This window comes from Panthera pardus, unplaced genomic scaffold (genome assembly GCF_024362965.1).
Source record: "Panthera pardus isolate Hobbes unplaced genomic scaffold, ASM2436296v1 HiC_scaffold_24, whole genome shotgun sequence".
NCBI classification, from domain to species: Eukaryota; Metazoa; Chordata; class Mammalia; order Carnivora; family Felidae; genus Panthera; species Panthera pardus.
Genome location: NW_026526810.1, coordinates 65,170,478 through 65,237,037, shown reverse-complemented (window position 1 = coordinate 65,237,037; position 66,560 = coordinate 65,170,478). Strand labels below are relative to the sequence as shown.

The 66,560-nt window shown below is 40.5% G+C and overlaps 2 protein-coding genes, 1 long non-coding RNA gene and 4 gene segments (V, D, J or C); 2 read left to right on the top strand and 5 right to left on the bottom strand.

The window, feature by feature from the left end:
• Positions 1–222, bottom strand: part of LOC109255679 (uncharacterized) — a 5,748-nt gene extending 5,526 nt beyond the window's left edge. The window contains exon 1 of the mRNA XM_053888725.1: positions 122–222. Coding sequence (XP_053744700.1) covers positions 122–206 — 85 coding nt within the window. The 5' untranslated portion in view covers positions 207–222. The remainder of the gene's footprint in view (positions 1–121) is intronic.
• Positions 223–7,372: 7,150 nt separating this feature from the next.
• On the bottom strand, positions 7,373–11,027 carry LOC109255684 (T cell receptor alpha variable 22-like). The segment is given in 3 exon segments: positions 7,373–7,936; positions 8,125–8,277; positions 11,003–11,027. Coding segments are annotated over 3 exon segments (573 nt in total).
• Positions 11,028–13,470: 2,443 nt separating this feature from the next.
• On the bottom strand, positions 13,471–14,829 carry LOC128772981 (T cell receptor alpha variable 8-3-like). The segment is given in 2 exon segments: positions 13,471–13,831; positions 13,947–14,829. Coding segments are annotated over 2 exon segments (402 nt in total).
• A 2,396-nt stretch (positions 14,830–17,225) lies between these two features.
• On the top strand, positions 17,226–21,767 carry LOC128772985 (uncharacterized). Its single transcript, XR_008417137.1, has 3 exons — positions 17,226–17,867; positions 17,955–18,162; positions 21,429–21,767. It is a non-coding gene; the product is annotated as an uncharacterized LOC128772985 (long non-coding RNA).
• Positions 21,768–28,713: 6,946 nt separating this feature from the next.
• Positions 28,714–29,932, bottom strand: LOC109255685 (T cell receptor alpha variable 21-like). The segment is given in 2 exon segments: positions 28,714–29,645; positions 29,841–29,932. Coding segments are annotated over 2 exon segments (480 nt in total).
• Positions 29,933–43,168: 13,236 nt separating this feature from the next.
• LOC128772821 (uncharacterized) lies at positions 43,169–47,336 on the top strand. Its single transcript, XM_053888724.1, has 3 exons — positions 43,169–43,241; positions 45,452–45,603; positions 46,292–47,336. Exons 1-3 carry the CDS (start codon positions 43,169–43,171, stop codon positions 46,967–46,969), a joined length of 903 nt encoding a protein of 300 aa, XP_053744699.1. The 3' UTR covers positions 46,970–47,336.
• Positions 47,337–55,279: 7,943 nt separating this feature from the next.
• On the bottom strand, positions 55,280–56,054 carry LOC109255670 (T cell receptor alpha variable 14/delta variable 4-like). The segment is given in 2 exon segments: positions 55,280–55,756; positions 55,964–56,054. Coding segments are annotated over 2 exon segments (467 nt in total).
• Between the last annotated feature and the right edge of the window lie 10,506 nt (positions 56,055–66,560).

Genomic DNA, 66,560 nt, shown 5'->3' with positions numbered 1-66,560 from the left:
TTAGGTCCCCGAATTTATATTTTCCTCTTAAAGTTTCGACGTGCATGAGGTTGCCTGTATCCCAATTTCCTCATCCCCCCAGATTAAAGACATATCCTGGCCTTTCTCCTCTGCAACTCACAGCCTAGTTGAAGCCATAGAATTAAAATTGATGTTCTCAGGATCTTGTCCATTCCTCCCGACACCAAAGATCCGAGACAACTCATTTGGTCCTCTGTTCTTCCTAGCTTGCTAGAACTCTAACTTCAAGGTCACACCTGCTTTTAATTCCTTCAACAGGCCCCACCCCTTCACAAGTGCTTTCACTGAAAACTATTTTTGTCAAAGGAAGTACTTCCTCATTTTGCCCTAACTTAGAATCACTGAAAATATCTTCTCTGGGAATCAAAAATTTCCCCAACACATGGATGAGTTTAGAATTTCTCTCCTCCCCCAAACCCCTCTTCCTTTTCCTCATACCTCCTAGTTAAAAATCATATACTAGGTCACTAGGTTTATATGTCAATAAAGATTACATTTAAGAAAAGGAAGAGATGGACCCCTATGAAGCCACAAGATTAGCATGTGTGGGGCATTTCTTTTTTTTTATTACAAATACTAATTAAAGTCTATTAAAAACACACAAAAAGTGTAATATCACATTACAAGCTAGGGTGATGGAGCAGAACATAGAGAATATATGGTCTCTTTCCCCTAGGGAACTTAAATTTTATTACACTCTTTTAAATGTGTCCATATTATATATGATCTTAAAAGAATTATAGAAAATAATTGAACCAGTTTTGATTTCTTTTATATTTCTTCTAAAATATAAATCAGGTAAATTAAGTATTTCTAAGAATATACCTGGGGAAAAGAAATTGGAAAGTACTGGAATAATCTGTTCTGCAGGACCTTTGATCTCCAAATGGGCATAAAAGAATAGAAAGATTCTGCAGATTTCAGAAGATATGGAGTCTTGATCATCCAGTAACGTAGCATTTTTAGTAGTGCTCATTCTGAGTTTGAACAAACATTTAACTTTTTCTTCACATTTTGTCTTAATGGGTAAAATATGAAAATACGAAGAATCAGTTTGGCTTTAGACGTTAACACGGCAGGGCATAGAGACAGAAATTCAGGATAAATTCCAAAAGCAGCCCTAAAAATAAGAGTGATAGGTACTACAAATAATAGAAATTAGAAGAAATAAGGAGGACATAATTTTTCTGAAGCACAGAGAAAATTTTGTTGTATCTGTATTTGATATCATCTCAAATCTAATAAAAAGGAAACACATCAGAGTTCAATTGGAGCCAATGATTAGAGTCCCCATTCCTCATTCCCCAATCTCATTCTACTCCAGTACTCTAAAGAGATTTCTTATCGTTTGTTGCATTTCTGATGTGTTTCTTCCATTTTCATTTATTCATTCATTAATGCGTATCTTCAATATATAAGTGAGTGCTTACTAAATGAGCAACACTTGGGTCTCATTCTGAAAGAAACATAGTCCCAATCTTCAGTCAACCTAGTCAATACTCAAGTTCAGCTAAATAAAGTCTACAAAAGAGAACTGTGTATCTAATCGATGTGATGGAAAAAGTAATGGACTCTGCTTCTAGACCCAGATGGAGAAGGGTTCTTATGGAGGATATGCTTGAACTAGGACTTAGATCATCAGTAGATTTCCCAGTAAAAATAATGGGATAAGAGAACTCTATGCACACATTAACTCAGTGATTGGAGGTTGGCTGTGTATGGGTGAAAACAACACAAATTCATATTAAAGAAACTAATGTAACCCTGACCTTGAAGAACAAGGTATATTATTTTAAAAAGTGTTGTTTTGGGGGGGGGGGCAGGTGACTCAGTCAGTGAAGCATCTGATTCTTGATTTTGGCTCAGGTCATGATCTCGCAGTTAATGAGATCAAGCCCCACATCTGACAGCACAGAGCCTGCTTGGGATTCTCTCTCTCCTCTCTCTCTCCCCCTCCCTCTGCACTCTCTTTCTCAAAATAAATAAATAAACTTTAGAAAAAGTGTTGCTTTTCAAAGTCATATTTTTCAAACTATTAGACTAAACACCGATACTATTTAGGTAGATGGATGGATAGGTAGATAGTTAAATGCATAGATACATGCAGATGATTAATAGATACAAATTGAAGCAAAGTAGGAGATAATAGTTGATTAAATTTTTAAGGGTTAATTCAGGCTAGTTGATGAATTTGTGTGGGTGAGACAAATGTTAATCTTCTTTGAAGCAGCACTGCCTCTTGGTGGTCATATAGAAAAGTCACACTGAACGATTTTCCACAGTTTCTTAACAGTTTGTGTTCAGAAATCCCTGGGTCAATTAGAGCACGGAAGTAAGTGACTGAATCTTCTTGAGCCAGTGATGTCTTCGGATGAATGAAATTTTGCCCCTGTTGAGTTCTATGAAACTTGTGCTCTTTTTTACTGAGATGTATCTCAGGTGGATTTAGAGGTCTTGGTTGCAAAGAGGGACCTACCAAGAGACAACAGGGCTCCTGAAACATTCTTGGTGGAATGTCACGTGCCCTATGGTCTTTTCAGATGCAGAAATTGGCCCGCTGGCTGAGTCACTGCTTGGGCTGTCTTTCCTCCCATAACCTCAACATCAGATCAGGGAGAGTCCTTTATATTGAAGAGAACGCGTCTTTAAATAAATTCTAATATAGACAATTGTTCTACATCTTTGCCAAAGTATTATATAGTCATCTTTTTTTTTTTCAGCTGACATAATGGTTATGTAGTGATCTCATTGTGGTATTACCCTGTCTTTCTCTGATGACTAAGGATGTAGAAAGTTTGGCAGACTTTTTCAATACAGAGTCGAATAAATATTTTTGGCTTTGCAGGCCATTTGGTCTCTGTTGCAACTACTCAACTCTGCCATTGTAGCATGAAAAAAGCCACTGATAATACATAAATACATGAGCGTTGCTCTGTTCCAATAAAACTTTATTTGCAAAAATATGTAGCTGGCTGGATTTGGTTTGTGGGCATATTTTGTTGATCCCCAATGTGGAGCATCTTTTTAATGTGCTTATTGGTCATTCCTACCTCTTTTATAAAAAGCCTGCTCAAATATTTTGCCCATTTTTAAACTGGGTAATTTATCTTTTATTGAGTTTTTTTTTTTCAATGGCATGTTCGTGATTCAGTGAAGAATCTTATTGATATGTGGACACAATTACCCATAACTATGCAGTCCACAACTTCTTTGAAAAATCTGACTTTGGAACCAGTGACTTAGCAGATGTCCAAAGCAGTAAAACATCAGGATTCGGACTAGAATGAGCTGCAAAGAGAAATTCGTTTTCCCATAACCATAAATGTTGATGATTTTGTAAGTTCTGATATTATGTCAAATGATGAGGGAGGATAAGGCAAGTTGAGGTCAAAGCACAGCTGGCATGCATTCCACCTCCCACCCCCGCCCAAGGGTATTCCTGGCACTCCAGGCTGCCCAAGAACAAAGGAAAGAAAACAAAACAAATGGTTCACTGAGACCACTGGACCTGGGTTCCCATCAGTTTACAAACGTCTTAGTAAATTATAAGAAAAAGGCAATCTTATCAGTAATTTAATCCAGAAACCTGTAGACCCAGTTTCCTGGAGCCCCAACATTACCCTCCCCTCCATAGTGATGTGGGGAACAAAGGCAAGAAGAAGGAAATGGAAGGTAAAGTTAAATTTCTTGGGGCGCCTGGGTGGCTCAGTCGGTTGGGCGTCCGACTTCGGCTCAGGTCATGATCTCACGGTCTATGAGTTCGAGCCCCGCGTCAGGCTCTGTGCTGACAGCTCACAGCCTGGAGCCTGTTTCGGATTCTGTGTCTCCCTCTCTCTCTTCCCCTCCCCTGTTCACGCTCTGTCTCTCTCTGTCTCAAAAATAAATAAACGTTAAAAAAAATTTTTTTTTAAAAATAAATTTCTTTACAACTTGTGGTCCACTGAAAAATACTTGAGGCAAAAGAAGAGTAGAACATTACTCCAGGAACCCCCTACCATCCTAAAGTTAATACCTTCCTAGAGGTAAAATAACCTGAGATTGACAATAGTAGGGCTTCAGGTATCTTAGGAGTCCTCTTTAGCATATGAAAGTCCTTCTGGAGACCTCACTTTTGCCTTTACCTCCCCAACCTCCATAGTATGTATATAGCCAGTCACTCTTCACAACCCCAGTGCGGCTCTTTTTGCCCACAGGTCCTGTCCCTGTGCTTTAATAAAATCACCTTTTGGCACCAAACATGTCTTCAAGAATTCTTTCTTGGCTGTCAGCCTTGAACCTCACCCCCATCACCCCAAAACAACCAAGAACACAGGACTCCTTCTTCCCCTGTACTTCCCTCAGACAGGCTGACTGCTAACACCTCTCCTCTCCCCCGGCTTTTTGTTATAGAAGCTGCGTTGCCCGCAAGAGAAGCCACAAAGTCCACGGCAACGGTTCACCCCACTCACGGGGCAGCAAAGCTCTACCCCAGGCATGACAGACTGAGAATACTGGGCCCCTGTTGCACTCACCCCAGCTCCCTCATTGAGTGGTGCTTCCATGCTGGGAAAGGTAAGTCGGGACCAGAGGCCGCTGCTCCCACCCAGCACACTGTTCCTAAAGCAGGAACATCACTCTGAGAAACACAGGTCATGGTCCTTTCTCACAGCTCCAGAGTGGTGACAGAGAGGTTATGCGCAGGGAGAGAAGCAGCTATAAGAACAGAGCTCTCCCCTCGAGAAGACTTTATCTGGACCGTAGCATTGGGAAGTTCAAGTTTAAGGGCACTGTTGAAAACAGTGGAGATTTTGGTCATAAGAAATTAATAGAAGTCCAGTAGCTCAAGAACAGCAATAAGGTAAATCATAAACTAGGAATTTGACAGAGAAAACAGGAAAAAGCTAGGAAGCATCCTCCAGGGGTCAGAATAAGCATCAACGATAAATCTCAAAGACTACCTCTGCAAAGGGGCTTGGAGCAATGTATGCCCACTGGGGCATTGTTGAAAACAAAAGAACAATCAGCCAGCACTTAATTGAGGCTATTTGGCTAGGTGTGATACAAACAGGGGCAGAGAGCTTACCACAGATCTGGGAAAAAGTCTGTCAAGGTTATCTTGCTAAATACCACTGTTATACCAGGATGTCCGGGCACGTACCCAAGACTGTGTTTTCTTAGGACCAATTTCAGAGGCCACACACCATGGACAAAATTGGTTTAATTGAAAGAGTCGAGTCACCAAACAAATAAACAAGCAAACAACAAGAAGAAGAAGCCCTAAAAGGGATGGGGAATGAATACCCAGGGTTGCTATAATATGTGGTTACCTCCAACCATATCTAGGTCCTAATGCCTGGTATTTGAATATATGAATGAATATGACAAGAGGAACTTTGGATATATGATTAATGTAAGGATCTTGATATGAATCATCCTGGAGTATCTGAATAGGCCCTAAATATAATTACAAGTGTCTTTGTGAGAATGATTAGGAGATTTGACTCCAGAAGAGGAAGGAGATGTAGTGGTGATGAGGGAGCACAAGGCAAGCTGAGGCCAAAGTACAGGCTAACAGCACCCACCCCACCCCCTGCTGCCACCTGGTCCGAGGAATACGTGTGATATTTCTCGGACACTCCTTGCTGCCCAAGAACAGGGGAAAGGAAAGAAAGCAAATGGTTGACTGATAGAGATCACAGTCATACATGACAGGAGTCTCCTTCAGCTTATGGATAACTTAGTAAACTGCATGAAAAAGGCAATCTTATCCATAGCCTAATCTCCAGAAACCTATAGACTCCGTTTCCTGAAGCCCTAATATCACCCTCATCAAAATGTAAGGAGGTTTAAGTGTTTATGTGGGAAACAAAGGCAAATGAAAATTAAATTCCCTTACTGCCTATAGCCCACTGACAAGTCCTGAGACTGACAGAGTGACCTTCCTCTAGGAGCTCAGCTCCTGGATGATGGCACTTTGCTAGAGGCAAAAGGGAATATGGGCTTAACATGATCCTGACCGCCCCCCCCCCCGCCCCCAGGATCCTGTGAGTCTCTTTAAACACATAAAAATTCCTTTGCAAATCTCCTTTACCTTTAACTCTCAAGTGTATGTTGGCAATTATACTCCAAGCTTACGCCCCCAATATACATTTGAAGTCTCATAACTGAGGTTTAACTAAACAGTAATAAATGGTGTTTCCCTAACAACAGCTAGCCCCTCAAGGTCCTGGAAACCTTGCTTCCAAAATTCCTTAGAGACTTACACTGTCCCAAACCCCCTCCCAACCTGAAGGTATATAATCAGTCACTCCTCACAACCCCAGTGCAGCTCTTTCTGCCCATGGGTCCTGTCTCTGTGCTTTAATAAAATCACCTTTTTGCACCAAAGACGTATTCAAGAATTCTTTCTTGGCCATCGGCTCCCAACCCCACAATCACCTCAAAACCCCATGGTAGAAGCGAGAGGCTGGAATCATTCAAGAAAGGGTCATGGGCCAGGGAATCCATCTGGTCTCCAGAAGCTAGAACAGGACATGGATTCTTTCTCTTGAGCCTCTAGAAGGGCTCAACCCTGATGAGACCTTGACTAGACAGAGAAAATGATTTCAGACTTCTTGCATCCAAAACTATAAGAGGATGAATTTGTTTTGTGTTCAGTGACCAAGTTCATATATGAACATTCAGAAAGAAATTTTTTTTGTTTGCTTTGCCAGACTAGTAGTGGTGTGGTTTGAAGTAGGGGTCGGGAGCCAATGGGCAAGAAAGATCTCTTGAGACATTTTCAGTGCCAATAAATAAATAAGTAAATAAAAGGTATTTTTATTATAGCATCGGGACAGGACCTGTGGGCAGAAAGAGCTGCCCGGGGTTGTGAGGCGTGACTGAGTATATAAGATTTTCTATCCTATGGAGGGAAGGGTGATGTTAGGGCTCCAGGAAATTGAGTCTATAGGTTTCTGAAGGTTGCTTTTTTTTTTTTTCCTTATAAATCATTAACGCAGTTGCAAACATGGAAACATGTCTTGCATGGCTGTGATCTCTATCAGTTAACCATTTGCTTTTCCCCTTCCTTTGTTCTTGGGCAGCCAGGAGTGCCTGAGGAATATCACACACATCCCACCTGGGGATGGGGAGGGGTTGCAGGATGTTAGCTTGTGCTTTGCCCCCAGCTTGCCTTTTGCTCCCTCATCAGGATGGGATGCAGCCAGTTGCAATTGTCTATTAAGACACATTGGATTGAGGCAGGTTTGTACTCTTGAGACACCCAGCTAAGCTGGATCCTTCTCTAATAACATCTTTATTGGAGTGATTTTTTTTCTTTGTATTCCTTTCACTTTTTTCCCCTCTTGGAATCCCGCATATTGGGCTTAACTATTCATTTTAAGTCTGTGTTCTCATTAGCTACTCATGTTCCAAGTCAGAGTTTTAAGTCCAGAAAAAGAGATCCCAGGTTGAGAAGGGAAGATAAAGACCAAAAAGTCTCAAATCTGTAGGACCTAAAAGTGCCTGTGGTTTGAACTCCAGCGATATAGTCAGAAATATTAAGCCGTGCCAATGCCGTGTGGTGGGCTTCTGGATCTGACTGCGGCTGGAGGAGGAGCCAAGTCCTGCTGAGGGTTTGTGCACAGGCTGCAGGTGCCTGGGGAGCATTGTGACTCTGCCCCGGCGCAGAAATAAATGGCTGAGTCTGTGGTGCTGGAGGAGGAAATGTAGAGCAAGCTGCGGCGATCCTCAACCACGGTCGTAGAGCGTAATCTTCCATTCTGCTTTGTCCCGGAAGGAATGTAAAACAGGTGGATGAGGTGGCCCCCAGGATTTTGGCGAAACCACTGCACCCTGTTCACAGAGGTGGAAAAATTGCACTGCAGCGTGCAGCTGAGTCCTTCCTGGAGACTCAGGTCTGGGGGACTCTGCTTCACCATCAATCCTGTCACACCTGATGAGAAACGGAGACACGGTCACAGGCTATGGTCACTGCAACCCCTGCAAAACCTAGAAAATGCTCTCATAGATGATGAGAAGGACAGAAAGCCTGCCAGTCTTGTGAGCTCCCCCCGTCCTCCCTCAACAACACTGCAGCTGCTGAATCCTTTCAGATTCCCACCTGGAACTGTCTCAACTCACAGCAAACCTGGGTGCACAAAAGTCCCAGCACAGTGACCAGTAGCCTCTTCAGGATGCTTTGCCCTGCTGACCAGGACATTTTCACCATAAGATAGACTAAACTAAACCCTGGGGCGTGAGCGTCACCAACTGGATCTGGAAGTGTTCCTGCTTCTGCAACCAATCAGCCTCACCCAACAGACACTGTTGGGGCCCAGATGCTCTGTGACAGGAAGCCCCACCCTCTGGCCTCAACCCCCCTGAGAATGGGCTGCGTGGGGGCGCGACAGAGGGCATTATTCTGATACTTCAGGGACACTTGCTGATAATCCTGGAAGTCGTAGTGTGGGAGAGGGAAAGGGAGAGGCCCCCGGGGGAGAGAACCAGGCTTCTTCTAAGCTAATGGAGGAGCATCATAGAAAGAATTTTCATGTTCTAAAATCTGAAAAACAGGCGAGTATTCTGACAAAAAGATATTTACTCACCCATGAATTAATTATATGAGAGCCATTCCAGTCATGCCAAGTAAGAACATAAACGTTATATATTATATATTTAACGAATTCCTATTATTGGAATGTATGAAATATTTATGGCCTAGAATAACCAAGACGTGTGGTAAATATTGTTACTGGAAATGAACCTAATAAGACTGTAAATTATGAGGAAAAGATAGGACCAATTTGGACGTTATTTCTACATATTAACTTTGCGGCATAATACTTTGTTTTTCTAATTCTTGGCTGTAAAGTTTCCTGTGGTTCACACTTGCAGTTTAGTGAATCCTTTCTCTAATTTATCTTCCTCTTTTCCTTCTACCTTCCCCTCTCATTGCACCTTCTACTTCCTACTTCCTTTCTTCTTTTTTCCCTTAGCTTCTCTGTCTTCCCTCCTTTTGGTTTTCTAGTGACAGGAAAGAAACAGAAAAAATATTAAGGAAAGGGTGGTATACAACGATTTAGAAATGATTTTGGATCTGTGAACAAAAGTTCCTATTTGTCCTGATACAGAAAATTCTTAGGCAGTAAAAATGAAACAAACCAGAAAACTCTGGAATTCTTCACCTTCCATCTCTCTTTATGTGACTCTGTTTGATCTAGAAGTCTTTTCTGATAAAGGCAGATCAAGGTAATGATACAGATAAAGATTATAACAATGTAAATACAGATATATGCATCACAGCTAGAAACGTCTAGTACTTGAATCAGGGAATAAGGCAAAGCTACTAATTGAAAGGAATATTCAGTAAGAAGCATGTTTCGTACATGCTGATAATGATTTAGTTTTTCCTCACACCCAATTATTCTCCCCTCTTTACTGTCTATTACTAGCCCCCATTTTCACACTCAGACAATTTCTCCAGTCTTTCAACAGCTACTCATAACTAGGTCGCTCAGGATAGTCTTGATTTAAGAAAAGCCTATAGTACCTCCTGATGGACCAGAACCTTAAGAAAGAAACACCTTTTACTCAGCAGTAAGAGCACACATAGCTCAGCCCAGCTATCTTTGTCTGGCGCTGTACCTGTGGATTGACTTGAAGCCATAGAAGTGTCCACAGGACAGAGAATACCATGAATTGGACTATGAGTCCCCCGCCCCCCAGTGCCTTTTAATGAAAATAAATATTTTCATGTAATATAATTTTTGGTAATTGTATGAAAACAATCTAATTCTTAGCTATGAACTTATTTTTTTATTAATTTTTCTAATGTTTATTTTTGAGAGACAGAGACAGAGTGCAAGTGGGGGAGGGGCAGAGAGAGAGGGAGACAGAGAATCCGAAGCAGGCTCCAGGCTCTGAGCTGTTAGCACAGAGCCTGACGTGGGCTTGAACTCACAGACCATGAGATCATGACCAGATCTGAAGTCGGATGCTTAACCAACTGAGCCACCCAGGCGGCCCTTAGCCAGGAACTTATTAAAAAATGAGACCTTCACTGTGATTCAATACAGGTTAGCTCATATATTTAAGAGTGTTTTAGACCTGGGAAAATAAAAAATGAATTAGACACTAGATCTTCATTCAGGGAGCTTATGGTAATAGTGGGGGAGACAAACATCTTTCTAAATGTAATCAAGTCCTAGGGAATGCAGCAATTAAAACATGCCATTAATATTACCTGAACACCAAGACAGCAACAATTACTTTAAGCCTCTATTATAGGAGGCAGTTTAGTGGAAAATATGATACCGTATGCCTTCTATGCAGGTGACAAGAGTGGACAATAACAAAAGCAAAGATGGGTGATCTTTGAAATGCAACCCATTATTTTAATTTTTTTAAGTTTATTTATGTATTTAGAGAGAACGAGTGGGGGAGGGGCAGAGAGAAAGAATCCCAAGCAGGCTCCACACTGCCAGTGTAGAGCCCGATGCAGGGCTCGAACTCACGAAAACTGTGAGATCATGACCTGAGCTGAAACCAAAAGTTGGTTTTTAAGCAGGTTTAGCCGCCCAGGCACCCCAAGTGACCCATTATTTTAAATACAGAGAAGATGAGCAAGTATGTGGATGGGACCACTGATCTCACACACACACACACACACACACACACACAAATAAATGTATTAAAAATTTGGGTGTCTCTGTCACTCGGATCTGGGCACAGTCTATAACCTTAAGTAACTACTAATAGCTTTTAGGCTCAAGGAAAAGCCTTACTCACATACCTTAAGGGTTGCCTCTTAAACTGCATTTGAATATCGGAAAAATTTGTGGGCTGTGCTACTCCAGACTTTGATTTGGAATTTGGGAAGATTTAAAGGAAAGGAAAGAAAAATCAATTCACTAACCCAATCTTTCCTTTCAGATGCTATGGGTGCAATAGATTCTTGCATCATGAAATTTTATTTCCTGAAATGCTAAGTATCCATTTTCTTGCTTATCTATGTACTCACCTATGGTTCTAAAGGATATCGGCATGGTATTCATAACAGTCTTTCATGATGGTTGGAACACTGCAGGACTTAACAATACTACTTTAAAACCATATGTATTCATTCTGGACTAAACATGCTTAAAAAGCGGTGTTATTTATTTTACAACTAGATGGACTTTGAAACTAAAATTGAATGACTTTATTTTTATTAAAAAAATCCATAATTAAGCTTAACATTTTTTATATTATTTATTTATTTATTTTTGAGAGAGAGAGAGAGCACACATGGGGGGAGGGGCAGAAAGAGAGAGGGGAGACACAGAATCTGAAGCAGTTTCCAGGCTCTGAGCTGTCAGCACAGAGCCTGATGTGGGGCTCGAACCCAGGAACTGTGAGTTCATGACCAGAGCTAAAGTCAGAGAACTCAGACGCATAACCAACTGAGCCACCCAAGTGCCCCTAAGTTTAAAATTTTTAAATAAAATTTCAGTTTTAAGCACATGTTACTAAAACTGTTGATTATTCTTTTTTTTTTATATATTGCCTTTTAGCTTTAGTAGATTAAAAGGAAAATAACTTTTTGAAAGCATATGAATAAAGCTTTAGTTTGTGCCCTTGTCTCAGACTCTATAAATAACAGGAGTCCTCTGCAGATGGATTTGCAGTTTCAAGGAATAGAAAACGAAGGCCTCTATATTTTAGTGATCTGCAGACACTGAATATCTGATGAATTGTTCAAGAATATTGCAAATTTTTATCAATGGCACTGTGAGAAAAAGTGTAGGAAAAGAAAATGATTAAGGATTCACTTATTATTATTGTCCATTCAACAGGTATGAGAGAAATTGAATTAGAGAAGAGAAAAAGGGAGGCAGTAACCTGGGTGTGCTGATCAAGAAAAGCTGGTCACTCATAGAACAAAGAAGTCCAAGATTTCACATGAACTTCATCATGACCTGTGTTTGACTGAGAATGTTATCAAGGACCAGTGGATAAAAAAGGCCCTTTTCCCTTCATTTTGAATTGTCTTTCAAAGGTCACCTGACAATATCCTTAAAATGCCAGCTCTAATTAAGTCCATTCTCAAATATTTTAGTCAAAGCGCTGATGTTCTTTAAGGAAAGAAACTTCTGAGGATACTAGTAAAATAATCTGGAGATAATGCAGTTTGACACAAGCAGTTATCCTGGGTTTTCGGTAGAGTAATTCTCTGATTTGCCTTATGCCAACTCACATGGCCAACCCCGGACCATCTAAGCCCATCACTATTTCAGATGACACAAGAGCAAGTAACTTCCTCCAGCTTGTTGAAAATCAAATCCTATAGCTTCATTTCCTCTAGAAGCCTGACTCTAGAGGATAAAAATGCTGCACTTCAAAAAACAGGAGTCTTGCCTTTGCAAAATGGAAAAATAAATAAATAAAAGGAAAAATATCTAGGGGTGCCTGGGTGGCTCAGTCGGTGAAGCATCCAACTTTGGCTCAGGTTGTGATCACAGTTCGTGAATTAGAGCCCTGAATCAGTTCTGCACTGATAGCATGGAGCCTGCTTCGGATCCTTGGTCTTCCTCTCTCTCTGCCCCTCCTCTGCTTGTTCTCTCTCTCTCAAAAATAAATAAACATTTTTTGAAAAAGGGAAAATATCTGGGAATGCAAGCTGGTGCAGCCACTCTGGAAAACAGTATGGAGGTTCCTCAAAAAACTAAAAATAGAACTACCCTACGACCCAGCAATTGCACTACTAGGCATTTATCCAAGGGATACAAGTGTGCTGTTTCAAAGGGACACACGCACCTCCATGTTTATAGCAGCACTATCAACAGTAGCCAAAGTATGGAAAGAACCCAAATGTCCATTGATGGAGGAATGGCTAAAGAAAATGTGGTATATATATATATATATATATATATATATATACACACACACACACACAATGGAGTATTACTTGGCAATCCAAAAGAATGAAATCTTCCCATTTGCAACTACGTGGATGGAACTGGAGAGTATTACGCTAAGCGAAGTTAGTCGGAGAGTATTACGCTAAGCAAAGTTAGTCAGAGAAAGACAAATATCATATGAGTTCACTCATATGAGGACTTTAAGAGACAAAACAGATGAACATAAGGAAGGGAAACAAAAATAATGTAAAAACAGAGAGGGGAACAAAACAGAAAAGACTCATAAATATGGAGAACAAACTGAGGGTTATGGGAGGGGTTCTGGGAGGGGGGGATGGGCTAAATGGGTAAGGGGCACTAAGGAAGCTACTCCTTAAATCATTTTTCCACTATATGCTTACTAATTTGGATGTAAATTTAAAAAAATAAAAAATAAAACAAGTTTAAAAAAAGAAAAAAGAAAAAGGGAAAATATCTAAGATGTCCATAGAAACCAAACACTTCCCAGGATTCTGTGTTATCTGTATTGTTTGTCTTTACAGAACATGTCAACTTCCTGAAAACAATTCAGGCTGAGACCCTTAGTCCTTTAAGTTACAGTGTCTCAGAAGGTTTGTGTTCAGCTCCCCCTGTAGTCCCAGGCGCTGTGTCACTCACAGCACAGAAGTACTTGGCCGAGTCGCTCCAATGGGCTGAGTGTTTCCTCAGGTGGAAGGCCTTTTCACTCTTCTTAAATTCAGCCTCGAAACCTTTGATGCCTTGAACCAGGGCATCTGATGGCCCTGAAGAGTACTTAAGAAGAAGCTGGAGTCCTTGGTTGGGGTGCTGCACATACCAGAAGAGATAAGTAGTTCCACTAGAGGAATAGTTGCAACTCAGCTCCAGACGGGCTCCTTCAGAGACAGTGATGTGGCCGTCAGGTTGGGTCAGTGACTGGGCTCCAGTTCCTCCTGAAACATTAGTGCTGAGTCAATGAACTCCACTAAAGCAAAAGGTCTATATTCAGAATCAAACCAGAACAATGTTTTACTTGTGGACAAGGGAATTAAATGGAATGTTACTCACTCAGGAACAGAAGCACCCCAAGAGTCAAGATGAACACCAAGGTCATGGCCAAGCAGTGAAGAACCAGAGAGTTTTCTTTCTGGGAAGTTCCTCACACACAAATAAAATCTGATGACTGAGGGGACTTGAATCCAGATTGCTCTGAGGTTGAGGAGGAATGACAGATTTAGATTCCTTTTTCTTCGGGACTGTTAGGAAGAGATGCTCTCCGGGCAAAACTGTCTGCCCCTGTTGTCTGAGATTCTTTATATGTCACTGTCTAAAAACTGCCGACAGAACACTTCTTTAAAGTGTAAGGACAGAAGGTTTTTGGGAGCTTATTCTGATCTTTTACAGAAAAGCCATTTTGAATTTAGGCAACAGTGCCCTCTAGGGGTGAAACAGAGCTAAGGAGACATTTACATTTTTTTGTGAACCTTTCCGACTTGTTCCTGACCGTCTATAGGTGAATTTCAAAGCATTATGGTTGTGTCCAGGGGAGTTATGTTTTGCAGGCCCTGAAACTTATACAATGGGGGATTTTTATAAAAGAACAGAAAATTTTGAATAAAAAATCGGGCACAAAATAATTTTTTAGAATGAGAAAGAAAATCACAACAAATTACAAATTTTATTAAACAAAGGCCACAAATATCATAAAATCTAGAAAACTGCATATTTCCCTCATACATTTATTTAATACTTTTTGTTTCTTTTTCTTTTGACTCCATACTTTTTAGTTGTTTCTTCATTTGACAATAAATTTGCAATATTTCCTATATAGTAAAAGTAAAGATAATTCAGTCTTTACTCCCAGCATGGTTGGTCACACACACACACAAATTTTAATTCACAGTGCATTGTGATAATGCTACATAAATTTTTAGGACTATAGTCAAATTTTGTAAAACATCTATTAAGTCACTGTGTACTGTAAAATTTCATTACATTTCAAGTTTTCTTATGCTGTAACAAACCCTAAATACTATGAACTGATGACACTTATTAACCAGTCTATTAAGTCTGTGTTACTTTTCTATTGCTATGTACCAAACTACCATGAGCTCTGTGACTTAGAACAACACCCATTTATTATCTCACATATTCTGTGGGTCAGAAGTCTGGGTACAGTTAAGCAAGATCTCACAAGTCTACAATCAAGAAGTCAACCAAGAATGCTGTCTTGTCTGAGGTGTGGGGGCCCTCTTCCAAGCTCAAGTAGTTGTTGGCAGAATTCATTTTCTTGTAGAACTCATAGCAGCTTGCTTCTTCAAGCCTAGCAGGAGAAGCTCTCTGATCTCAGGAAAACCTAAGCCCTCTTGTGTCAAGCACACCTGATTGTAACAAGCCCACCAAAGGATATTCTGTCTTTTGATGAACTCAAAATCAAACTGATTCAGGGCTTTAATTACATCTGCAAAGTCTCTTTACCTTTGCCACTAACATAACTTGGTCGTACAAGTGACATCCGTCATATTGTAGGTCCTGCCCACATTCAAGGGGAGGAGATTACATAGGGTATGTACACCAGAGATCAGAAATCTTAGGTACCATCTTAGAATTTGCCTACCACAGTTGTTAATGTCTTCATTTTACTGGTGTATTATGAGTTATACATTATCCCCATAAATGTAAAAAATTTGGGACCAATCATCAAGAAGTTAAGAAAAACCTTAACAGATACAACTGGGTAAAGCCATTTCACACCAAAGGAAAGCATAACCAAAGGCACCCACCACAAAGGTAAGGAATCAAGTTTATATAGAATGGAGTGCACAGATATGGTAACAGTAGGCAGTAAAACCATAAAAATGAATTGGAACCAGCCAGGAAGGTGCAATATAGTTTTAAACTCCAGAAAGTTGCCAACAGTAGACCATCAGGTCTTTAAGGAAGCAAAGACTTGTTAACGGACCATTAGCAGAGTCTTATGTCTAGCCTGAGTAGTCAGGCTGCTGAAATGAGAATTGAGGCCATAGGGGCAGATGGAATTTCCAAAGGAGAGGGCACATATTGAGAAGAAAAGAGGGCCTACAGCAGGAGGAATGCTCACGATGTGGAATAATCAAAGAATAGTATAAAAGGACACTGCAAAAGATCTCCCAGATCTTGAATTTATTTTTTACTTTTATTTATTATTTGTTTATTTGATGTTTATTACTTTTGAGAGAGAGAGAGACAGAGTGCAAGCGGGGGAGGGGCAGAGAGAGAGAGAGGGAGACACAGAATCCCAAGCAGGCTCCAGGCTCCAGGCTGCCAACACAGAGCCCGATGCAGGGCTCGAACTCACAAACTGTGAGATCATGACATGAGCTGAATGAAGTCAGACACTTAACCAACTGAGCCACAGGTGCCCCCAGATCTTGAATTTTTAAATGGGAGTGCAGAGGGTCAGAGAGAGAAAGATTTCAAAAAAGGAATGAATGAATGAGTAGGTAAGACTGCAGAAAGTGGCTGCTCTAAATGTGGTCTGTAGGTTAAGCAGCATTGGCATCACCGGGGGCTATTCTGGATTGCGTGATCTCAGACACTACCCAAACTTCCTAAGCCAGAATCTTCATTTTAGTGATTCATGTGCACATTAAAATTTGAGAAATATTGGCCTAGTGTTTTAATGCAACTTAAACATATCTTTTGGATTTAAAGGTGAAGAGGCCATTGATGACTTCTGAGAAAACAGATTTTAAAAAGGGTTGGGACAAAAGCCAAGATGCATGGAGGTGTGGAGTGAAAGACAGGAGACAAAGTGAAAGCAGTTATGATTGAGGCTACAGTAAAGGAACAGGGAGCCAAGAAGTGGATCGGTGGCAGGAGAGACGTGTATGGGCTTGGGGCGAGTGTTAAATTATTTTTTAAGATGAGAAAGCTTAAATATTTTAATTGATGAAAAGGAATCGGTGGCAAAAAAAAAAAAAAAAAAAGATTATGGAGTTTGGGTAATCAGTGGGCTGAGGTGCCAGAGAAGTGAGACAGAATGATATGGGAAAAGAGTTTGGGCACAGGATACTGTCTGTTTAAAAGTAAGAGGGATACCTTTTACATCATTACAGGAAGTAAGGTAAATTATATGTATAAAAGCAAAGTTTTAGTTGGGATGCAGAAAGTTGAAGATGATATTAATGATATCATTTAATGATATCAATTATCTTTATGGTCACCTACCATGGATAATCAAAAGGTGGTGGATATGCCGTTTTGGCAGAATAGAGCTTCAAGGGAGATATTGTAGAGTATAGAATGATAACAGATTATAGAAACAAAATATTTTCATGCACTGTTTCATGTACAGTTGATGTTAAAAGCTGTGACTATATGGAGACAATCTTCAGTATAGCTATGTGGTTTTTACCAGCTATGCTCATCAGTCAAGCAATATGACTAAGAGGGAAGATTGGTCCAGAAGTGGAATTTATCAGATGTGTTGTGATGGTTAATTTTGTGTCAACTTAACTGGCCTGAGGGATGCCCAGATAGCTGGTAAAACATTCTTTCTTCATGTCTGTGAGAATTTCCAGGAGAGATTAGTGGATTGGAGGCAGGAGAGGCATGTATGGGTTTGGAGAGTGTTAAATTATTTTTTAAGATGAGAAAGCTCAAATATTTGAAATGATGAAAAGGAATCAGTGGCAGAAAAAAATAAGATTATAAAGTGAGATTATTTGACTGAGTGGAATGACCAAAGAGATCTCCTCTCACTAGTGTGGGCAGGTATTGTCTAGTCCACTGGGGGTCTGAATGGAACAGAAAGATGGAGAAAGAACAAATTGTCTCCCTCTTACCCTTTTCTCTCTTCATGAGCTGGAACATCCATCTTTTTCTGCTGTCAGACCATGGAGATCCTGGTTCTCAGGCCTTTGGACATGGAGGGAATTATACCACTGGCTTTCTTGGTCTTCCAGCTTTCAGATGGCAGACTTTGGGACTTCTTGGCCTCTCTAATGAGTGAGCCAATTCCTATAATGAGTCTATCTATCTATCTCCTATTAATTTCATTTCTCTGGAGAACCATGACTAATACAAGTGTCGTAGAATAACAGGTGGACAGAGTGAGATGAGAATACCAGCACGAAGCAGTTGAAGAAATATGTCCTGGAGACTGTTGGATGAGAAGGAAGAGAAAATAGCAGATGAGACAGAAGACTATGAAGGAACTGGAGGAACAGATGTTATTAAAGAATAGATTTGGTAAGAGTAACTTCATGAGGACAATCAAAAAAGATGATTGTCATCTGAGAAGGTAGGGCTTCAGAGATGGAAAAGTTCTGGTTAATGACTAGTGGCATGGCTAGCTTATTTGACATCTGGATAAAATAAAGTTTAAGACTCTTTTTCACTATACACAAAAATGTTTCATAATTATCATGGTATATTTAGGAAAAGACATTTTCTTGGTGCATTCTTTAGTTTTTAATGTAAATAATTAACAACTTAATAAAGAAGATATTTCAGTGTTTAGAATATTATTCAAATTCAATAAATCATTTATTTATGACTTAAATTGGCACTTAAAAATATTACCCCTTCTGGGGCACCTCAGTGGCTCAGTCGGTTAAGTATCCGACTCTTGATTTTGGTTCAGGTCATGATCTCATGGTTCCTGGGATCAAACCCCGCCTTGGGCTCTGTACTGGCAGCGCAGAACCTGCTTGGGGTTCTCTTTTCCCTCTCTCTCTGTCCTATCCCTGCTTGTGCTGTCTCGCTCTGTCTCTCAAAAATAAACATTAAAAAAAAATATTATCCCTTATAGTGTTCATTCTCTGTTTTTTATTTTAAACACAAATAGAAACTATCAATGGTCTCATAAAATAACAAAATAGAATAACTCAATATTATGTTTCTCTCCACAACCATTGTACTATTATTGTTTGTTTCAAATCTATGTTTGAATGCAGAAATATATAACGCGATAGGTTTAGAAATATGACCTGCATGAAAAGCAAGCTCAGACAATTACACAGTGTTACAAACTTGTTCCAAAAATTAAAGGCATGCGCTTTCACTATTGGGAACATGGAAGAGTTATACTTTTCTCTAAGTACTATACAATTAAAATCCATGGACATTATGTATAAAACAAAACAAAACCAAAAGGTGGAGAGAAGTCAGAACAGCTAGGGACTTTGAGAACTGAGAAAGAACAACACAGTGAGTTTACCGGGTTTTCTTTTTGTCTCCTTCGGGATTTGGAGTTGAGGAAGCTGACAACAAGGAAACATGGTCTCTCGGGCTCACTTGCTCTCCGATCTTGAGATTGTGCTTCTCACTTTAAAAAGCTTCCCAGCTTGGGGCACCTGGGTGGCTCAGTCTGTTGAGTGTCCAACTTCTGGCTCAAGTTATGATCTCACGGTTCATGAGTTTGAGCCCCTTATCAGCTCACGGCTGTCAGCATGGAGCCCGCTTTAGATCCTCTGTCCTCCTTGCTGCCCCTTCTCTGCTCTCTCTCTCTTTCTAAATAAACATGAAAAAAAAAGCTGTAAAAAAAAAGCTTTCCAGCTTGTGTTACACACACACACACACACACACACACAGGCCATTAGATATATGGAATTATGCTAATTATCAAGTCTTGAGCCACAGTCTTCACCTGCACCAATAACTGTATCTGAATCTAGCTGTCAACATTGTTGGCCATTAGAATCTGGGACAATGGAAAAGAAGAAAGAAAGAAAGAAAGAAAGAAAGAAAGAAAGAAAGAAAGAAAGAAAGAAAGAAAGAAAAAAAAAGGAAAGAAAGAAAAAGGAAGGAAGGAAGGAAGAAAAAAGGAAGAAAGAAAGAAAGGAAGAAAGAAAGGAAAGAAAGAAAGGAAGAAACCCAATGTTTCAGTGTTTCAGGCCCGAGGAGGTCTGATTTAATTGCCTGAGATGGACCCAGGTATCAGTGCTCTTTTAAGCCCCAAAGCTGTTCCAATGGGCTCTCAAGTTGAGAATCCGGGTCAAGAGGGACTCAGTCCACTGATCAGCCTGGACTCCATCACTAGACCCAAAATTAGAACCTCACCTAAATCATGTGTACTAAGAAGGGAAGAGGAGCTGTGCCTCAAAACAAATATGAGGTATAGTTACTAAAAAGCAAAGCAGGGATGGATCCTAGCTGGCAAAACAGAAATCTTCTATATGGGCCACACACCTTATCTTCACACTGCCGATCATTCTGTTGCAAACCTTGCCAAATTCTCAACACCCTAAAGGGAACTTCGTGGCTCTTCCAGGTGAAAAGGTCTAAATATTATAGAGAACACTACTTTGAAAAGACCCTCCAAAAAACCCTGCTGCTCTCTCTACTCAAAGGATCAGTAAACGGTCTTGTTTAGCAAGACAGAGCATGGTTAGGCAATAATCGTTGTATTCCCGACACATATCCCAGAAAAAAAACTGCAGCTTCATGCATACTAACACAATCAGATGCCAGGTGGGGAGCCTAAACTACTGCCCTGCAAACACAGAGGCACCTTTAGCATCTCTCCTGATGTAGTGTCAGAGAAGGCCAAGTAGAGAATGGGAACTGTAACTCCTGCCTTCTGGTAATGAGTTTTACTATGTTCCCTGAGTGTGAGGGCAACTCTGTGGGGAGCCTGGACTTCCACCACCACTGGGAACAATGGAGAGCCTTTCCTCTTCCCCACTGGAGTGGTCTAGTAGCGACCTAATTCAGGCCTAGTTCACTATTGCCCAGTAGTTACAAGGCCACCCCTGCCTAGCGTCCGTGGAGACCATGGGAGCTGCAACTCCCACCTAGCAATAATGAGGTGCACTGTATCAAGAAGTATCAAGAAGGCTGAATGGCTGAAAGAGAAGAGAAGAGCTGTCAAATCCAGAACAGATTTACAAAATGGTGAAAGAGGGAAACTTAAAACATCAGGAGGGAAGAAAGAACACAGTAATCAAAAAGAAGGATAAATACATAAAGCTTTCCTTTTTCTCTTGAGTTTCCAAAATTAAGTTTAATGGGTCAGGGAAAAATTATAACACTGTTTAATGATATTCTAAGCATATATAGGGGAAATATTAAAGAAAATTATATTATGAATATGGGAAGATAAGTGGATGTAAAAAGGAGGCACTGTTTTTATACTTCATTCAAATTGGTGACATGACATCACTAGTAGACTGTGTTATGTATATGACAGTGTAATACCCAGGACAATCCTTTTAAAAAGCTATACAGGGAGAAACATCAAAAACACCATAGATAAATTAAAATTGAATTCTAGAAAAATGCCAAATGACTCACAGAGATTAAAAGGAAAAAACACAGGAAAACAAAAAAAACAGTGAGAACAAACGAATAAATAGACTGGAAGATTAAGCCACAAAACATCAATGATATTAAATGCAAATTATATAAATATATCAGTTATGATACAGAGATTGTTCTATCCATGAAAAGACAGTTAAAATAAGAAATGGATTAAAAAACATGACCCAACTATAACTGTCTACAGGCAACTCATTTTATTTTATTTTATTTTATTCATTTTTTTTTAACTCATTTTAAATTACATAGGCATATTGAAAGTAAAAGGATAGAGGACTAGGAAGATGGCGGCATAGGAGGACGCTAGGCTCACCGCGCGTCCTGCTGATCACTTAGATTCCACCTACACCTGCCTAAATAACCCAGAAAACCGCCAGAGGATTAGCAGAATGGACTCTCCGGAGCCAAGCGCAGATGAGAGGCCCACAGAAGAGGGTAGGAAGGGCGGCGAGGCGGTGCGCGCTCCACGGACTGGCGGGAGGGAGCCGGGGCGGAGGGGCGGCCCGCCGGCCAAGCAGAGCCCCTGAGTCTTGCTTGCAAAAGCGGAGGGGCCGGAGGGAGTGTGTTCCGCAAGCAAGCGGGACTTAGCATCTGGGAGGTCAGAAGTTAACAGCTCTGCTCAGAAAGCGGGAAGGCTGGAGGACAAAGGGAGGGAGAGCTGCTGAGCCCCCGGACGACAGAGCTCAGTTTGGTGGGGAACAAAGGCGCTTGCCAGCGCCATCTCCCCCGCCCATCCCCCAGCCAAAATCCCAAAGAGAACCAGTTCCTGCCAGGGAACTTGATCGCTCTGCGCAAACACCCAACTCTGTGCTTCTGCGGAGCAAAACCTCCGGCAGTGGATCTGACTCCATCCCGCTGCCACAGGGCCCCTCCTGAAGTGGATCATCTAAGGAGAAGCGAGCTAAGCCTGCCCCTCCTGCCCCCGTGCACCTTGCCTACCCACCCCAGCTAATACGCCAGATCCCCAGCACCACAAGCCTGGCAGTGTGCAAGTAGCCCAGACAGGCCATGCCACCCCACAGTGAATCCCGCCCCTAGGAGAGGGGAAGAGAAGGCACACACCAGTCTGACTGTGGCCCCAGCGGTGGGCTGGGGGCAGACATCAGGTCGGACTGCGGCCCCGCCCACCAACTCCAGTTATACACCACAGCACAGGGGAAGTGCCCTGCAGGTCCTCACCACTCCAGGGACTGTCCAAAATGACCAAACAGAAGAATTCCCCTCAGAAGAATCTCCAGGAAATAACAACAGCTAATGAACTGATCAAAAATGATTTAAACAATATAACAGAAAGTGAATTTAGAATAATAGTCATAAAATTAATCGCTGGGCTTGAAAACAGTATAGAGGACAGCAGAGAATCTCTTGCTACAGAGATCAAGGGACTAAGGAACAGTCAGGAGGAGCTGAAAAACACTTTAAACGAGATGCAAAATAAAATGGAAATCTCCACAGCTCGGATTGAAGAGGCAGAGGAGAGAATAGGTGAACTAGAAGATAAAATTATGGAAAAAGAGGAACCTGAGAAAAAGAGAGATAAAAAAATCCAGGAGTATGAGGGGAAAATTAGAGAACTAAGTGATACACTAAAAAGAAATAATATACGCATAATTGGTATCCCAGAGGAGGAAGAGAGAGGGAAAGGTGCTGAAGGTGTACTTGAAGAAATAATAGCTGAGAACGTTCCTGAACTGGGGAAGGAAAAAGGCATTGAAATCCAAGAGGCACAGAGAACTCCCTTCAGACGTAACTTGAATCGATCTTCTGCACGACATATCATAGTGAAACTGGCAAAACACAAGGATAAAGAGAAAATTCTGAAAGCAGCAAGGGATAAACGTGCCCTCACATATAAAGGGAGACCTATAAGACTCGTGACTGATCTCTCTTTTGAAACTTGGCAGGCCAGAAAGGCATGGCAGGAGATCTTCAATGTGATGAACAGAAAAAAATATGCAGCTGAGAATCCTTTATCCAGCAAGTCTGTCATTTAGAATAGAAGGAGAGATAAAGGTCTTCCCAAACAAACAAAAACTGAAGGAATTCGTCACCACTAAACCAGCCCTACAAGAGATCCTAAGGGGAATCCTGTGAGACAAAGTACCAGAGACATCGCTACAAGCATAAAACATACAGACAACACAATGATTCTAAACACGTATCTTTCTATAATAACACTGAATGTAAATGGACTAAATGCGCCAACCAAAAGACATAGGCTATTAGAATGGATAAAAAAACAAGACCCATCTATTTGCTGTCTACAAGAGACTCATTTTAGACCTGAGGACACCTTTAGATTGAGAGTAAGGGGATGGAGAACTATTTATCATGCTACTGGAAGCCAAAAGAAAGCTGGAGTAGCCATACTTATATCAGACAAACTAGACTTCAAATTAAAGGCTGTAACAAGAGATGAAGAAGGGCATTATATAATAATTACAGGGTCTATCCATCAGGAAGAGCTAACAGTTATAAATGTCTATGCGCCGAATACGGGAGCCCCCAAATATATAAAACAATTACTCATAAACATAAGCAACCTTATTAATAAGAATGTGGTAATTGCAGGGGACTTTAACACTCCACTTACAGAAATGGATAGATCATCTAGACACATGGTCAATAAAGAAACAAGGGCCCTGAATGATACATTGGATCAGATGGACTTGACAGATATATTTAGAACTCTGCATCCCAAAGCAACAGAATATACTTTCTTTTCGAGTGCACATGGAACATTCTCCAAGATAGATCATATACTGGGTCACAAAACAGCCCTTCATAAGTATACAAGAATTGAAATTATACCATGCATACTTTCAGACCACAATGCTATGAAGCTTGAAATCAACCACAGGAAAAAGTCTGGAAAACCTCCAAAAGCATGGAGGTTAAAGAACACCCTACTAATGAATGAGTGGGTCAACCAGGCAATTAGAGAAAAAATTAAAAAATATATGGAAACAAATGAAAATGAAAATACAACAATCCAAACGCTTTGGGACGCAGCAAAGGCAGTCCTGAGAGGAAAATACATTGCAATCCAGGCCTATCTCAAGAAACAAGAAAAATCCCAAATACAAAATCTAACAGCACACCTAAAGGAAATAGAAGCAGAACAGCAAAGGCAGCCTAAACCCAGCAGAAGAAGAGAAATAATAAAGATCAGAGCAGAAATAAACAATATAGAATCTAAAAAAACTGTAGAGCAGATCAACAAAACCAAGAGTTGGTTTTTTGAAAAATAAACAAAATTGACAAACCTCTAGCCAGGCTTCTCAAAAAGAAAAGGGAGATGACCCAAATAGATAAAATCATGAATGAAAATGGAATGATTACAACCAATCCCTCAGAGATACAAACAATTATCAGGGAATACTATGAAAAATTATATGCCAACAAATTGGACAACCTGGAAGAAATGGACAAATTCCTAAACACCCACACTCTTCCCAAACTCAATCAGGAGGAAATAGAAAGCTTGAACAGACCCATAACCAGCGAAGAAATTGAATCGGTTATCAAAAATCTCCCAACAAATAAGAGTCCAGGACTAGATGGCTTCCCAGGGAAGTTCTACCAGACGTTTAAAGCAGAGATAATACCTATCCTTCTCAAGCTATTCCAAGAAATAGAAAGGGAAGGAAAACTTCCAGACTCATTCTATGAAGCCAGTATTACTTTGATTCCCAAACCAGACAGAGACCCAGTAAAAAAAGAGAACTACAGGCCAATATCCCCGATGAATATGGATGCAAAAATTCTCAATAAGATACTAGCAAATCGAATTCAACAGCATATAAAAAGAATTATTCACCATGATCAAGTGGGATTCATTCCTGGGATGCAGGGCTGGTTCAACATTCGCAAATCAATCAACGTGATACATCATATTAATAAAAGAAAAGATAAGAACCATATGATCCTGTCAATTGATGCAGAAAAGGCCTTTGACAAAATTCAGCAACATTTCTTAATAAAACCCTTGAGAAAGTCGGGATAGAAGGAACATACTTAAACATCATAAAAGCCATTTATGAAAAGCCCACAGCTAACATCATCCTCAATGGGAAAAAACTGAGAGCTTTTTCCCTGAGATCAGGAACACGACAGGGATACCCACTCTCACCGCTGTTGTTTAACATAGTGTTGGAAGTTCTAGCATCAGCAATCAGACAACAAAAGGAAATCAAAGGCATCAAAATTGGCAAAGATGAAGTCAAGCTTTCACTTTTTGCAGATGACATGATACTATACAAGGAAAATCCGATAGACTCCACCAAAAGTCTGCTAGAACTGATACATGAATTCAGCAAAGTTGCAGGATACAAAATCAATGTACAGAAATCAGTTGCATTCTTATACACTAACAATGAAGCAACAGAAAGACAAATAAAGAAACTGATCCCATTCACAATTGCACCAAGAAGCATAAAATACCTAGGAATAAATCTAACCAAAGATGTAAAAGATCTGTATGCTGAAAACTATAGAAAGCTTATGAAGGTAATTGAAGAAGATATAAAGAAATGGAAAGACATTCCCTGCTCATGGATTGGAAGAATAAATATTGTCAAAATGTCAATACTACCCAAAGCTATCTACACATTCAATGCAATCCCAATCAAAATTGCACCAGCATTCTTCTCGAAACTAGAATAAGCAATCCTAAAATTCATATGGAACCACAAAAGGCCCCAAATAACCAAAGTAATTTTGAGGAAGAAGACCAAAGCAGGAGGCATCACAATCCCAGACTTTAGCCTCTACTACAAAGCTGTCATCATCAAGACAGCATGGTATTGGCACAAAAACAGACACATAGACCAATGGAATAGAATAGAAACCCCAGAACTAGACCCACAAACGTATGGCCAACTCATCTTTGACAAAGAGGGAAAGAACATCCAATGGAAAAAAGACAGTCTCTTTAACAAATGGTGCTGGGAGAACTGGACAGCAACATGCAGAAGGTTGAAACTAGACCACTTTCTCACACCATTCACAAAAATAAACTCAAAATGGATAAAGGACCTGAATGTGAGACAGGAAACCATCACAACCCTAGAGGAGAAAGCAGGAAAAGACCTCTCTGACCTGAGCCGTAGCAATCTCTTACTCGGCACATCCCCAAAGGCAAGGGAATTAAAAGCAAAAATGAATTACTGGGACCTTATGAAGATAAAAAGCTTCTGCACAGCAAAGGAAACAACCAACAAAACTAAAAGGCAACCCACGGAATGGGAAAAGATATTTGCAAATGACATATCGGACAAAGGGCTAGTATCCAAAATCTATAAAGAGCTCACCAAACTCCACACCCGATAAACAAATAACCCAGTGAAGAAATGGGCAGAAAACATGACTAGACACTTCTCTAAAGAAGACATCCGGATGGCCAACAGGAACATGAAAAGATGCTCAACGTCGCTCCTTATCAGGGAAATACAAATCAAAACCACACTCAGATATCACCTCACGCCCGTCAGAGTGGCCAAAATGAACAAATCAGGAGACTATAGATACTGGAGAGGATGTAGAGAAACGGGAACCCTCTTGCACTGTTGGTGGGAATGCAAACTGGTGCAGCCACTCTGGAAAACAGTGTGGAGGTTCCTCAGAAAATTAAAAATAGACCTACCCTATGACCCAGCAATAGCGCTGCTAGGAATTTACACAAGGGATACAGGAGTACTGAGGCATAGGGGCACTTGTACCCCAATGTTTATAGCAGCACTCTCAACAATAGCCAAATTATGGAAAGAGCCGAAATGTCCATCAACTGACGAATGGATAAAGAAATTGTGGTTTATATACACAATGGATTACTACAGGGCAATGAGAAAGAATGAAATATGGCCCTTTGTAGCAACGTGGATGGAACTGGAGAGTGTGATGCTAAGTGAAATAAGCCATACAGAGAAAGACAGATACCATATGTTTTCACTCTTATGTGGATCCTGAGAAACTTAACAGAAATCCATGGGGAAGGGGAAGGAAAAAAAAAAAAAGAGGTTAGAGTGGGAGAGAGCCAAAGCATAAGAGACTCTTAAAAACTGAGAATAAACTGAGGGTTGATGGGGGTTGGGAGGGAGGGGAGGGTGGGTGATGGGTATTGAGGAGGGCACCTTTTGGGATGAGCACTGGGTGTTGTATGGAAACCAATTTGACAATAAATTTCATATATTGAAAAATAAAATAAAATAAAACTGCAAATCACATACCCACACCCAAAAAAAAAGAAAGTAAAAGGATAGAAAGATATATCGTGTGAACATTAATCAAAGGAAAAATGGCTACATTGGTACCAGATAAAGTTGATGGACTTCTGAACAAAGAAAATTACCAGAAACAGAGAGGAGCCTTACATACTGATAAAAAGGATAAATTTCCAAGAGGACATAGCAATCCTAAATGTGTATGCACCAACCAACAGAGCTGAAGAATGAGTGGAACAAAAACTGACAGGACCAAAGGGAGAAATAGACAAATCTACAATTGTAGTTAGAGACTTTAATACCCTCTCTCCACAAGTGAGAGAACAACTAGCCAGAAAATCAGCAAGCATGTAGAAGAACTCAATAACACCACAACCAGCCATATCTGGTAGGCAGCTCTACCCATCAACACCCTAGCCAATGATGGCAGAATACACATTGGTTTCAAGTGCCCATGAAGTACATACCAAGTAAGACTGTATCTTGAGCCATAAAGCAAACCTCAACAAACATGATGTAGAAGAATTAAAATCATAAGGAGCATGTTCTCTGACCACAGTGAAATAAAACTGTAAATAAATAACAGAAAGATAATAGGAAAATTTCCGAATACTTGGTAACTAAACAGCATACTTCTTTTACTTTTTAATGTTTATTTATTTATTTTGAGAGAGAGAGAGAGAGAGAAAGAGCATGAGCCTGTGCATGGGAGGAGCAGAGAAAGAGGGAGAGAGAGAATCCCAAGCAGGCTCCAAACATCAACGTAGAGCTGGAGTCAGGGCTTGATCTCACAAATTGCAAAATCATGACCTGAGCTGAAATCAAGAGTTGGAGGCTTAACTGACTGAGCCACCCAGGGGCCCTACAACACACTTCTTAATAATCTAAGGGTCACAGAGAATGTCTCAAAGAAAATCAAGTGTATACTGAATTGAATGAAAATGAAACTACAGCACATCAAAATCTGTGGGACGTGGCCCAAGTAGTGCCAAGAGGGAAATTGATAGCACTAAATGCAAATATTAGAAAAGAATAAAAGTCTCAAATCAACCACCTAAGCACTCACCTCAAAAACCCAGAAAAAGAGAAAAACTAATCCAAAACAAGCATAAGGAAGGAAATAATAAAGGCAAAAATTAGTGAAATTGAAAATGGAAAAACAGTAAAAAAAAAAAAATCAATAAAACAAAGAGCTGGTTCTTTAAAAAGATCAGCAAAACTGACAACCTTCTAGCAAAACAAGGAAAAAAATGGAGAAGACATGAACAGGTTAACTAAAGATAGGGCATCCTATGTGATTGGTTAGGGGCGAATATCTGCCTTTTTCCAGTTGGTCCCGTGTTGGATGGACTTCCAGAACACGGTGCTAAGTGAAAGAAGCCATGTATGAAGGGCTGTACAATTCCATTTATGTGAAATGAACAGAATAAATAAACCCTTAGAGACAGACTGCAGGTGACCAGGGGTTGGGGGAGGGGAGAATGGTAAGCAACTGCTTAATGGGTATGTGGTTTCCTTTCCGGGTGATGACAAGGTTTTGAAACTAGATAGAGGTGGTGGTTGTACAACATAGTGGACGTACTAGATGCCACTTCATTATTCATTTTAAAAGAATGAATTGTTTGGCCTGTGAATTAATCTCAACAAAGCTATTATTGAAGTTGAAGTTGATAAAAATCTAAAGATCAAATGTAACTTCAGATACATATGTGCAGATAAGTATATGCGCATATATATGTATACATACGCATAGATGTGCATATATACACATACATATGTGTGTGTACATATATAGATCAGGTTTTGCATAGTTAATTGCTTCTATCTGGGAAAAGAGTCAATTTAGAAAGCCCCTCGATGGAGAAAGATTCCTCAGCTTCAAGATAGGGCACGTGGGTGGAGCCCCAGCTGCAGAGTTTGGGTATTGGTGCCAGGAGCCTGTTGTGCACTGTGTCTCTTATAGCACAGAGGTAGGTGGCCGAGTCGCTGGGCTGAGAAGCTGCAATGTATAAAGCACTGTGTTTTGACGGTTTATCCAGCGAGGCTTTAATTCTTCCACTTGTTTCTTCTCTCTGAGCTGACTGAATCAACAACAGAACTGTGAGTCCTTTGCCAGGGTCCTGCCTAAACCACTGAAGGGAATAAAAAGTGCTACCAGTGTAACTGCAGTTGAGAACCACGCTGTCTCCCTCTCGGACATTCAGAGCTTCCGGACTCTGCATCACCTCCTGTTTACTGCTTACCCCTGTTCAGAAAGAGAACACAGAGAGAGGGACGGGTTGGCGGCTAACCATTCCTGGGAAATTACTTCCCAATTTACTTTTTCAGTCTACATAGAACATCACACCAGTACAGCCCCCTATCTTTCTTTCTCTTCCCTGAGGAGAAACGGCTCAGGATCTGTCTGTTCTTTGCCCATTTCCAAATCCCTTTCACTCACAGTCCAGTTGTAACCAAAGGATGAGCAAACTCAAGGATTTGTCCATTCCTTCTGTCACTTAGAGCCACTGAGAACTCGTTCTTGGGTCTGTAATACTGACAAGGGCTCAAAAGATAAAGAATCTGCTTTGCTACCTTATATGTTCAAGCATCTGTAGGAAACAGGGTGAGCCCAGCCAATCAGAGACAAGTCATATGCTCACACGCACACACACTCACCCGCACGCACACACACACTCACACGCACACACACACTCACACGCACAGATCTGCCAAGAGTAGGAGGTGGAAATGGAAACAGTGCCATCTCAGGAGCCACCCCAGCATTGACAGAGAAATAGTCATTTCTCCTCTTCTTCCTGAATGGCAACAATGTTTTAAATATCAAATGCATCGACTGCAGCAAAATCCACGCAGAGAGAAAAGTGTAGAGTATAAATGCTTATACCAGAAAAGAAGAAATCTAAGTTTTTACTATATAGTTGTAGCTGCTTTCTTCAGATTCCTATAACTGCTCCCTCCTCTTGCCACTTTAGTCCAGAAGTGCTGGTTGCCCTTAACTCACACTTTCTTGAAAAATCCTTTTATATCCTTTCTCGCCCATCAGATGGCAAAGAGTTAAGAATGATGAATAATATAATATTTTGTGTGTGTGATAATGTCAGGATATGAGTGCTCATCTCTCATAGCAGAACTGTAAACTAATTAAGGTTTACAAGGGTTATTTACCTATTACTGGATCCCAGAAATTCCACCTGCCTGAGAATTTTTTTCCAGAATCACCCTTAAAAAAATATGTATAAAGTTGTATGCAGCAGCAAAAAAAGTAGAAAAATTTAAATATCCTTCACTACAACTAGTCAATACATTATGGCACATCTATATTAGGATACTATACAGTTACGGAAAGGGATTAAACTTAAATTTTCTGACTTGCAGAGCATTCTCTGACGTTCAGTCAAATGAGAGTATTTTACATCTAAGTGTGGTCCCATTTATGTCTTTAAGCAGTATGTTTATTATGAATATGTATTTAAATGAGTCGAAGCAGTTGAAATGTGCTCACAGAATGTTCACAGTAATTGAGAACTTGTGAGGGACAAATCAAGGAGGGTCACTTTCTATTCTAAATGCATAAAGTTGCTTTAATATTTTTTTAGTTTATTTATTAATTTTGAGAGAGAGAGAGAGAGAGCATGAGCAGGGGAAGGGCAGAGTGAGAGGGAGAGAGAATCCCAAGCAGGCTCCGTGCTGTCAGCGCAAAGCCCCATGTGGGACTCAAACTTGAAAACCACAAGATTGTGACCTGAGCTGAAACCAAGTCAGAGGCTTAACCAACTGAGCCACCCAGGCACCCAAGTTGCTTTAATATTTTAAACTATTAAATCTTCATTTATAACTTATTTAATCATAAAAATAGAGAACATAACAGCCGTCTAGAACAATAAGGAAAACACTGAAATAAATATACTGTTTCTTTCTAGCAAACTTTCAAAATTCATTCATTTCTGAAATGCATATACTACAGTTGGAAAATTGAGGGAACCCAGAACCCTTCTTTTTCCTTATTTTTTCTCCGTTCCTTCTTCTTTTCTTTTCCATTTTCCTCCATGAAGCTCATGTTTTATGTGTAACGTCCTCTTTAAATAGAGGTTATCTCCCCTCCCCTGCCAGAGAAACAGGTATACAGCATTCTGTCCCACTGTGCATCTCTCACAATGCAGTAATCCACAGTGGTATCTTCCAGGGTAACCTGGTGCAGGTTCAGGGGACTGGAATTTCTGTCCACAGGGATGGGTGGTAAAGCTACTTTATTAGTCACATTGTTCTTTAAACCTTAAATCAGATACTATGGGCCTTGGTTCTAAAATTGTAAATATCAGATGATGTACTCTTTTCCTCTAATGGTGGGGTGGGAACAGAGTATGCTTACTTCTTGTCTTTCAGAACTTTTCAAGGAGTTGGGCTCCGTGGTCGTAACATTCCATAATCCCTAGGAGTGGAAAAACATAAGATTGTCTCCACACCCCCAAGGCAGACTTTTAAGGTCCAGGTATGGTACCTCTTAGAAGTTTCCTCTATGAACCCCATTCTCTACTTCAACTTTCTCTCCTTTCCATCCTACAGAAAGAGCAAAATGTGGCAGGAATTATCTAGACTCACTTGTCAAGAGCCAGGATGCCATTGCTTTCTCTCATTTTCCTTTGGGCTCACTGAATATAAGAAATTCTTTATAGCAAAGAAAGCTCTTATGTGATCACAGAGGGTTATGGGTTGAATTGTGTCAAAATTCATATGTTGAAGTCTTAATCCACAGAACCTCAACATGTGATTTTACTTAGGGTCTTTTCAGAGGTAACCAAATTAGAATAAGGTCATCAAGATGAGCTCTAACCCAATACGGCTGGTATTTTTAGAAAAGGGGAAATCGTACGCGAAGACTTCATAGGGGAAAGATAAACGTGAAGAGACACAGAGAGAAGGTGGCCATCTACAAGCCATGAAGAGAGATCTAAAATGGACCCTTTCCCAACAGGCCTCAGAAGGAACCAACCCAGTAGACACCTTGCTTTCAGACTTCTAGCCTCCAGAACTGTGAAGCAACACATCTCTGTTGTGTAGGTCATCTGTGGTCCTTGTTATGACCGTCCTAGCAAACTGATATACTCGATATGACATAGCCCCTCATACTAAGGATGTGACTTCCTTGCAGAGTATACAGATGTGATCTGACTCCTGCTCTAAGTATGGTTGAGTGAAGGACAGGAAGACAAGTGAAGGCGGCAGGCCCCTCTTCTAATTCCTTGGTTTCAAAGACCATTCTTTCCTAGGTTCAGGATCTGCAGCATAGACACCTCCATCATCCTCAAACTTCAAGTGGACATGAGAGTCCAGGGCCTAGAATTCAGCCTCTGTATTGGAACCTGGACTGGGGGAGATAGGAGGACAGGCACTTAGCAGGTGTCACACTGAGGAATCCCAGACCATTGGTCAGCCAGTGAGAAAGTAGCTTGGTTGATACACTTCCCTGGTTTAGTTATGTCCCTGGAATAAGGGTGAAAACATGACACAGGCATCCACTCTCACCCAGGGTTTCCCTTGAGAAGTAGTTATGGATTTTCAACTCTAAAAGGATGAGTCAGAAAGAGGAAAATAAGAACTGTAAGGACAGCATCAACCCAGAATGCTTTTCTTACTGCGTTTTCACACTCCAAGAGAAAGAATATATTTTACCACTGATCTGATGAGGTGGGGAGCTCAAAGAGTTTTCTTTACATTCAGAAAAGCCACCAAGTAAAAAATAGTTATAAGAGGACTGAGAAAGTTCATCTAAATGACAAGAATGAGTAAATTAGACTCTGATGCAGAAAGTGACATGCTCAAAGTGACTGGGCAGTTGTAAGATCAGATCCTAATCTAGAAGCCAACTTTTCTGATTCTCTAGTCTCCTCAAATACTTCCAGGGATCATGTATCTGTAGGGGTCGGGGGTGGCATTTAGAGACTTCACATGTTGGTATAAACAAAACAAGACACATGGAATGGCACCCATCTTTATATTCCACAAACACTGCTCAAACCCCCCCGTTCTGTGTGTATGTCTCTGGTCACTGACAGAGTTGACCTCAGAGAAGAACAGGAAGAAGAAAAAAGAATAAAGGCTCTGTAAGAAAGGAGAGAATGACCTTGATAACTTCCTGCTATCTTCTCAAATTTAAGAGAACTGAATGAAACAGATTGAGTAAGATAATTTCCTTCCCACCAAATAAATAAATAAATTCTACTTTTCTCTATCACTATAAAAAATGGTCAAAAATAGATTATTTAGGCTTGAAAATGGCACAGCCACTTTCCCGTCCTCCTCTGTCATCCTATTTTGAGTGGAAAGAAAACATTTCATAATGGATTGGGACAAAGCCAGGAATCGCTGAATGTTGGAGGCTATGCACAGACTGTTCTGCTTCTAATGAAGAGAATAAAATATATCATTTGTCACAGTTTTTGCAGAGCCTCAGTACTGAATGTTAACCAACCGCTTTCTGCCCCAACTGATCAGGGATGTTATTGACAATGGAACATCCTCCTCTTGTGACTAAAGACATGAAGGCCTTCTTCCCATGCCGGGCAAGTCCACCAATCTGCTCTAGTAAAGTTACTTTACAGATGTGGACGAGGATTGCTTAGATGTGCTTATGACGTCACAGAAGAACTTCAATTTTGGTCATTTGTGGTTTCAGAATGATCTCCACGTGGGACAGGACAATTTTTGCAATATTAACAGAGTTTTTGCCTTTTTTCATTTTTAAAAAACCACATGATCTTTCCTCCATTCAGGCAGTGGGGTAGGTAACTGGCTCATCACGTCAAGAACAGGACATACAGCTGGAAAAAGAAAATAAAGATGCCTTTCTTGCCACTTAATTGCAACAGTTTCAGCCCTACAGGCATGTGAAAGGATCTGGCATCAACTGTAGATTTAGGGGATGATACGATGATATAACACAAGTTTACCTACTGAGACAAAATCAATATTTTCTAGGTGGAGCAAACATTTTTCTAAGGGGAGAGGAAAGAGTATCAAAGACTAGCAAAGAGGCTTAAATCTGAATGGGTGCTTTCGAGGGACGCTGGATCTTATTCCCTTAAAGACATCATGGAAAGAACCCAGCAAAGCCTCTGGGCCATTTTCAGTTATTAAACAAATCAAAGTGCAGCCTTGTTTATATCTTCCATTGTCATCTCTCCTTTGCTCTCTCAACTTGAGTTTTGACCCCTGGCTACCAGAAGGTCAGCGTGGCCTGTTCTGTTCACTTCCTCCTGCTTTTTCCAGATGCCCTCCATGGGGGGCGGGCAGGCATCTGGATGGAGAGCACCAGGGAGCCCCGAGGGGCCTCCTCAAGGCTGGGCTCTCCCCTCCCTGAGGGTCCCCACTCAGAGGCACTCTCAGTAGCCTCTCTCTCTCTCTTCTCTCCTGGCTGGAGCACTGGCAGGACAGCTCAGGCCCTGCTGACTTCAGCAGATTTACTTGCTCAGGAGAACACTCACTCCTCCTTACCGTGCCTAATGGAGAAACTCAGGCAGCCCCATTGACGCTCCTCCTCAGTCCACCATCTTTCTCCAATTTCCTTATCTTCTATTTAGGCAGGTGTAAAAATAGATCACAATCTGCTTCAGAAGCAGATATCCAAAGACAGAATGTCATGCAATTTTCCTTTTTATTTTTTATTTTTCAGGTGACTTTGTTTTTAATAGTCATTTTAGGCGGGGATATTGACTCCTCAAGTGACTTTTGGGGAAAGGGGAACACTTTTTCTCGTCTTGGCTCTTCCCATTCTTCACATCAGCTAAGTGGGGGAAGATTGGGGTTTGGAGGGTACACAGACTGTTCGCTTTCTTCTTTTTAAATCCTAGAGGGAGTGTATGGCTGCAAGCCTTTCTTAATAGAAAATGGTGGTGGATGCATAGTGATTTTTTTTTAATTTAATTTTTTTAATGTTTATTATTGAGAGACAGAGAGACACAGAGCCTGAGCAGGGGAGGGGCAGAGAGAGGGGGAGACACAGAATCTGAAACAAACTCCAGGCTCTGAGCTGTCAGCACAGAGCCCGACGCGGGGCTCAAACTCACAAACCGTGAGATCATGACCTGAGTCGAAGTCGGACGCTTAACTGACTGAGCCACCCACGCGCCCCAATGCTTCTTGGTCCTTAGTTGTTGTTGTTGTTTAATTTTTTTAATGTTTATTTATTTTTGAGAAGAAGAGAGAGAGACAGAGCGCGAGTGGGGGAGGGGCAGAGAGAGAGGGAGACATAGAATCTGAAGCAGGTTCCAGGCTCTGAGCTGTCAGCACAGAGCCCAACGTGGGGCTGGAACTCATGAGCCATGAGATCATGACCTAAGCTGAAGTCAGATGCCTAAGCGACTGAGCCACCTGGGTGCCCCCCCTTGGTCCTTAGTTTTGGGTCCTAGTTGCCAAATTCGTGACAATGGAGAATGCCCTACATTCCTCTAACTGGAAAAAGGATATTTAATTCTATAGGTGACTCCAAATAAAGATTTCTCATTCTTCAAAAGACAACATGAAAAGATATACTCATATAGTCCTATAATTATATTTTATATACATATATAATATTTAACCTATAGATTATAAATATATAAATATATATTATATATTCCAATAATATTAGGAATAGTAAGAATGTTCCATTACTATTAGGTAAGTTTCAGGGACAAAATTAAATAATAGGCCTCACAGCAACCAAAATTCACCATGAATATCAGAAAGGAAAGCCAGGCTAAGAGGATATAGCAGAAGATTAAACATGGTCATGAAATGATTATGAGTCATTTTGTGGTCTCTACTGGAAATTATTAGGAGAACTCTAAAGGCAGACATTAGAGAATTATTGTTCTATGTTTGGTAATAAGCATGTCTTTATCAGTGTTATAACCAGCTCTCTTCAATATGAAGTTACAATGTTGTAAAGAATCCTGAGAGAGTAAAATGATTAGAATAAATAAAATATATTTAAATTTTGGAACAAAGGAGAAAATATTAAGGAATTATGGCCTTTAAGATATAGAAGGATTTTGGGGCGCCTGGGTGGCTCGGTCGGTTAAGCGTCCGACTTCGGCTCAGGTCATGATCTCACCGTCTGTGAGTTCGAGCCCCGCATCGGGCTCTGTGCTGATCGCTCAGAGCCTGGAGCCTGTTTCAGATTCTGTGTCTCCCTCTCTCTCTGCCCCTCCCCTGTTCATGCTCTGTCTCTCTCTGTCTCAAAAATAAATAAACGTTAAAAAAAAATTAAAAAAAAAGATATAGAAGGATTTTAATTTTTAATCAAAAAGAAAGAATGAATAAACTTTTATCCATGATGGAGAATGGAATAAGTTGTGGCCTTTTTTTCTGGTTAAGTCTACAACCAAAGGCTTGTCTATCTCTTAACTCTTCTCTGCTGCTTTTCAAACCATGGATGAATTTCCTTTTGTTGTTGCAAAAAGTTACTACTTTTTTTATCATTAAAAAAGAGATGATCTGCTAACTAAAATAGGATATGGCTTCATCAGAAATAAGGTGTTAGCTGCATTCAGGCATTCCAAGGTGGGGTTCGATGTTCCCTAAGCACCTCTCCTCTAAGTTAACCCCCAATACTTGCAGGTCTGCATCACCCATCCTCCTGAAATCCAGCAGTCACCCAACTGCAGTGTTTTTCAAAGCAAGATCTCCAGTCATTTGAACCCAAATCATCCGTGACTCCCTAAAAAAAGTGGCCCCCAACCTCATGCCAGACCTATTTACTCCAAATCTATTGATCAGAATCAGATCTGCATGAACTGAGAGATCATGACCTGGGCCGAAATCAAGAGTCGGCTGCTCAACCAACTGAGCCACCCATGTGCCTCCAGATCTGCATTTTTGAAATAGAGTCTCCGTGTGATTCTTAAATGTACAGAAGATTTGAGAAGTACTGTCCAGTTGGTCAACAGTGGAGCTTTTACTTTTTTATTTTTTCATCTCATTTTATGAGGCCTGAAACATTTACTTTATATCAGAAATTTCTTCATCTTTAAACATACCTAAGCCTCAGTTTCTTCATCCAAGGATGCATTCATTTTACTTCACGGGTTTTGGATTATTAAATGAGTAAGTAGAGTGCTAGGCAATGGACTTGGCATATGTTAAGCATTCAATAAGTGATAAGATGCTGGTGACAATGAGGATGACAAAATGAGGGCAGGTTGAAACAAGAATCCCGTCGTACTTTCCTGATTTCTTTACCTGAATACGTTGGGCAAACTGGAAAGCTATAAATACATCAGGCTAAAATTGAACAAAACCAGGTGATGTGGATAAAAGAACACTTCTGTCTCTCTCCCTAGATCAGGAAGCTTCCACTTCTGCCTCCCTTGTTTCTGGGCCTTCCCTCATCCCCTCTGCACAAAGGAGCTAATTCTGTCATTCAGAGTCCATTTATGAGAAGGACATTAGTCATTGCTCTAGCTTACTTTTTTGAATTTTTTAATTTTAATTTTATTTTTAGAGAGAGAGAGAGGGAGAGAGAGTGTGTGAATTGGGGAGAGGGGAAGAGAGAGAGAGAAAATCCTAAGCAGGCTCCATACTCACTGTGGAGTGGGATATGGGGCTCAATCTCATGACCCTGGGATCATGACCTGAGCCAAAATCAAGAGTCAATCACTCAAGCGACTGGGCCACCTAGGCACCCCATCATTGGTCTAACTTAAAAGGCAGACCCCCAAACTCCACTCATTCTGTTTATGTCCCTTGCATTTTTAAATCTTTGCCTACCAGTAATAATAACAGATCTAAGTATTCCCAGGAAGCCAGCCCTGCCCCTAAAGCTGGCAAATAAGGCAAGGAAAGTAAATAATAAAGACTGTAGAAAGAAAGAAAGAAAGAAAGAAAGAAAGAAAGAAAGAAAGAAAGAAAGAAAGAAAGAAAAACTTTCTTCTTGGAGGCAGCATGATTATGGATGTAGAAAATCCAAACAAATTCAGAAATGATTAGAATTAACTACTTCATTTAGCAAGTTCGGTGAATCTAAGGTCAATCCATAAAAACCAGCTGTATTTCTATACATTAGCAACAATTGGGAAATAAAATTTTTTAAATTGCATGGAATCTCTTATACCTGAGTGTAAATCTGACATAGAAAGTGCAAGATCACGGCATTAAAAATTAAAACCATTGCTTAGAGAAATTGAAGTTGACGAAAATAAATTGATAGTCTATATTTATGACCTGAAACTCAATATGGCTAAGATATCAATTCTCCCCAAATTGATCTCATAGAATTTAATGCAATACCAACCAAAATTGCAACAGAAATTTTGTGGAAATTGAAAAGGAGTTAGAATACAGGAATTGATTCTAAAGTTTGTGTGGAATTGCAAAGGACCCAGAATAGATAAAATAATGTGGAGAAGAACAAAGATGATGGGAAAACACAACGAGCTTCAAATCTTCCCATAAAACTACACTAATAAACACATTATCATATAGGTGGAATGATGATAGACAGTGCAGGAATAGACCTAAACATGTATGGTCACTTGATATGTGACAAAAATGTGACTGCAGTTCTATTAAGAGAAAGGATGATCTTTTCGCTTAATGGTTATGAACCAATAGGAACATTGACACCTATTGCATATTATTACAAATATTGATTTGAGTTGGAATAGGTACCTAAATGAAAAAAAAACATGTCCAGGGGCACCTGGGTGGCTCAGTCGGTTAAGCCTCTGACTTCAGCTAGGATCATGATCTCACAGTTCGTGAGTTTGAGCCCCACATCAGGCTCTCTGGTGTCAGCACAGAACCCACCTCAGATCCTCTGTCTCCCGTTGTCTCTGCCCCTCCCCCACTCCTTCTCTCTCTCCCTCTCTCTCTCTCTCTCTCTCTATCTCTCAAAATAAATAAATAAACTTAAAAAAATGTCCATGCCTTGAAATAGGCAAAAATTTTTCAACAGGGCACACACAAAAAAATACTAACCAATATGGGAAAAAATGATTAGCTGGACTTTATTGAAATTAGAAACTTCTGTACATTAAAGGACATCATTATGAAAGTGAATAATCAAGCAGTGGATTAGGAGAGAATCCAAGGTATATAATTTTGACAGGAGCTTATAGCCAGACTATATAAAGAATGCATGTACATGGATAATAAACATACAAATGAGCAAAAGACTTGAATAGATACTGGACAGAAAAGAACATCCAGATGGCCAATGAGCATATAAAAAGTGCTTAGCATCATTCTTCAGGAAAAGCAAATTAAAACTACATTTTTATGAGATATCACTAAATATCACCAGAATGACTTAAATTAAACATATAAACTCATACCACTTCTTGGTGAGAATATGGAGAACCTAGAACTTTCATACTTCATACTTCATTCATAAGATTTTAAGTTGCTTCAATCCTTTGGAAAAATGTTTGCCAACACTAAAGCTAATTATATGCCTACTCTATGACCCAGTAAGTCCATTCCAGTGGAATTACACAAAAATAATAAGTTCACATGTCCACCAAAAGACATTTAAATGAGTATTTCTAGGGGTGCCTGGGTGGCTCAGTCGGTTGAGCATCCGAGTATTGATTTTGGCTCAGGTCACAATCCCAGGGTCATGGGATCGAGTCCCACATCGGGCTGCAGGCTGAACATGGAGCCTGCTTAAGATTCTCCTTCTGCCCTCTCCCCCACTCACTCTATTTCTCTCTCCAAAACAAAGAAAACTTAAAAATTAAAAAAATAAATGAATATTTCTAGCAGACTTTTTCATAATGGCACCAAAGTATAAACAGTCCAAACAACCCGAATGTCTATTTCAAGGAGAATGGATAAATACATTGTTGTATATTCATACAAAGAATCTACCCATCAATAAAAAAGAACAAACAACTGGGCACGCAGGGCAACATCAATGAATTGCAAAGACATTATGTTGAGTGAAGGAAACCAGATTTGAGAACATATACTGCATGATGCTGTATGATTCGAGTCATGTGAAGTTCAGGAATAGATGACAGAAATCAGAATAGTGGTTACCCAGGGCAGAGAGTAGGAAGAAGGGCTGTCGAATTTGCAAAGGGCAGGTGAAAATCTTCTGGAGTAACAGCAATGTTTGATATGTAGATCTGGATGGTATTACATAGATATAAACAAGTGTAAAGTCTCCTTGAGCTATAGGTTGGAGTTTTGTGCACTTTATTATATATGTTACAACTCAATTACAGAGAGAGAGAGAGAGAGAGAGAGAGAGAGAGAGAGAACAAAGTAACAGCATTTTAAAATATTGAAGTAAATGTCAGTACCAGCCCTTGAGAATTAAAAGGTCCATCAAGGAGGCAGGACTGAAGTATGTGGAGGAGTGCTTTTGATTTCGTACATATATGAAGTATGATTTTGTTTAAAAAAATAACACTTATTTTTAAAGATAAGGGAAAAGAGACTGCTGAGAATTTCAGACAAGATGAGGACTGGAAACCAACCACTGGTTTTATCAATGCCAAAGCCTTGGACATGAAAGCAAGAGTTTCTCTTGGAGTGATGCTAACAGAGGCCAGATTCAAGTGGAGGTGAAGAATTGGCATTGAGGAAATGGACATAGTCAGTACGAACAATTCTTTCCATTAAGTTGGTTATTAAGGAGAAGAGAAATGTAGAAATGTGGCTGGTGGAGATGGGGCCTTCAAGAACACTATATTAAAATGGGAAAGATATGGGGTGCCTGGGTGGTTCAGTCAGTTGAATGCCTGACTTTTGATTTTGGCTCATGATCTCAGGGTCCTGGAGTTTGAGCTCTGCGTGGGGCCCAGTGCTGCCATTGAGGAGCCTGTTTGGGATTCTCTCTCCTTCTCTCTGCCCCTCCCCTGCTCATACACATGCACTTTCCCTCTCTCACTCTCTCTCTATCTCTCAATAAATAAACTTAAAGAAACTAAAAGGAAAAGATTCGCTAATAGAGATTGACCAAATTATTATAAGAGAATATAAAACTTTTTTTTTTTTTTAATTTGGGGGAAGAGTGTGTATTCCTGGGCAGGTTCTTTTCAAGTGACCCAAGACTGGAAACCAAGGCCATCCATATCACAGCTGTCCTTTCTGTATCCATGTGAGGGAAGCTTCAGGCTGTTATAAAGAGCAGACAGACCCAGGAACACACAAAGGGGACTGTCCAGGATACCAGGACAGAATGAACAGTCATCTGTGCCACCTGGCTACATCAAGAGATTTTGTTCTCCATAGGACCACTTGGAAAGGCTGTGAATTCTAAGTAGGTACTTCTTCGAGGAAGAAAAACAACAGAGATGTTGTTGATGTCCAGAGCTCAACTGCAGGTTTCTGGTTCAGGCTGCAGGTGCCTGGGAGCACGGTGTCTCCACAGCACAGAGGTAAGTGGCTGAATCTTCAGGTTTAGAGGCTGTGATGTGCAGAGAACTTCCTTGCTTTAATACTGTGGCTTTTAATCTTTCTTTCTGCTTTTCCTCGTTAACTGAATACAGGAGGAAGAGGAGTTCAGGGCCTTTCCCAGGATTCTGCCTAAGCCACTGGAGCCCTGTAAACAAGCTGATGGTGTAACTGCAGTTGAGGCTGACATTGTCTCCCTCCCGAAGTCTCAAGGTCTGAGGGCTCTGCTTCACCCGGTCTTCTCCATGCAACCCTGTTCAGGAAAACAAAATCAGAAGCGATGCAATGACTTTGGTACAGTAGTTTTGAAAAATTCCGACAAGACACCTGTGTGAGCTGAGACTGAACCCCTATCCCTTCCCCCCGGCTTTGGATAAACGTGTCCCTGTGGTTCTCACCTCTTGCCCTCCAACTTACAGCCAAGCTGAAGCCACAAAACTATGAATGCACACTCCAGCACGTTCCCCATCCTGACATCTATCTGAGTCTTGGTACAATCCGTAACGATTCCAAACCTTCTCTGAGGTGCTGTCTCTGGGTCTTCGCTCTTGTTCTCTGATGCAGGAGAGAGCCTTTCTCTTGGTGGCTTAGCCAATCAAAACTCAGTTTCATGCCTTTCAAGTTTCAAGAATTCAGGAAATGAGAAGAATGGAACCACCGTCACCTCCTGGTCACAGACACAATCTCACAGTACCCGCCTCATACTGCCCGACAAAGAAAAGATTGACGGAAAGATTATATTCAACGGGCATAGTGTCTATGAGGTTCAAAGTTATAGTCAGAAAAGCCATCTCTTATTTACACTTTTAAAAGATTTTTTAATGTTTATTTTCATTTATTTTGAAAGTGAGAGAGAGAGCGTGTGCGTGGGCGCGCAAGAGTTGGGGAGGGACAGAGAGAGAGGGTGAGAGAGAATCCCGAGCAGGCTCTAGGCTGTCAACACGGAGCCCAACTCAGGGCTTGAACTCAGGAACGATGAGAACGTGACCTGAGCTGAAACCAAGAATCCAGTGGCTTAACCAACTGAACCACTCAAGACGCTCCTCTTATTTACACTTTTAATTGTTTCGTTGTTTCTTGAATGGCCTTTAAAGCTAAACTGGTACCAGAGGTTATAAAAGAGTTGGTCCTACATGTAACAGATTGTGTTTCTCTTTAACATACACAAGAAACTCAGCAGGTGACACTTTAAAAGGACTAGAGCTCGAAAAGAGGGAGATCAAATAGGGTGTAGCTTCATCTGGAAACCCCACTGAATGGAAATAGGGAATATAAGAAATCCATGTCTTCAAATAATTTTATGCCTAGCTACAGGGACCAGGTGTGACCAAAATTCACGGTCACAAACATGACAGATCTTTGGAGGGTGGGAAGGAAAAGCGTAACATGGGGAAAAAAGACCTCTCCACTTCTAGACCTCAAAGGGATCAGAAAGTCACTGCGTGTGTGTTGGGAGAGAGTAACTATTATTTATGTACAGCACATTGTATATAAGTAAATAACATACAGTAAAAGTAAGTCTTCCTTCCTCACTTATCTTTCAGTACCACAGTTCATCCATACAGGTGGCTCTTCCTATGATACACATGCATTCACTATTTTTAGAGAAACCTATACCCTCCATGCCCTGCTTTGTTTATTTTCCTGCCAGAGTCCAGTCCAGCAGGTCCAGGGGTTCCCGAAGGATGAACAGCGTGGGCGAAAAAGTGAAAATAAACTAAAACAAAAATAAAAATGGACACAGACAACAGGAGTGTGTTGGACTGCCCGCTTTATTGTGGCAAACATGGCATTATATTTGCTAGCAATTTCCTCATAGTGTGCGTCATCTGTGTTTTCTGGCATTACCTAATTCTAAAATTGTTCCTTTGTGTAATCACCCATTAAGGAATAACACGATTGTTTTCTTGTAATGTTCCCTCCTGCGCTTTGCTTAGTGATTAATTTCTCTCATTGTTTTCATTATGTATCTACATTTATCTACAATCTATAAAGCATCTGCTTTGCTGTTTTCATGAAAGGTCATTTATCTCTCAACACCTCAAGTGGAACAGTTGCAGGGACATGACCTCTTAGTTGTTTCCCTGAACCATTCGTGGTTTGAAGAACAAAAGTGTTCGCCTCTGTCTGAGGTTCCAGGAGGGGGCCAAGAGGGCCTTAGAAACCCATACCTTATACATTCTCAGAGAGACAATGCACCTAGGAACTAATGAACCATTCTGTACCTTAACCGACTAGGTTCAATCATCATCTGGAATGCCTCCTGGGGTCCAAGTGGGCCTAGGGGTTGGAGTGACCTGTGCCCATAGATACACTCCTTAGTTACCAGAGTGGAGCTTTCAAATCCATTTGTTCCTTCCTTGGCTGGGAAACATTTGACTCTATCCTTCCTTTAGGTAGAGGAGTCTTCATAGGGGGTGGCAAAGGCTAAATGTAGGGCCGCACAATTTCCTTGCGGAACCTTATTTCTTTCCCCAATGGTTGTTTTCCCAGGGGGCCTGTCGAGGGCAATTCCCCAACAGACAACTCCCCAGGTACTTATTATTAAGGCCAAATTACATAAAAGCAGGAGTACAAGAAGCTTCACTGTCCGTGGGCTGCCCTGCAGTCCTGATCCATCCACCGCCCGGGCCCTGCCATCAGGCTGGTTGGATAGCTTGGCCTCCAGCATTTTCTCCCATGCAAAATGGCTACGTAGCATACCCTTGCACAGACAAATCATATTTTACTTAAGCAGTTTTGTATTTTTGCAAGTTTAGATGATTTCCAGTCTTTTACTGTCACAGATTTTGCTGAAATGAATTTCCTCAAAGAGGTTTGCCAACATGATCCAGTATATCAATAAAAATTATTGAAAGTTATAAAAGCTACAAAAAAAAAATCCATGCATCTTTCATTTAGTAAGTATTGCCAAGACGCCTTTAAATAAGCAGTAGTAATTTACATAGTTACAATGTATCAGCATCTGTTTCTCCATTCCCTTGCCAGCACATTATATAACTAAACTGTTTTATCTTTCTTAATTTAATAAGTGAAAAATGCTAATTCAGAGTACCATCTTTAATTGCTCTATTATTAGTGAAACTGGGATTTTCAAAATAATTTTAAAATCTGTTCGCATGTCTGACTTTGAAAACTCTATTCAAAATTTGTTCCTTCTGAAGTCAGAACAACAGGAATCAAACGCCAGGTCTATGGTTTATTTGCTGTGAGATTTTGAACACTTTTCTTACTGACTCTGTTACTTAGTTTTCTCAACTGAGTAATGGAGAAACAATAGTCATATCTTCTAGAATTGCTGTATCATATGCATTGATATAAATAGATTACATATATGTTTATACAGTTATAAACATATAAAATCAAATAATGGCTAGTGTTAGGATGTCCTTGGAACCACAGTAGAGGGGACAGCCATCTTGCCAGGGCAACCCAACGAAAAGCCCCTAGTAGCATGCCAGAAGGAATTGGAGGTCAACCAATCACCGAGCGACAGCACGACCTGACGCGAAAAAGGCCCACCTGGACCTAAACCCGGAACCTCTGCAGCTTAAAAACCCCACCCCACCACACCTGGGGGCAACTTCCCTGATTCCTCTCTCTCTCTGAGTCACGGAACCTCGCCCCAGACCTTAGTTCCCAAATAAAGCCTTTGCTAAAATTTTTTAGCCTCTGACTCCTCTCTTTACCCCGCCTTACGCCTGACCCTAACATTTGGTGCCGAAACCCCGGGAGGAGGTAGTAGCTCGCCTCCTTGGCTGAGCTCCCTCCTTGCCAAGCCAGAGGCCAACCACCCTACTCTCAAGCGCCTACAGGAGCCGGTAAGTAGGAGAGACCCCTCCTTCCCTCCTCCAACCACGGCTGACACCCACGAGAGACGTCTCCAAGTCAGTCTCCATTCCTCCGCACGCCTCAAAGCCCGCACGCCAATAGGCCCTTATTGCAGCCCGAGGGACGCCTCGCCCTGCCATGCCAATGGCAAGTAACGAGTCTAAACCTCCTCGATCTCTTATCCCCTGCCCAATGTCTGTTAAAAAACTTCTGGCTCCTAGGCTTACAAGGCGAACTTCGTCGTAACCGACTCATCCGCCTTTGCACTGTAGTCTAGCCTCAGTACAAATTAGATAATGATCCTCAATGGCCTCCCGAGGGGTCTTTACAATACCAAATCTTAACCAATCTGGACAATTTCTACTATCGGCTGGGAAAATGGGGAGAAATACCCTACGTCATGGCCTTTTGGGATCTCAGGTCTCGCCCCAACCTATGTTCCTCCTGCCCCTCTGCATGCGTGCTCCTTGTCCGCCCACAACCCCCCAACGACCCCACCTCACCAACTTCCCCGATCTCCAACCCCTTAGAGGATCTAGCCACGCCACCCACCGGTCCTCGCCCCCCTCCATACTCCCAACCCCCAGCCGTTCCGCCCTTGCCTCCCATATCATCCCGAACTCGTGCTCAGGCCCCTCCCAGCGAACAGACCCCAGCGGCCATCTTACCTTCTCCTAGGTGGCAGGACCTGAAGGTCTAGTTCGCGTTCACGTCCCCTTCTCCCTCCAAGACTTATCCGCCATTGAAAAGCGGCTAGGGTCATTCTCGGCTGACCCCACCCAATACACTAAGGAATTCCAATACCTTGCCCAAGCCTACAGTCTCACATGGCACGACATCCATGTAATCCTCACCTCTACCCTCACCCCTGAGGAGAGGGAGCGCATCCAGGCCTCAGCCAGGGAACATGCAGACCAAACCCACATGACCGACCCCACTATGCCTGTAGGGGCCGATGCTGTCCCGGCGGCCAACCCCAACTGGAACTACCAACTTGCAGGCAATGGTCACCGGCGCCGGGACCAGATGATCCAGTGCCTACTAGCAGGCATGAGGGCAACCTCAACCAAATCAGTAAATTTTAACAAACTTCAAGAAATAATACAGGACCCCGATGAAAACCCCACAGCCTTCCTTAGCCGGCTCACAGAGGCACTTACCCAGTATACCAGACTAGACCCTACCACCCCCGCCGGGGCCACAGTATTGGCCACCTACTTTATTTCCCAATCAGCCCCTGATACTCAAAAAAAACTAAAAAAGGCCGAAGATGGTCCTCAAACCCCTATGGCCGACCTGGTAAAGATGGCTTTTAAAGTTTTTAATGGCCGAGAGGAAGCTCAAGAACAACAGTGACAGGCCAGTCTCCAACAAAAGGTACAATTACAGACCCAAGCCTTGGCAGCTGCCCTGAGGCCAGCCACAATAAAGCCCTCCGGACCACGGCCCCCTCCGGGGCCATGCTTTAAATGTGGCCGAGAAGGCCATTGGTCTCGTCAGTGTCCCCATCCCCAAAAGCCTACCAGTCCATGCCCATTGTGCCAGCAAATGGGCCATTGGAAATCCGATTGTCCTCTCCCAGGGGACGACAGACTCGCAAGGCCCCCACGTGGCGAGGCTTCACCCCGATTGGACTCTGCCTTCCAACTGCTGGAGATGGAGGACGACAACTGACGAGGCCCAGACTCTAACTCCGGTGACCCACGCTGAGCCCAGGGTAAAACTCCAGGTAGCGGGTAAGTCCATCTCCTTTCTCTTGGGCACGGGGGCTACCTATTCCATCCTGCCGAGCTATTCCGGCCCCACCACGCCGTCCTCCGTTTCGGTCATGGGCATAAATGGCACCCCCTCCGTCTCCCATGCACACCGGTACTCATCTGCTGCCTGGATGGCTTCCACTTCTCCCACTCCTTCCTAGTCATCCCCTCCTGCCCCGTCCCCCTGTTGGGCCGAGACATCCTCAATAAATTAGAAGCTTCAGCTACCTCCCTATCCGCCTTACAAAGGCAGATCAACGCCCTAGCACAGGTCACTCTACAAAACCGACGAGCCCTAGATCTCCTGACAGCAGAAAAAGGGGGAACATGCCTGTTCCTGAGGGAGGAATGTTGCTACTACCTCAATGAATCAGGCTTAGTTGAAACCAATATAGAACACCTAAAGGAAATCCAAAAAACTCTATCTGCCCGCCCAAGATCCTCACACCCCCTAACCTCCTGGTGGCAATCACCCCTCCTAACTTGGCTCCTCACCATAGTCACCCCACTAGTTGCTATCTGTATAATACTTATGCTCTTACCTTGTTTTCTCCGTTTTGTACAAAAACGAATTCATGAAGTTTCCCAGGTGGTCCAGCCATATTCCCACATTCCAACCTCAGACCCCACATACCATGACGTCGCCCTTACACCCGTAGGAAGCAGCCAGATCAGATCCATCGCCCATTATCACCAATAAGAGGTTAGAATGTTAGGATGTCCTTGGAACCACAGTAGCGGGGACGGCCATCTTGCCAGGGCAACCCAACGAAAAGCCCCAAGCAGCGCCAAAACTGGAGGTCAACCAATCACTGAGTGACAGCATGACCCGACACAAAAAAGGCCCACCTGGACCTAAACCCGGAACTTAAAAACCCCACCACACCTGGGGGCGACTTCCCTGACTCCTCTCTCTCTCTCTCTCCCTGAGTCAGGGAACCTCCCCCGAGACCTTAGTTCCCAAATATAGCCTTTGACTGCTAAAATTTTTTAGCCTCTGACTCCTATCTTTACCCTACCTTACGCCTGACCCTAACAGCTAGAACATAGCAAATAGTTGATTAATATTAGCTATTATTGGTGCAATTTTCCTTTGGCAAGTTAATCTACTTACTGATTTTAAAAAGCTCTATATTTTAAAGTTACATTTTCCCTGTTTTTGAATCTTTTTATTCCATTTTGGCATTTGCATTTGGCTTTTTAATGGTGTTTTTCCCATGTAGAAATGTTTGCTTTGATGTGCTCTTATTTATTGCTTACTTATTATTTTGCCTGAAATTTGAAATTTGAGTCACACTTAGAAAGTCTTGATTCATGCCAAAATTGTTTTTTAAAAGTCCTGAAATTTTCTATTATGTTTAAATTTTAATATTTTCAGGCTACCTCTTGGGATTACTTTGATCTAGGGAGTAAGGTTAGGGGTCAGGTTTTTTTTTTCAAATGGCTGGTCAATTGCCCCAACATTATCTGCTGATCCATTGTCTTCTACTTGATACAAATTACCTTTGTGGTATAGTAATTCCCCATTCAGAATTTGCTTCTATTTCTGTCTTCTCTCTTCTCGTCCATAGTCTCTCTTGTTCTACATTTGCTAGTACTATTTTTTATTATTCCAGCTTTGTAACATTATTTGATGTGTGATACAGCTTTGACGTCACCACAATCCCATTATTCTTCTGTTTCCAAATTGTTTCTGATTTTCTGCATATTTGTCTTCACTTGAATTTTAGAAATAGCATGTCTTGTTTCAAATTTCACAAATAAATATGTAAAAGTTTCAAAGTAACATATTATAGACAGTCTCATATTACATACAAAAATAAGAGCTATTGAATTTAGAGAGTAGCTAATAATATTTCAATACTGATACTGAAATTACTAACACTGGACTAAGGTATCTATGGCAAAACTAGTATTGCCTAATTTGTTTGATTCTATGACACTCCATTGGATTTTGTCATTGAAGATGTGTTTACCTTGGTGAGTTACCACCATTTGTGTGAGTTATCCTCAGACTTGTCCAAACAGCATGCTTTGCTCTCTGTTAGCTACAACCCAGAAAAAAAAGCATCAACTCTCAGATGCACAGCTTTGATGTTGTTACTCCATCCATTCTCTTACTTAGTAACCAGAAAATATAAGCTACCCAGAATTTGTAGTACTAACAGTACAACGTTCATTGCTTTTTGGCTTTCTCTTTGAGAATTAGGTAATTTCTCAGTGATCTAAAAATCATTGTGCTAACTTGTATACTATTTATTATCTACTGATATGATTTATTCTAGCCACATTTAGCAAACTCTGACTGCTATAAATCATATTTCACAGGCAGTTTTTCTCTGTCATTGAGTGTGTGTATCTCAGAAAGAAGGTGAGAAAGGTAACTGCAAGATTAGTGCAGGAGCTCTGTGCAGGAAAGGAACTACGAGAACGGAGGAGCTGAATTGGTGATGTGTAACAGAGCCAAAGGAGACAACTCAGTTGTGAGTTTGATGAGAATTTTAACTTTGATGAGTTCAATTTTAAAAATATTTTTAATTTGAAATGATTATAGATTCATGGAAGCTTCAAAAAAAAAAAAAAAAAAAAGGGAGGTCACACATACTCTTTACCCAGTCTACTCCAATGATACCTAAATCAGGAAACTAACATTGGTACAATCCACAGAGCCTACTTAGATTTCCACAGTATTGTTTGTACTTGTGTGTGTGTGTGTGTGTGTGTGTGTGTGTGTGTGTGTGTACTGTGCAATTTTATATATGTACAGAGACATGAATTCATGTGTATTATATGTATAGATCCTCTGTCACAATTAAGATGCAAAACCAAAGCTTCCTCATGCTACCTCTTTGTAGCATGACATCATTAAGCTCTGACAATCACTAATCTGTTCTTCATATCTACTATTTTATTTCAATAATGCTGTGTAAATAGAATTGTATAGTCAGAGCATATTGAGATTTTTTTTTTCATTCCACATGAGTACAAAAGCATAAAATCTCTCCAAATTATTGGATATATATATATAATCTGTTGGTTCTTTTTTATTTCTGAGTAGTAATCCATGGTATGGATGTGCCACAGTTTGCTTAATCAGTCACTCATTGAAGCACATTTGGGTTCTTTCCAGACTTTGTCTGTTAGGAATAAAGCTGCTATGAATATTCACATACAGGTTTTTGTGTGAATATAAACTTTCATTTCTCTAGGATAAGTGCCCAAGTATGCAATTGCTGGATCATATGGTAAGGCATATCTAGTTTTTAAGAAACTACCAAACTATTTTCCAGAGTGCTTTACCATTTTACATCCCCACTTGTGATTTGTAAATGATCCAGTTTCTCCACAGGTTTGTCAGCATTTGGTATTATCACTAATTTTTATTTTAGCCATTGTGATAGGTGTGTAATGATATTTCATTGTGGTTTTATTTGTTTAATGCTTATTTATTTATTTTAAGAGAGGGGAATGGTAGAGAGAAAGGGAGTGGGAGAATCCCAAGCAGGCCCACACAGTCAGTGCAGAGCACAGCATGAGGCTTGATCTCACAAACTGTAAGATCGTGACCTGAGCCAAGATCAAGAGTTGGATGCTCAACTGACTGAACCACCTAGGTGCCCTTCATTGTGGTTTTAATTTGCATTTGTCTGATGAATAATCACATTGAACATCTTTTCATGTGCTTATTTGAAAGATAAGCTTATCTTTTCATTTTCTTAACAGGGTCTTTTGCAGAGGGCAAGTTTTTAATTTTGAAGTAGTCCAGTGTGTGTGTGTGTGTGTGTGTGTGTGTGTGCGCGCGCGTGCGCGTGCACGCACTTGTGCAATGCTTTTAGTGTCAAATCTAAGAACTTTAGTGTCAAATTTAGCTCCAGGTTTTGAAGATTTTCTCCTATGTTTTCTTTTAAAAGGTTTATAGTTTTACTTTTTGTGTTTAAGTCCACAATTTATGTTAATTTATTTTTTTTTAATTTTTTTTAAACTTTTTTATTTATTTATTTATTTTTGAGACAGAGACAGAGCATGAATAGGGGAGGGACAGAGAGAGAAGGAGACACAGAATCGGAAGCAGGCTCCAGGCTCTGAGCTATCAGCCCAGAGCTTGACGCAGGGCTCGAACTCACGGACTGTGAGATCGTGACCTGAGCTGAAGTCGGATGCTTAACCGACTGAGCCACCCAGGCACCCCTCATGTTAATTTTTTATAATTGTCTTTAAAGATTTTTTTTAAAAAGAGGAATGTGTATTATCTTTGTCTTAAGCTTTACCTTTTTGCTGTAATCAGGTAACTAGCTCAAAACAGCACAACCAAAATGTAAGCTGAAGACTTCTTACAGAGGAGTGAGCCTGCAAATTTTTATACTTACTATGATTTCTCTACCTAAAAAGTAAATTTAAAAACATGGTACCCAAACCAAAATCTTCTCAACTCATCAGTCTCAGAAATGTTTTCTAGTATAGATTTACAAAGTGATTACATCTATGTTATGACAAAGGATAACTGTAATATTTCCTAACGTTCACATTCTTTTAAACTTTAAAATTCTCTGAGAAAAATTCCCATCCACCATCTTTAAATCTGAACTTTAAATTGAACTAAAAGTGAGATATGCCCTCCTTGTTTATAACTTCTTTCCTGGTAATTGAGCACATGTTTCTTAAAGAAAAGAATATTCTGTACAAACTGTCCGGAGAATGAACAATTCCTCTTCTTGTTATTTTGCTAAAACTACATGCTTTTTTCTACCTGTTCCCACAGACATGTTTCCAAGGCCAAATAGCTCAGTTCCTCAAGGACATAGTGTTGCTTCTTCCTACCATCCTAGGGACAGAGTCTTGATTTTGCTCTCATGGGGGATTCTGAAAAGATAAATATTACAATTGATGATAATACTTCCTTAAAAGTTTTCTTAAGGGCTAAGAATACAGGAGCTTTAAAGGATTCTTGACTGAAATAATTCAGGCCTTGGAACTAGAATCAGGAAATTAGAAAAACAGGCTCATTTTCGTTGTCTCAGGCTAGGACTTCCAACAATAGGAATATCTACCCAAAAGCTAAGTAAACCAAATAAGTCACTGGACTTGAAGGAAAAGATATACAATAAAGCAGTGCGATCAATGACAATGGTGAAGACACAAGGCAATGGATAGTTTGACCGTATCCAGCTATACACAGGGGCAGCATCTAGTGTATGGAGAACATCTGTATAAAGGTCATTTAATTTGTGTTTCAGAAATTAGTATTAAGTGGAGAAGTATGGGGGTACAGAGAACTCAGTTAACTGTGATTTTCTTTCAACCTGGATGGCCTTGCGCTCTGCCATTATCACCCCTAACTTTACAGGATTCATATCTCCAGCCACAGTAAATACTTGAGGCTCCAATCCTAAGACAAAAATCCTGGAGATCAAACCAGAAAAGAGATAAAACAGAGGGATGTTATCAGTAGCTGAAACCAAGAGGAATCAGCATACATACATGAGGGACATCCAAATTCACAAGAAACTGAATCAGACATAAACCTTCTTATAGTCTCACTCAGGTGATGAAGATGCCTCCATCTATACCAACAAGATAGAGACCATCTAAATCGCAAACCTGGAAATAGCACCATACAAGGAAAATCTGTAGAAACAGAAAAGGAATCTATGGCACATGCAAACAGAAAGTATTCTCATGGTCATGAGGAAAGGGCAAATACAAGAAATAATTGATCCATACTTATCTTACAACATCCAAAGGATTGAAGTTCAGTATCTGTTGATGTTATCAATGTATTCTTCAATCAACAAATAATGTGCAACCACTGTGTGCCAAATACTGTGTAATGAATAATACATACAGGTTTCCTGACCCTGTGGAGCTTACAGTTATAGACATATCAGGCATTTTTTAAAAAATTTATACATAAATATAGATACAGATGTCAATATGTAGAAGTATATTAGTTACAATGTTTCTTTTTGTCTTGGTCTTTGGAAAAAGCCCTGAATACACAAGAACATGTATAGAGAAACAACAATACATGCTTGGGGATGCTCACAAAACATATATAAAACCCAACTTTTAAACTTTCCTTGGCCTATTACCCAGACACATGAGATATATGAGATAAAGCTACCTGAGAAAACTGAGAAATTCTCTAAGGAGCTGGAGATCACAGGAGTGAGTCTGTGGTGTTGTGGTATTTCCAGTCTGCTCAGAGAGTCTGCAATGAGCATCACGGAGTTCGGAGGAGTTAGAAATCACGCTAGGTTGCGTGACAATTTCTCTCACTTTGCTATATTTATGTACAGAATGCTGACTATTGTGTTATTTTTACCTGTGTATGTACATGGCCACCAGGTGACATACTTTTTTAATTGAGTAGAAGTAAGAAAAGTGTATGTCAACTAACTTGAATTTAAATAAAATCTTGAAAGAAAAAAAAAAGTCAGAGAAAGTAGATCGTGAGGCCTGGCACAGAGATATAACTATGTGAGTCATATAGGCATGAATAAAATGTCATATAGAGAGGAGGGAAAACATAAGGAGAGGTGTGGAGTTATTTCTAGAGAAGGTATTGTAAGCCCTAGGAAAGTGAATGGAGTCATCGTTGAAATGTCAGTGAAGTTCTGTTCTCAAGACTGTTGAATGTGATAGCACTATGAGAACAGAACCCCCTGATCTCCCAGGAGCCTGTTAGGGAACAGACCCACTGTAACTGTTTAGCAGCCCTTGAAACTGTACATCTTCCCTACAGGCTTTCCCATAAACACCAGATGTGTGTTTGGTCTGTGTCTGGAGGCTCCTTGTGTATTCCTCCCATGCTTTAACATTCTTTGATGTTTATGCCTGGCGAACATGAAACAAAGACTATGTGCCGTTTGCTGCTACTGCTGTTTTGCTGCCAGAGGCAGTCCTGCGTGTCCGCTCAGTCTAAGTGTCTGAGAACTTTCTCTTCAGTGTGAGGCTACAGAGAGGGCTTGGCCCAGGGCTAGCTAACCCTCGAGGACTTCCAACAGCTAGTGACTGGAAGGGAGATGAGAGTGTGCACAGGAGTCAAGGTGGCTCATCAGGGGAAAGGAAAAGAGAGCTTTAAGAGTAAGTGGTCACAACTCATGTGTTGAAAGTTTCTGAGAGGTCAGCTATGGGGATACCTGAAAATTTCTGTTGATCTACAACACAGAGGTCATTAGTAGTCTTTTTGAGGGCTTAACTAGTGGAGGAATTCAAGCCAGATCGATCTATACTCTTTAATCCAGAAATTCCAATGGATAAGCACAACAGCAGTGTATAATTACATTCACCAAAGAACATGTATAAGAATATTCATGCAGGGCACCTGGGTGTCTCAGCAGGTTGAGCGACTGACTCTTTATTTCAGCTCAGGTCATGATCCCATGGGTCATGGGTTTGAGCCTGCCTGGGATCCTCTCTCTCCCTCTCTTTCTGCCTCTCCCCTGTTTGTGCGCTCTCTCTCTCTCTCTCTCTCTCAAAATAAATAAATACACCTAAAAAAAATATTTATGCAACACTGCAAATGAACAGGCAAACAGGCAAAACAAATCTATCTATGGGACTATGGTTTCCCCAGAAGAGCAGGTAGTGACCAGAAGGGGACATACGGGAGGGCCATACATGACAGAGCAGCAGACGTAGCTTCAGTCTCTGGAAGATACTAAATCCTTCAAAGGAAGCTTCCTAAGAGTCCCTTTGACACCAGGACAGATCTGGGCTTTGACGCTACAGGCTGAAGCAACTTTGGCACTACAGGTCAACACAGGGAAGCCGTTTAGATTTTGGGTCTTCTGCTTTAATGTAATCATCACAAACCACTTAAAAAAATCTTTTGTGAAATGTCTACTGCGAGGTAAAGAATTGAAGATAAAGATGCTTTTGATGAATGACACTGTTTGATATGTTCTCTGAGCCAGAGAAATAGCATTTTCCTTAGAGTGAAGCATCCACCTGAAAACCCCCACTGCCTCAGGCACAGCCCCCCGCTTCTTCCTTCCACACCGCCGCTCTCCCTGGTGTCCATAGCTGGGGGATGCTTGAGATCTGAGGTTTTTGTGGGGCTCCCACAGGTGCCGCATCACTGTGGTGTCTCTCAGAGCACAGAAATACACTGCTGAGTCCCTGAGTTGTAATCCTGTGATGGTGAGGCTGATGGATCTGTCTGGTTTCTGGAAGTTCAGAGAATACCGCCCCTCTGTTGCATTCTGCTCACTGTAGGAGTCCTGATAAATAAGGAGAATCATTTCCCCACTTGGTGGTTGTTTGTACCAGAATAGATAATAAGTATAACCACTGGCTTCATATACACAATCCAAGGTCACAGCCTCCTTCTCTGGCATAGAAATTGCAGGTTGGGCTTGAGTTACCTTCTGTGCCATGCTGGCTCCTGCAAAAAGAGAAGAGAGAATTAGGCTGATTCTCCTGGTAGTGGCCCTAGGGTCTTAGGGAACTCAGGTAGGACTGAGAGTTCTGATTCCCCTGCCCATTATTCTACTCTCCTAAACCCCAGCAGACAATGATAACCTGTGTCTACCCCTGAACTTGGGACTCGGCACAGCCTGTCTGTGCTTGTGGCTGTCTTTACTAGCCCTACCAAGGCAGATGGAGGCTGTGACTATTCTCAGCAGGCTGGGGAGCAGCATGTTGGAGGCTCTTCCTGTGAGTGAAATGTGCCGTGTTCCATCTCAAATTCAGGTCTAAATGCAAGCCCTGTGCCTCAGAGGGCGGACACACACACACACACACACAGTGACTAAGCTGTAAGATGCTACCGTGCCAGAACAGGAAATGTAGTTTGCTATCAGTTTGCTTGTGTTGCGCTGTGGCTTTGTTGACATGGTGGGAGTCTAACTTGCCTATTAAGTCTTTTTCTAATTTAATTCACAACAATGATATGTATAGGAGTTAAGCTGAATTGTAGGACACTGATGGTAGAACCATTTTCCATATTCAGCCAATGCATCTACGATGGACTGGTAAATCTGAAAAGAAATACAATTTATTATGATTATGGTGACTTCTGAGAGCAAATAGTCATCCATCTTTTTGCGCAGTGTATGCTTCTTTTTGTCCCCAGCCAAAATCTACAGTGAAATATACTCACAGATTTTTCTTCTGGACAAGAAGATAAAACTATTCATTCTCAGTCATCATAACTTTTCTTCTTACACTGCAAGGCATTGGTTTCTGAGGAATTTTCCATTGGATAAAGCTCTTTGTCTGTTTAATGCTACCACAGCAAGTTTCCTGATTGACAAAATTTGGCTAACTGCACATGCCTAATAGCAATCAATAGTAAGTCTGTTAGAAAACTCTTGCTTTGGAGGTGCCTGGGTGGCTCAATCGGTTAAGCATCTGATTTCAGCTAAGGTCACGATCTTGACTTCGGCTCAGGTCATGATCTCAGGGTTGGTGGTGACAGCTCAGAGCCTGGAGCCTGCTTCAGATTCTGTCTCCCTCTTTCTGCCCCTCTCCCACTTGTTCTCTCTCTCTCTCTTTCTCTCTCTCTCAAAAATAAATAAACATTTTTTTTAAAAGAAAAAAAAAGAAAGATCTTGCTTTTGAATATTGCCCCCTCCAGTCATAATAAGGCCAAATTCACCAGGTCATACATTCTTATTTTCTTATATCAAAAGTGTAGCCTTTCAAAAATTGCAAATATCACTTCTCTGTGTTGCAGCAGCTGTGGCTCAGAGGCTCTCACTGGACTCAGTCCCTCAATAGCTTCATGACTTAGCAACACGGAAGTTGGTGCCTGATTCGCTTGGCATCAATGTGCTGATTTATGACTGTGATTCAGTTGACTGCAGCTTTTAATTGCCTATTTATTTTCTCATCCCTAAGTGAATATATCAATTTAGTGCCATCTAACGTCCATGTTATATAATGAGAAAACAGAATTTTTTAGAAGTCCAGGATGGTTCAACTATCAGAAAAATGTTGTCTCTAAGAGGAGGGATTTGACTGGAAAGAGGCACGAGGGGACTTCTGAGGTGAAGGATAATTTCAAGACACACTGAACAGAACATGTAAAATCTTGCATTTCATTGTAGAAAAAATGATACCTCAATAAAAAAGTGAACTACAATAAAATAAAATATACAGAGAAAATTAATTCGTCCAGCTTTCTGTAGGTGTTGCAGAAATTTATTTATACTTTTTAATTGCTACGGAACAGCTGTAGTCTGCTGTGATCACAGCCCAATTCCAACCCTTCTGACAACCACTTGAGACCAGGAAGCAACAAAGACTAGCGGGACATTAATATGCTGAGAGGCTAAATATACACAAAAGAAATGATTAAACAAAATGGAATACCATACAGCTCTCAGAATCAAGGTCCACACAGCTACACATAATTATACGAATAAATCTCGCAAAGGTAAGATTGTCTAAAAGAAACCAGCTACGACAGTACATGCTAAATGATTCCTTTTACATACAGTACAAAAGCAGAGAAAACTATTCTGTGAGTTGACGTCAGCATAGTGATTACTGGGGGTGGTAGACACAGGAAGCAGGTCCAAGAGTGGCCTGGCACAGGGGTAATGTCCTGTTTTTCAACGTGGGTGCTGGCTCCAATATGTGGCAGTTCATCTAGCTCTGTAATTATTCAGGTCCACATTCTCTACCTGTAAGTTATTTCATTTATTTTGGTTCCTTTTTATTGAAGTATAATTTATCTGCAATACAATGCATGGTCCCTATATGTTCATTTCAGTGAGTTTAAGTATTTTATGTACTTGTGTAATCACCACCCAAACAAAATCAAGAACATTTACCTAACCCCAGGAAGTCCCCTTGTGACCCTCTCCAGTCAAACCTTCGTCCCCAGAGGGAACCACTTTCTACTTTTAACCAAGCTTAGTTTTTTTCTGTTCTTGAATTTCATACTAATGGAATCATACTGCATTTGGCAGGAAGGGTCTGGCTTCTGTCAGTTACCAGAGATTTTAGAGATCCATCCTATTATTGTACATATTGGTTGGTGGTTCGTTCCTTTTGATTGCAGAGTAATATTCCCTATATACCATTAATTATTTACATACTCTCTCGTTTGTGGATATTTTGGGTCGTTTCCAGTTGGTGGTAAATATGAGTAAACCTGCTACGAACATGTTTGTGTGTCATTTGTGGGTCTGTATTTTCATTTCTCTTCGGTAAATACCTATTCATGGACTTGGTAGGCCACAGCAGTTTCCCAAAGTGATGGCACCAGTTTCCCCTTTACCAGCAGGGCACGGAAGGTCCACTTGCTCCATGTATTTGCCGATATTTGAGGCTGTTACCTGATTTGTTTGTAGGCCTTCTAGTGGAGGTGAATGACATCTGAATGTGAATGTAATTAGCATCTCCCTAATGATTAATAGTGTTGAGTGTATTTTATATACTTATTAGTCTTCCTATTTAAGTATTTTATTATTGTTTTATCTTTCTATTGTTGGCTTATGAGAGTTCTTTATATTTTCTGGAAACAATCCTTTTCCAAATATTTCTTTCTAGCATACTTCTGCCTAGACTTTAGATTGCTTATTGATTTTCTTTCTTTCTTTTTTTAATGTTTATTTATTTTTGAGAGAGACAGAGCGTGAGCAAGGGAGGGGCAGAGAAAGAGGGAGACACAGAATCTGAAGCAGGCTCCAGGCTCGAACTCAGGAAATGTGAGTTCATGACCTGAGCCAAAGTTGGACAGTTAACCAAGTGAGCCACCCAGGTGCCCCAAGATTGCTTATTGGTTTTCTTAAAATTGTTTTTTGATGAGTAGAAATCTTAAATGTTGCTCATGTCCTATTTATTAATTTTCTTTTATGGTTAGTATATTTTGTACCATGTCAAGGAGTCTCTTCCTACTCTGAGGTCTCAAAGATATTCTCTACTGTTTTGGGCTATTTTTAGTAGTAGCATCTGAAATTAAATTAAGCATCTTAATTTATCCTAGCCTGATTTCAAATAATATTATTTCCCTTTATGAAGAAAATGTTTTTTATTGCATCTGGATATGCTGTAATACCACAACACATTGTTTTTATGTTGCCTTAAAGAAACAGTGGCTTTTTAAAGTAAGTGAAGTTATTAAAATTACTAACAAAACTTAAAAATGTCCACTCAGGCATCTACCCTTTCTGGTATTCTTTGTGTCTTTTTGTGAATCTGAGTTTCCATGTGATATTATTTCCCGATAGCATGAAGTCTTTCAGCATCTCTTCTACTGCAAGTCAGGTGGAGACAAATAATCTTTGATTTTGTCTCTTTGAAAATATATTTAGGGGCACCTGGGTGGGTCAGACACGGTTAAGTGTCTGACTTAAGCTCAGGTCATGATCTTACGGCTTGTGAATTCAAGCCCTGCGTCGGGCTCTGTGCCGACAGCTCAGAGCCTGGAACCTGCTTTGGATTCTGTGTCTCCCTCTCTCTCTGCCCCTTACCCACTCGTGCTTTGTCTCTCTTCCTCTCTCAGAAAAAAAGTAAATAAACATTACAAAAATTTTTTTAAAGAAAATCTATTTATACTGCTTTTATTTAAGGGTATTTTGGCAAGTGATGGAATTCTAGGTGGTCATATTTTTGTTCTTTCAGTACTTTGAAAGTGTTTTATTGTCTTCTTTATACTACTGTTTTTGGTAGTAAGTCAGTTATCATTTGTATTTTTATTCCTGCGTGCATGTAATGTGGCTATCTTTTTCCTTTGACTGCTTTTAAAAATTTTTTAAATTAAGTTTATGTATTTACTTTGAGAGAGAGAGAGAGAGAGAGAGAGAGAGCACTCTGGGGAGGGGCAGAGAGAGGGAGAGAGGAAGAATCCCAAGCAGGCTCCACACTGCCAGTGTGGAGACTGATGTAAGGCTTGAATTTACAAACTCTGAGATTGTGACCCAAACCAAAATCTAGAGTTGGATACTTAACTGACTAAGCCACCCAGGAGCCCTTTCCTTGGACCACTTTTTAAAAGCTGATCTTTATTTAATTTTTTTTTTTTTCAGAATTTTGACTGTGATGTGCCTAGATGGGGCCTCCTTTGTGTTTATCATCCTTGGGATTCTCTGAACTTGTTTAATCTGTCCATTAAGAATTTTCTTCAAATGTGAAAGTTCTCAGCCATTATCTCTTTTTGTGTGTATACATAGATATATGTGCGTGTGTGTGTGTGTATATATACACCATATATATATATATATATATATATATATATATATATATATATACACATCCATTTTCCCCCTTCCTTATGGGAATTTTCAATCATTAATATGTTAGACCATTTGTTATTGTCCCTCAGATCTCAAAAACTTGTTCTGTTTGTTTATTCTTACCATTTTACCTTTTATGAAGTTGAGATAATTCTACTGACCTGCCTTCAGCTTCAGAGATTATATATATAATCTCTCCTAAACTTCTACATCTTGGCATGCATATTGTTTACATTTCCTGTTAATTCCTTTGGCATTTTTACCATACTATTTTGTAGTACATGTCTGACAATTCCAACACCTGGGTCGTCTTTTTGTGTCTGCTTCTGTTAACTGTTATCTTTTTGACCATGGGTCACATTATTGTTTGTTTATATGTTTATTTGCTGCTTCTTTGGGTATCTCATAATATTTTATTATATTCCAGATGATTTATATAAACTAGAAATAGAAACTGAAATAAATAAAATTTCTCCCCCCAAATTCATGCCCTTCTTCTTCCTGCTGTTAAGGTGTATGTGTGGTAGGGGTAGAGTCTGAATCAATCTGATTTATGGTTCAGAGTCTTAAAGAAAATAGAATCCAACTTATGTTTGAAAACTTTTGTAGCTTCAGGTTTGGTATTTGTTGCAGCATTAGTTTCATTCAGGGTAAGGTCAGGACTTTCCATCAAAGGGTTTGGTATCAGCACGCTGGAAAAATTCCAGATATCTCTTCATGCTGTCCTACCAGATCTGCCTTCTTTCTCACCTATTGGAAGTCTCTCTCTTGCTTTATAGTCTGGGGGCCTGCTTTTGAGTCACCAGGGAGTTTTGTTTGTTTGTTTGTTTGTTTGTTTGTTTGTTTACTTATTTTGAGATGGGAGGGGCAGAGAGAGAGGGGGAGAGAGAGAGAGAATCCTAGGCAGGCGCTGCACTGACAGTGCAGAGCTCGATGCTGCGCTCAGTCATGGCCTGAAGTCAGATGCTTAACTGACTGAGCCACCCAGGTGCCCCTAGGGACTTCTTACTGATTCCCAGCCCTGGACTTGGCTTTTTGCTCCCTGAGCAAATTCTTTCTCCCCTGCTGCCTGTTCCAGTCTTCAGAGAACTCTTGATCTATACTATATAAAAGCCCAAAACGTCTCAGAGGATTTTCTCCCCACTCTCAGCTTTTTCCCACGGCTTCAGCATGCTACCTATGCACCCTGTGAAGACCCATGGAGAAGGATTGGTGGATGGGTGTACACTTGGCAGTAGCTGGGGCTCTTCAGAATTCTAATATGTCTTAGCAGCCACCACATGGCCCTTAGAGGTTCCTTAAACATTTGACTAATTTCCCCTTGTCCCTCTCTATAAAAGATTCCTTCTTCTTCCACTATTTCAACAGTGATGAAAGTTGCCACTTTCTGGAATTTAGTTCATTTAGGTTTCTTTGCATCCTCAACTTTCTGACAGTTATTTGTTTTAAGCTAATTGGAAGCAGAGATTCACATATGTATTTTACATTAATAACAAGTTTTACTTTTTTTTAAATCAGAGGGATCAAATTTCTAATCTAATATTAACCATCAACGGCCTCTCCAAATCTCAGTTTTCATGGGAATAATAGTAGTACTTGACGTAAAGCCGTACTATAACAGAAAAATATAAGGGCACGTGCCTGGTATGTGTTAGTGCTTAGAAAGTTTAATAACTAGGAAATATCGTTATTATTCCATAATACAATTCATATTTTTTATAACAATGTGAGAGCGATGTGATAGTAAAATAATGAAGTTCTTTTTTTTTATTTGGATTTGTGCAGATTTGGAAGATATGTTTTTTTAAGTGAGTTCCACACCCAGTGTGGGGGCTTGAACTCATGACCCTGAGATCAAGAGTCACATGTTCCACAAACAGAACCAGCCAGGTGCCCCAATTTTTGGAGAGTATCTTTAAAGCACAAGACTCTTAGCTCACCAAAGAAAAGGCTCATGTACTTTGTAATAGCCCCAGAACCTAGCAAACTGCCTCTGTATAGCATTTCTTAAATAGATTCATTAACAAATGGGAATAATAGCATCTTACAATTGTATAATTCATTATTGCTTAAATGATATTTCTACTTGTATATTATATATACATACTTGTATATTGTATATATATATATATATATATATATATATATATATATATATATGTAACATTTTTGGAGAATATTTTTAAAGCACAAGACACACACATACACATGTATACATGCATATACAACATATATATATATACATAATATATATACACATATATGTTTTATATATTAAACAGGTTATATTTATATATAACACTTATATATAAATATAAGTGTATATATATATGATTTATGGTATATATAACTGGAGAGGCTTAAGTTGATGACATTTAAAATTTCAGTTTCTGAACTTGGTGAAGGGGATTAGAGAGAAGTTGCCTCTATCAGAACGGACTAAGAAGATTAAGACAGGCAGATCTAGAAACACAACCATAAACGATGTACTTAATGCAAGCATACAAAGTGGATACAGGCTGATGGGCAGGGCTCACAGGATCCCACAACACTAGGAACTTTAGAGCACAGTAGAGAACTTACCCTGAGTAAGGAGGTTGAGGGGAATGAGTCAGGATCAGATCCTAACAGAAACATAATCCAAATAAAATTCAAAAGTCTTTGTATCCCCTCCCTGAAATGGTCTCCTTAGGGGTATCTGGACCATACTTGAATGACAACAGCCTCACCCCTTACGAGGGCACACTTATTTATGTAACTTGGTTCCTGAAATACCTTCCTTCTATTTCTTGTCACATCATTGTTTTAATCCAGCTAAGTATTTTCTTCTAGAAAGCCAGATTTAGATGCTTAACATTCTTAGCCAGGTTCTCTTCATTCCAGAGGCATGTTGGTGGTATTTAGCTGCCTCCTGTTGTATTGTTTTATTAGAGAATTCAGGAATCTCAGCTAAGGGTTCCGTGTCAGTTGGCTTGTTTGTCTAGTTTCCTTTGTAATTATTTGTGCTGGTGAAACAGCACAGATGTAAAAGGGTCATTTCCATAGCTTGTTATTTCTCTATTTGTCTAGATTGGGTTTACTTTATGCAAAGTAAGATTGTGTTATAGTAAGAAGTCAAAATGTTATAATTTTAAAGCGTTGGGATTTGTTATTACAGACAGCTGTGACATTTTCTTATGTAGGCTCTGAAGGATAGTGTCTTCGATACAATGACAATTGCTATGACCAAATCAGCTGAACACAAGAATCATCTTCTGATGACACAAATTCACCTTGAATAGATTTTCCCACCTATTGCAATGAACTTTGTTTTAACTCTTATTAAAATTAGGGTCTTGAGTAGAGATAGGCTGGCAAGGTTCTCCAGCTAAGCACATTACCTAGCTGCCCTTAAACTACTGTGCATGTTCAGGAATCCCTAAGCTCAAGCATTCATTCTGGAAATGTACAGTTATCTATGATGTGCAAAACTCTGTAAAAAGCACATAAACCAAAACAAGATATGATTTCTATCTCAAATTGCTTTCAGTTGGCAAGGATCAGATAAGTGGAGCAAATTCCATTTCCTGCCTGTACTCCCTGTAGCCCAGGCCCAGGCAGGTGGAATTAGGAATCAGACAGGAAATAGATAGCTGAGGCATTTATCATTGAGCAAATAAACCCTGTTTGAATATCTTATTTCTAGTGTTTAGATTTATTTTTGCTGTTCCATCTCCCTCTCCTTTTCTTAGACCTGTTTATCGAGATGTTTAACCTGCACTGCTCAGGTATCTAACACCCAGTGTGAAGGAGTCCAAAATGTTAGGGAAGAAGGCAGTATTTACCTTCAGGGTTGGGTGTCCAGACATTCGCCTAGAACTTTCTCCTTTCTCATTTCATCACATTAGTTCTCTGACTTGCTTCAAGAAAGATTTAGTATTATCTAGCCTTGGAATAAATAAAATTAAGTTCTTTATTGATATATCTTAAATCTTATACACTGAGTTTCAGAATCAAAAAGTTCTCCATTTTGCCTGCCATTTGAGTTATTTGAGAAATGATCTCTGGAATGTGATCAAATTGAAATTTATTTTACTGTGATTAATTAAATGGAGGTTCTTGAAGCTCATTGCCACTGCCTCTGCTGGCTTCCTTTGAACCTTTTTTTCTTTTTGTCTTTTTTTTTTCAATTTTGAGGCTAGGGTATGAAGGTAAAATTAAGGCCGCCCTGGCCTTGGAAGGGCTCTTTTCTCCCTACTCCCCAAGGTAAATAGTTTGGAGGTGAAGTGATGTGTTTCTTCAGCTTTTACTACAGGAGTCTCATAGAGCCAAAGTAATATGCTTTTATCAGTCCTTGAGCTGAGTGGGGGCAATGTAGAAATAAAATAACTTAGCTTTGCAGAGTGCCCTAAACACCTTGTCCAGTACTTGAGGGATACAAAGTGTAAGCACATTTTAAAAATGTATAATCTTTTGGGGGGTGGTAATATAGCCATTCCTCATAGCCAGATAATTAATTAATTCTGTGTAGAAAGCTTGGATGAGCCTGGGCTGTACCCTTTGCCAAGTGCACTGGTTTAAGTCACCTCACCTCTCTGAACCTTTGGGGTTTTCATCTATGAAGTGAGATTAACTCTCTGTATCTTGGCTTGCTCACATGATGATGAGGAGTAAATGGAATAACGCATATGAAAGTGCATTGCAAAATTAGGTGGTACAACTGAAATACTTTTAAAAATGTTAGGTAACTTATCAAAGGCAATAATTAGTGGCGGGGCTTTTCACAGAAAAGGAGAGATCACTGTGGGCTGGAATGACCAGGACATTCTTCAGGAGGAATGGTCTGAGATGGTCTCCAGGATTGGGAGGAGAAATGACGGTAAGTACTCAGGTCGAGGTGATTATGGGAGCAACGGGCTGTAGGCAGGGTTATTTAAGGAGGACAGCGAGTCCTCCCCAACTTCATTCTTAAAATTTTTTTTTAATGTTTATTTATTTTTGAGACAGAGAGAGACACAGCATGAGCAGGGAAGGGGCAGAGAGAGAGGGAGACACAGAATGTGAAGCAGGCTCCAGGCTCTGAGCTGTCAGCACAGAGCCCGATACGGGGCTAGAACTCACAAACTGTGAGATCATGACCTGAGCCGAAGTCGGACGCTTAACTGACTGAGCCACCCAGGTCCCCCCCCAACTTCATTCTTGAGTCAGACTTAATCTGCCGAAGCAGAAAGTTCCTGAGAAAACTGTAGAGGCCACTGAGATCCACAAAAAGAGCTTTAACCTTATTACCATAAACAAAGGGTGGTCACTGAAGTTTGTTAAATAGTGGATTGATGTAATCGATGCTGTTTTTGTTTTGTTTTGTTTTAAAGAAATTATTCGCTGGGATATGGAGTAGGATCCAGGGAGGAGACGTTGGTAGTAAGGAGGCTAGTTAAAAGGCTGTTACAGAAAACCAGATGTGAGACGCCGAGGGTCTCATCTTGGGGCAGTTGTAGAGAGAAGCAAGCACTAGAAGGACGTTCAAGGCCACCTGGTAGCATGTTGTATTCCTGGAACTGGGAGAAGAGAATATTGCAACTATGTATCAGAAATAACTAAGTCCTTTATTGATCAAATATTTATGAAGACTCTGTTAAATGAGGGCACACTGTGAGGGACAATGGGGATATGAAAATAGATTGAATGTGAGTTGTGTTCTCAGAATTCAGTTAATGGGGTAAATGTATAACTTTTAAAAGCTTATTAAGGTATGATACACATAAATTTATAAAAATTAAGTGTAGAGCTTGGTGAATTCTCTCAAAGTGAACTCACCCATATTACTAGCACCTTCACTGAGAAATAGAGCATTATCAACATCCCAGAAATCTCCCTTGTTCACTCTCCCACCACTATCTACTCGTAAAGATAACCACTATCTCTACTCTCTCTCAACTTAGGATTTCATAGATTAGTCTTATTTATTTTTGAACTCCTTTTGTGTCTGCCATATTTCACTCAGTCATATTTGTGGGATTCCTT

What these genes read in the sequence shown, in the direction of transcription:
- LOC128772821 (XM_053888724.1), top strand. Translation starts at nt 43,169, where the DNA reads ATGGGGAAAAAAGACCTCTCCACTTCTAGACCTCAAAGGGATCAGAAA. An exon ending in TGCGTGTGTGTTGGGAGAGA is followed by an intron (nt 43,242 to 45,451) that starts GTAACTATTATT and finishes AAAATTTTTTAG; the next exon opens with CCTCTGACTCCTCTCTTTAC. An exon ending in TCAAGCGCCTACAGGAGCCG is followed by an intron (nt 45,604 to 46,291) that starts GTAAGTAGGAGA and finishes ACCTTCTCCTAG; the next exon opens with GTGGCAGGACCTGAAGGTCT.